Source organism: Juglans regia, chromosome 4 (genome assembly GCF_001411555.2).
Source record: "Juglans regia cultivar Chandler chromosome 4, Walnut 2.0, whole genome shotgun sequence".
NCBI classification, from domain to species: domain Eukaryota; kingdom Viridiplantae; phylum Streptophyta; class Magnoliopsida; order Fagales; family Juglandaceae; genus Juglans; species Juglans regia.
In genome coordinates this window covers 10849301-10921389 of record NC_049904.1, presented here as the reverse complement: position 1 = coordinate 10921389, position 72089 = coordinate 10849301, and the positions used below count along the sequence as shown (strand labels likewise).

At 38.0% G+C, this 72089-nt stretch overlaps 2 protein-coding genes, 1 long non-coding RNA gene and 1 other non-coding gene across 4 annotated transcripts; 1 reads left to right on the top strand and 3 right to left on the bottom strand.

Moving 5' to 3' along the window:
* Nucleotides 1-3492: 3492 nt before the first annotated feature.
* LOC108997887 (protein VAPYRIN-like) lies at nt 3493-5280 on the bottom strand. Its single transcript, XM_018974275.2, has one exon. The coding sequence runs from the start codon at nt 5230-5232 to the stop codon at nt 3613-3615; it is 1620 nt and encodes a 539-aa protein (XP_018829820.1). The 5' UTR covers nt 5233-5280; the 3' UTR covers nt 3493-3612.
* A 36911-nt stretch (nt 5281-42191) lies between these two features.
* Nucleotides 42192-42299, bottom strand: LOC118348368. Its single transcript, XR_004801462.1, has one exon. It is a non-coding gene; the product is annotated as a small nucleolar RNA R71 (small nucleolar RNA).
* A 15615-nt stretch (nt 42300-57914) lies between these two features.
* Nucleotides 57915-58664, top strand: LOC108997929. The gene is made up of 3 exons (XR_001997242.2): nt 57915-57925; nt 58202-58263; nt 58589-58664. It is a non-coding gene; the product is annotated as an uncharacterized LOC108997929 (long non-coding RNA).
* Nucleotides 58665-65157: 6493 nt separating this feature from the next.
* LOC109017856 lies at nt 65158-66515 on the bottom strand. Its single transcript, XM_019000046.2, has 2 exons — nt 65513-66515; nt 65158-65192 (listed from the first exon to the last, which is right to left on the bottom strand). The coding sequence occupies exons 1-2, from the start codon at nt 66513-66515 to the stop codon at nt 65158-65160; spliced, it is 1038 nt and encodes a 345-aa protein (XP_018855591.2).
* Between the last annotated feature and the right edge of the window lie 5574 nt (nt 66516-72089).

Here is a 72089-nt window from a genome sequence, read left to right as displayed (position 1 = left end):
TAATCCCTTTGGCCGAAACCCTAAAGTCTCTTTAGACTTGTGCTTTAGACTTTTGGCATCTCCCATGTGCCTCTTCCCCTTCTTCCACTTTCACATCTTGATTCAATATATCCTAAAGGTAGACTTGCATGAGAGCCATGTGTCATGTGGGTAGGTGAGATGGGTGTGTGCCCCTAAAATGTACTGAGCCCTACATCATCTTCCATCTCTTTGGCTTCTTCTGAAAACCTTCATGCATGCTTGCCAAGTGGCAACTATGTGCTAACCAAAAATGATTCTTCCGTAGGTTTCAAATGATTGGATTTCTAGGAAAAGCACAAAAAAAAAAAAGAAATAAATCTTTCTCCTTCTAGGTAGGCACCTCCATGCCCTAAATCCTAGTTAGGGGTTTCCTTAAACCCCTTTTTGCCCCTTAATAATCGAATACTACTTAGCCCATTTGGGCCTCTATTGGGCTTGGACGCCATTGCTATCAGATCCAAGTGGTTTTCTTGGCCCTAACATGTCCTGGTCTTGTTAAGATATTAGACTGAAATCTAACTAAGTTAAATCAAATAGATAAAATAACATGTGAGGTTTTTGGCAAAAATTCAGGTCGTCACAGTAGCTCTTTATTGTTACTGATGCAATTGACACTACAAGAAAAATGTTTATTCTAGACAAGATATTTGTGACTAAAATGAATTTTTTGAAACAAAAAATATGGTTCAAATTAATTATTTTTCTTGTAGTGAGATTTGCTATCAACCATTCAACAAAAGAGGAAAACTAAAGAAAAATAATATGGAAAAAAGAAAAAAAAATCCAAAACAACTGAAAAACATTAACAAATCCACATTCATCCACACCAGATGGGAAAAAATTTCAATACAATCAAAATACAGCATATCTGAGAAATGAAAAAGGCCACGAATGGCCACGGGTCTCTTAGCAAACCCATAGTCACTCATGGTTGTGGTTCCACTGCCATTTGTGCTTCAAGAATGTCGAGAAGAATAAGTAGTGGAGGAGCCAAGGAGGAGGAGGAGAAGAGAATGCGGGGGAGGAGGAGATCAAGATAAGGATGGTTGCGTTGCCATGCTGGCGTAAAGGAGAAAGAGAGAGCGCGGCGGGGGGGGGAAGAGAGATTAAAAGAGCCAAAGAGGAATAAGAGAGATAGGAAAGAAAGAGAGACAAGGGCTTAAACCTAACTTTGAAATGACATCATTTATGTCATTTTATTTTTTTAAAAAATGAATCTTATGATAGAACGATGTCGTTTTAGGGAGTTTATTTTTTTAATATATATATATATGGACTAGGCCTGAACCCTGCCCCCAACTCCTTTCTACGTGCGGGCATTTGCTCACATGCCCTTGTCTATGAATGGGGCCCATCGTTCTGGCTAGGTGGATGCTGGACGGGATGGCTGGTGGTAGTGCCCTCCAGCCCAACCCTAACTCCTATTGTCATGGGGTTTTAGAAAGGTGTTTCTTGATGGTGGGGAAGTTGAGAGGCCTTTTATTGTTCAAAGGGTTGAGAGAAAAGAGCTATAGGGTAGAGAGCCATGTAGTTAGGAGTAGATTGTTAATATTTGGGAAGCCGTGGTAATTAATGGACCATGATTAATGTAGGAAGGAGAGTGGGTTAGTTCTCATATTTTAGGGAATGTTTGGATAATGAGTTGAGATAAAAGTTAAATAAAATATTGTTAGAATATTATTTTTTAGTATTATTTTTATTTTAAAATTTGAAAAAGTTGAATTATTTATTATATTTTTTTTGTGAGAGTTTAAAAAAATTATAATAATTAGATGAGATGGGATAAGATGAGCGGCTCTCTCAATCCAAACAATCCCTTAATCTCTGTTTTAATGTAAATTTATCCTCATCCGGCCATTCGTTTAGGTAGGCCAGGTATGAACACCGAATCACATTAAATATTATTGTAATTATGTGCTTTTCTTTTTTATACCGATTACAGATCATCTAACAACCATTTAAAGTGGTGCGTAAAATCCGTCGTCAAGAGAGAGGAGAGATTCGGACATTCTCGTTAAGAACTAGTTTCTCTTCTTGGAATACCATTTTTGTCGATTTGTATGGGCTGCGGTACTCGGAGACGAGAAGGCATCTCGCCCATCAATATCAACGCACCTCACACAGTTAGTTATGTGCTGCACTTGGCAGAATGAGAGGGACAAATCTCCTCCCAATGGGTCAGGCATTGAAAATGTGATACCCCATGTGATATGGATAAGGGTAGGTAGTGTATGAGATCCTATATTGTTTGGAAATGAGAAGTTCTTACTCTTTATAAGATTCTAACAGGACTCTAATTATATCATTGACTAATTTTTTTAGAATATAGATCATGTGGTTTGGGCATTTCATTGGGTCGTTACAAATGATATCAGAGTTTATCCCAACTAGAAATGTGGGACTTGAGCCGTGCTACCTATAATGGACAGGCCCCATTTGTAACGCCCTAATGAAAGGTTCAAAATAACATTACCTATACTCCAAAAGGACTACTCAATAATATAATTGGAACCCCATTAGAACCTTATAAAGAGTAAGAACTTCTCATTTTTAAGTAATATGAAATCTCATACATCACTTACCATTATCCATATCATATGGGGTATCACAAAAAATTTTGTCCCCAAGGAGAGAGAGCCCATGCTAGCACCTCCCTTCTTCCGAACTATTTTATACTTGGTGCTAATTCCAACTTGGTGAATAAACACCGGGAATGCATCAGGCTCGAATAAAAAACCTTTTACTTTCCACTAGGTACGTGAGCAAGCTAGGCAAGTTGCTGTTCAATATTCCAAGTGGCCGGATGCCGTGAAGTTTTATCCCAAGCAGGATTTTCTGCATTAATTAATTAGTTTTTTTAGGTTACGTTTGGATGTTGAAGTGAGTTGAGTTGAAATAATAAAATATTATTAGAATATTATTTATTATTATTATTATTTTGAAATTTAAAAAAGTTAAATTGTTTATTATATTTTATATTGAGATTTGAAAAAATTGTAATGATGAATTGAGATGAGTTGAGAGGAATTGTGATTCCAAACGAAGCCTTATTGACTTATAATTAAAAAAATAAGGATGGTTGAGGAAAGTCATATATATAAATTATATGTATATTAATTTACACAGGATAAGTACTATCTCAGTATGACATTTGAAAGAAATAAAACACCAATAATAGGAGAGGAAATAATAGATGACAAGTTATCTCTAAGGTTTATTTTGTTGATACACTTTAAATAGCATAAAGACTTGATGTTCAAATGATCTACGAGAACGGCTGATCATCTTACAAGGTTAATTACCAAAATCCATCGCAGCAATACGTACGGACGTACAGCATGAATAATGACACAAAACCAGTAGTAGTGCAAGACCGAGCGTATACACGAACGTCGAACCTCAATGTAATTTCTCGGGGACTTGTAGCAAGATGATATATTTAGGCTTTAAATACGAGTCTGTATCTTTCACAATTTTAGCCATAACTAAATTAAATAAATGATCCATTCTGTGCTCTAATGTTGGAGATCGAAGGAGAAGAAGAAAATAAAAACAAAAAGCTCATATATGTATGTATGCTCGATCTACTAGCTAGAGCACTGCCAACGGCACTGGCCTATCCAAGCTAGCCCGAGGCGCTTTGGTTCTACTCGACTTCTTTTTCAGCCCGCCCATCTCTCCCTGATCTTGTGGCGCGCGCATTTTGTTTCTGAATGGAACCGGCGGGGATATTGCTGGAACAAGTATCATATTATCGTTGGTGGCACCTCCGTGAACGAGTATCCTTGTAATCCCTATGTAGTGCAGCGACTCTGCTATTTGCAGTGCAGTGACACCCTTGTTGGTTCGAGCTTCCACATCTGCTCCCTTCTTTACTATCAACTCTATCACTTCAGTTTGTCCCGACTCCACTGCACAGTGCAATGCCGTGTAACCATCTTCATCTTTAGCATCAATACTAATGCCTTTCTCCAGTAGAGCTCGAACTGCATCTATTTTTCCTTTGAATGAGGCTCTATGCAGCGCTGTCCAGCCATTCTGGTCTCGCCCGTTAATAACTGCGCCATTTTCAAGAAGTCTTTGGATTGTTCTTACTTCGCCCTTCCGAGCAGCAACACATAGACTGTCCCCAAGTTTGAGCGCATCGAAAAGCCGGTTGTGGCCGTAATCGACAGCAACATCATAAGCGGTTTTTCCAACCCTGTTTCGGATATCTTTGTTGGCTCCCTTTTGTAACAAAAGCTTGACCATCTGTTCGTCACCTATGCCTGCAGCGATATGCAGCGGCGTGTCAGCTTCTTCGGTGTTATGGACGTCGGGCCTCGCCCAGTTTGCCAACAAAAGCCTCGCGCAATCCCTCCTGCGCTCCTCGACTGAAAGGTGTAAAGCCGTGTTCCCGTGCTTTGTGAGTGCGTCCACATTAGCCCCCTTGAGTAAGAGGAGCCTCAACACCTCTGTGTGACCACCTCCGGCCGCAAGGTGTATAGGGCCCCAAGTAGAGGTCTCCAACCGTTCTGTGCTAGCTCTATGAGCCAATAATAGCTCCACTATCAGGGTTTCTCCGGAGGCTGCCGCGGATTCAAGTGGGCTGGACCCTGATCGACTCTGAGCCTCTACGTCCGGCTCAAATTCGAGAAGTAATTGGACAAGATCAGCTCGGCTTTGAGCGATGGCCAAATGAAGTAAAGTTTGTCCATGCGCGTCAATGGAATCCACCGCCCTCAACGCCGGGTCACTCTTCTCAAGAACCTCCCTAATTTCATCCATAGAACCATCGGCCACAAGTTGAGCCAAAACCGGCGGGCCAACGAACATGGTTTTGATTCCACTGTCTATGAAAACTTGCTTCTTCTTTGTTGTGAACCAGTCATTTGGAACAGCATCAAACATGGATGACGGTTCCTTGATGGCTGCCCCTGGAACCACAACGCTATGCAAAAGGAACGAATCATCGCTACGAGGGAAGGAGTGTGGAAGATTGGAACCCGGTGGGAGATGATAAATAATTTCTACAGTGAGAGTTGCGAGAGGAGATATGATTCCCGACTGCGGCCTGATAGTGTAACGGGTTTTGATCAGTGGTTGAAGCCGAAACGCGACCGGCATAGTGTACATAACGTTTCGCAAGGTGAGGACACCGTAACATTTCTGACCATGTTCGATGAGGATAGGAACAAGGTTTGATGGCTCTAAGCTTATAAGCCTGTCCATTGTGAGCACTTGTTCCTGATTACAATCTTTAAGCCTCAAACTTCTCGGCTTTTGATATTGTTGGTGGGTTTTGGAGGAAAAGGAAAACCCATGTAGAGGAACACGAAACGAAGTGAAGGAAAAGGATTGGTTGGAGTATTTTAAGGAACGGGGGATGTGAAGGCCGGCTTAACGACAGATTGCCAAGTGGGGGTGTTAAAAACAATGCTGACTTGTTCTATTCGGCGTCCGAACTGTATTACTCCAAGGACAGTTGTATACGTCAAAGAAACAAAGTTGATTGGGAGATGCTTCTGCCAAGCATGCTGTGAGATATAAGCCTACAAGAAAACGATTTTTTATTTTATTTTGTTACGCCGAAGCTTATAATATCAATTGATTATTTTCCATTATAAACAAAGTGGGATCGAGGCAGAAACAGCTTGATGCTGTCTCTACTGTGAAATTGAGTAGAAGACTCTGTAAGACCTTCTTCAGGAGTCCTGGAGCTAGAATTATAATACGGGTTAATCGATAAAAAATTCCTCCTTGTGCTGGTTGCTAGGGTTTGCCTTTTATGAAAAGCAAAACATGGAGTAGAAAACTGTAAAAGCCTCTCAGCTCTCTGTAACATTTGTTTGACAAGAAACAGTGACACTAAAAAAAATCGATCCACAAGGGAAAGGTATGGGTGTCCAACATGATGGAGGATCGACCTTGTCCTCTTACATAGGACTGGGAGTGTGATGCACCAAGACTGTAACGCCCCAAACCTGGGTGGCTTGGAGAATTACTACCTGTCACTTATAAACATGTCTCCCAACACATCCAAAGAATAATCTCCAAAGACTTCATAAGTGAAATCAATCTCATATCTTCTAAAAAATCTCATTACAAACTCCACACAAACTTTAATGCAATAATAATAAATCAAAGGGGTCCACAATCTCTCGATAATAGTAACATACCAAACTGATAACACCATAGGTCCTACTAAACCCAAACATATAATTAAAACTCAAAGGCATTAAAACTAAGAACATCAAAATTAGTCCTTCTTCCAACCACATCTCCTCAGCTTAACCACGTTCACCAATCTAATCTAGGTCCTCATTTGGACTCTCCACATCATCGGAAAAATATTATCATGATAGGGGTGAGTTATCACAACTCAATAAGCAGAAATCATATGCTAGCATGCAAACATGAGCATTTACAAAGTAGAGCATGCAGAACAAAATATTTTCCAGAGTTATCATGTAGAACAAAACTTGTTTTTCAAAAGTAATGGAGCGATGGTTTTAAGACAGTAAAACCCATAGTACTTTGGCATAACATAAACTGAGTATCATCATCAGATCAAAACAAAGCATCAAACAGAGCAGAGACCATGTTTCACTCCCGTGGTAGGGTTGTGCTAACCCCGGTGGCCAAACCAGGCAGAGACAGAGGTGAAATCTTTCCTTTATTCTTCTCGGAGCCCCTAGTGTGCACACAGGAAAGACCACAATAAAACCACTTTGTTTCCAAAGTGGGTGCACTCAGAGACAAAGAATTTGGTACCAACCCAAACAGAGCAGAGCATAACAGAGCAGAGCAGAGCAAAGCAGAGACAGAGTCAGATACGAAAACCAGTACACCATGCCAAAGGTTTTCAGATGTTATATCAAAACAATACAGAGTTATCAAAACAGAATCAGACAGTTTATACACACTGAACACAAAAGCCAGAATATCTTTTCGAATAAATGCACAACTTTTGATATTCTCAATATCGCTCATTTTTCAGATTTCAGAAATCACATGACAGAATTTAGCTCATGTCTACACAATGCATGTCAGAACATATTTTTCTCTTTTTCACACAGATTTCATGAATAATGCAGAATAGTGACCGATGTTGATCTTTGTTTTCACAAGTTCCCAACACAACACAAATTATGCAAGTTTTCATAAAATCAACCTCAGTCTTATTAACTTGTATAAAATCCAGCATAGGAACCCTGCTTACCTGACTCTTGCCGCGTATTATCTATACCTTGAATACGATCTCTATCCGTCCCGTCACCTATTCATAAAATATTAAAACTGAATATTAAAACCCAATAACACAAAATTGGTCTTAGACAACTTAACATCCCATTTCTAGTCCATAACTCAGCAAGTTAATCCAACTCAAACAACCAAGTAACCATCTGGACAGCCCACACTTCAACCCAAAATATTCTATACTCAACTCAGTGTTGTCCAATACAAGCACCACAACCAATGTCATCTCAAATTATCACTAACTCACACTTATTTCAGCGGCTCGTAATCCCAAACAATTACTCCAATTTACCCCAAAACAACACTAGTAACACCAACACGTGTATTTTCCCTCTTAAACTCCCACAAGACAAGAACAAAATCAAGAGATGAAAATAGCAAGAACCTACCCAAGGGAACTGAGAAACAACGAGTAGCAATAGAGGACACAAACACCAAGGGAACTGAGAAACAACGAGAAGTAACAGAGGACGCAAACACGGCAAGCACCAAGACCACGAATGCACAGATGAGGCTTACGGCTTTTATGGCAAAACAGAACACTACAAAGATATAGTACACGAAACAATGAATGACCAAACCGAAAAGAAGAACCTATGTAAATAAAACACACGTATGAGTCGAAAATAGTAGGAAAACTAACAGGAAGAACCGAAATAGAGCTCACGGGTTGACCTGCAAATGGAAAAAAAAACAGATGAGGAACACCAACATATGCTAAGAACACCCGCACGTTTTCACAGCATAAGGAATTCGAAGGGTTAAAGGGATGATAATAGAACCCTTACCAATTGGAAAAGAAGGGCTGAGAAATGATGCTCACTAATTCGTAGAGGGAGTACCGAAAAGCAAAAGGAGAGGAAGAGGAAGTGCAGTAATCGGCAACCCACTGAAACAGATGCAGCGCCTGAGAGGAAGTTTAAGCCATGTGATTCAAACTCACGAAATCAACCCAAAGCAAACAAGGAGAGACGGTCGGCGAAATTGGTTTACCTGTGGAGAGTCCGTCTGCGCGAGAGAAACCCAGGAGAACCAGAAGAAAAAGAAAAGAAATAGAAACCGTAAGGGGAAGAGGGGGAAAGGAAATCGGGGGAGGAAAAAAAGAGAAGAATTGAGGAGGGAATTACAAACCTCAAAAACGGCGTCGCTCGCACCATCAAGATACGGGCTGGGCCCTCAAACATGGTTTGGCCACTTAGAAAAAAAAAAGGCTGGGCCTTACAAAGACCCCGCATGGGATTGGATAGAGACACATGTAACTCAAGGCTACACACCCCTCAGCTTTCATGACAGTTAACATGCAATGCACCTAACATGTTACTAACAATATGCACTAAACGCAGTGGAAAAATGTTCAATTCTAAGTAAAGATAGAGCAATTAAAGTATGGTACCAAATAAAGTAACTACTGAAAATCCCGAAGTACTTGTTCAAAACTCCTGATACATAATGAGGGTTTTAAACCACAACCCATAGTACTTAGTTCACCACAAATCTCAAAGTACTGTTTATATGGAACCTCCAAAAACATCCTATTGGGCTTGTCTTTTTCTATAATCTTCCGCAAGTTCTCGAAAAGCTTTAGTACTTCACTAATGAAATTTATCGGTTGCCTCTAGTCTTTTCTCTACTTCTGGCTCTGTAGAGCGCTCGAGGCTCTTAGGGGCCTCCTTAATTGGTGGGGGATTCTCTCACTTGCATTTCCCCTTAGCTATCGCCTAAATCTGTCACAACTTCTACCATTTTGTGGGGGATGGTAGTGAAAACTACTACAGTGAGATTTTGAGAAAGTCAACAAGTAGACCAATAACATACAAGAAGATAACATAAGCATGCAGAGGCAAATCATGAGTATGAATGCATGGATATGAACTTGACCAAAAACTTCTTTCATTCTTGTATTCGTTTCGAGATCATTGACCATGGATTCATGTAATAGAGTAGCAAAAATAGTCATGTCAAAGTACCGTTTTCAAGTTATATTAATCACTTATAGCCATTTAATCCAATAACAATGTGGGTGGACACCTCACGACTCCCCTACGCACCATGGGCTCCCTACTAGTTATTGCATTGCATAGCCGATCCTCTTGACCGGGTGTGAGTACGTCAGTGTAACGCCCAGGTCCCGAATGGGTCAGAGAGTTACTTCTTGTCACTTAAAATCATATCTTACCATATAGATACAAGCTCCAAATTCTCAATTACACATATATCTCATTGTTTTAAACCAACTATTCCAAAATAATTAACAAAAAACAACACAAAGTGTTAATATAAATCTCAACCTCTCAACATATCACATCATAAGAACACGACAAATTTACTTTAATAATATTCTCCAATAACCATGGCATCATTTTGTGCTTAATCCACTATACTTAAATAATCACACCCATGCTCCCTATTCTTGATCCTTAGTTGAAACATTCAGATCATCTGAAAAAGCTATTGTGGAGATAAATAGTGAGTTATCAACAATTTAGTAAGCAAAGAACATATACTAGTATGAAAACATAAACATTTACAGAGTTCAGAATATAGAACAAAACATTTACTTTCAGAATGCGAAATCAAAACATGTTATCAAAATATAAGAGCGAAACTTTCAAAAATATTCTTGTTCAAAAGTATCATTTGGTATACATAACTGAGCATCATTATACCCATGACAGATGCCATGTTTAATCCTCATGGCAGGGCCATATACAACCATTATACCCATGACAGGGCCGTATACCACTATTATATCCGTGGCAGGGTCCCACTATTATACCCGTGGTAGGGCCTTAATGGAACAGATAAAAAACAAAATCAAAACCAGAGCATAATCAAATATAAAATTAAAAAGTCATGCCAAAGGTTTTCAGATGCCACATCATATCAAAATAGAGTACTGAATAGACTCAAATCATTTCACATATTCAAAAACATATTCAAACTATCTTCACTTAATCAACCCAAAAACCTTTCAGATCTAATATTCGCTTTTTTTGTATAGTTCAGAAACAAAATGCTAAAATAAACTCATTTCTACACCAATCATACAGAAAATACTTTCTTCTTATACAAAGTTTCATGACTAATGCAGAACACATGACTGAGGTTGTTTTCACATTTTTTTTCAAAACATATCATACACATTTTTCATAAAATCAACATTAGTCGTTTCTTTGATGTAATGTCTAGCATACGAACCCCGCTTACCTGGACTCTTTAACTTCTCGAAATTTTCTCACAATGGTGCCAAGAGAGTATCAATCATCACCTATAAAATAGTCATCACGCGTAAATTTTCAATTGAATACATACTTCATAATTAACACCTGGGATATTAAAAATCTATATTTCTCTAATGTCTAACATTCTTGAAAAATATCATTACTTTCCAACTTCATCGATATCCACTTAACCTTTCCGACTAATACATTAAACTCTAAATTATTTCTATAAAATAAAATGTATGGCTACATGTTTATTCAATAAAAACTAAGCTCATGTAAAACACATCTCCACTTAATATTCAGTTAACACAATTCCCACTCAATCACAAGTCTATCTAACATTAACCCGACTTAAATACATGTCCAATTTTAAAAGTCAATTCCAGCCCTAATCAGTTGTAAATAATGCTACACCTATGGCTTACCTATTGAGGGCAATAATGTAAAAACATTTAAAAGGGTTCTCAAGGGGCTTTGCACATAATCACATGATCAAAGTGCTTGATGTCATTTCTTTTTTGTAAATAAACTATAAGGCATATTGTGCGTTATGTAAAATGCAAAAGCCACCTTTTAGTTTGTAAAGGATAAATATTCACTATAGAGACCCAGGGGCTGTGCGATGGAGACTCATCGAGAGGGAGGGAAGATGCAACGGGGCAATGAGCTAGGTGGAGGTCGAAGGTGGTCAGCGTAGCACTAAGAGAGAGAGAGAAAGTGATGAGAGAGAGAGTGTGTGTGACGCCCCCACATTCTGTGTGGGATCGGACGAACATTTGAAATGTTGAGATATGCAACACAATGTTACCCGCCCCTATTCATGACATATAAGATGCAATGTTCCTAACATGCATCTAGCATTATGCAATATTTACAGTGGATAATTTTTTTTTCTTTAGAAATACTATTCACCAAACTGAAAATATCAAAAATACCTAAAACATACTTCATACATAATGACATACTAAACAATTGAGATTACAACGTTAGTCCAAAATGGTTGTGATAAAAAAAAGTACTGGAGATTCAACTCCATAGTACAAGTAGTAATTTAAATTAACTATTATATTATCATTGACGTCGCACCATCGCTTAGTCAACTGCTTCCAGTTGGTCGATTTTCTGCTCTCCTTTAGATCCTATAACAAGATGTACCATTCAAGGAGAATGGTAGTTGAGACTACCACAGTGAGATTTGATTACAAATCTCAGCAAGTTAATAGAAAATCTCCACACAGGTTAATGATGCATGCATGGCAATAAAAGTATGAATGCATAATCAAAGTCATAAGTAAGCATAACATAACTTGACATACAACATATCATAACTGACATAACTTAAACTGAAGCATGAACTGAACTTGACTTGCTTGACAAGGACTTGATCTGGGACTTGACTTAACATGAACTTAGAATCTTGTTCTTTAACTTATTAAACTTAATTTTATGGGTGCTACATGGGTCCCCTAGAGCTATGTGTCCTTGCCGATTACTGCATCACAATATAGGTATTTATACCAGCTGTGAGTGCGTTGTATGTACCACTCGCTATGGACCCCATACTTTGTGTGCCACACTAACTATGGGCCCCACAAGAACTAAAATGTGGCTTCGTCAGTGTTAGTGTTTGGCATGCTCTGGTGACCAACTAGTTAGGCCCCGCTCGCTACCTGTTGACAATATTTTGTTAACCCAGGGAATTTCACATCTATTTACTCACTCCAGCATGAACAAATGAGTTTCACTGGGATATTACCTCATCCTAGCACTTAGGGTTATGATTGACATGAATAATTTAATATTACTGTTCACGAAATACAAAAATTATATTCAAGATGAAACGTGACTGGAATACGAAAGGACAGAAGCCCTGACATAACACAACATGACTTGAACATAACTCAAAAGACATGATTTACTTGAGATAGAAACATTTCGTAACATGACATAACATGTAACAGACAAGCGCGATCACGAGAAACTCAAAGTAGTGATTTTTATAAAGTTAGAACTTATTCACTAGCAATTAAAAATATGAAAAAATATTATCCTCTACATGTAGAAAAATGACCATTTTACCCCTAACTTAAGGACAATTCTAACTCTAAAAATACCAAAATTTACATGAGCTATGTAAATTTTATCCTAGACTCAAATATAAATTCAGAAAAAAGTAAAACTAAACACAACCATGAAAACTCTATAGGGGCCGAAACTTAGTCTATTTCCCTTCGTTTTTGTTGCAATTCTTTCAAATTTCAAAACTCATGATTAAACCAAAAATTTTCTTCTAATATACTCATAACATATTCTTAAGAATAATCATGTTTTGAATCATGAACAAAAATCATCAAAATCACTTAAAACAATACTTGAAATTTCTGGTTTCTTTCTAAGTTCAAAAACAGATTTTTGTTTCTAAACTAGTTCTCATCTACCTTTTCATTCATGACTTATAAAGGATGTGATATTCAAACCAAAACCTCACATGGTTTAAAAAGGTGTCCTAAAACAAACTAAGGTTTAAACTCAAGATCAAATGGTTAAAAATCAACCAAAACATGAATTTATTCAAGGACATCAATTCTTTGACCTATCTGAATATCTCCTTGCATAAAAATTCATATATTTGAATATAACATCAAATATCTTCAAACTAATATTCTAAAATGTATATAAGAGGCAAAGGATCCTCCAATAAAATTATTGAAGTCATTGGAATAGGTTTAAATGACAAAAGATCCAGACTTTCTTAAAACAAAAACTGTTTTTCCTCTTCCCGTTTCTAAGTTTCTAGATCTAAGAAAATTGTTCATCAAAACCTTTAATCATGCAACAAATTCTCAACCGATAATCATTTACACATGTTAACAGTACTCCATAGAAGTTTCAGACCAAGATCTATCCATTAGCTTGGTCAAAAACTCTAATATATAACACACTCTCCAATTTAGTTTATAACACACTCTCCAACATTTTACAAATCCAAAAATCTTCAAATGGAACAAATAAGTTATCTATATAAACTACAAAATCATACTCCTCAACATCCAAAATTCCAACACACTCCACCGCAATCCAACAAATAAAACATCAACCCAAAAAAATAAATGTCACAAATCTTCTACTGAAAATGCTAGTGGTCTGAGCAAAGAGGAATTAATGCCTAAGTGTATGCACGTCCAACCAAAGCAGCGTGTGTGTGTGCAATAGACAAATCGAAGGAAAGAAATAAGAGGGTCTATGGAATGTGTAACAGCAAGTATAAGAACAAAATTAAGAGTAATATCAACGAGTGGGCGGATTAGTTGCCGAAAGTAAAAATAAAAAATACTCCAGAGAAGAGCTCCAACGAAGGTAGTATTTGAGACTCACGAAAATGCTGCACAAAGCCGAAACCCAAAGGAAGAAAAAATCACAAAATCAACTAAGAGACATAGAGAAAACAACGGAAGGGAGGAGAAGTGACTCACTGCCGTGTAACCAAGTCAGCGGCGTGAGGCTTGTAGACCCACGGAGACAGCAGCGCCAACCAAGTTTAGACCAGAATTCTATGTAGAGAAATAAAAATCTGGGTGTCTCAAATGTGATGCGGGAAGGAATTTCTGTGAGGGAAACCGCACAAAACCATACGATGTGGGGACGAGGCACGCGAGATGGAGGAGTTTTCGGAAAAGCAGGGTAGCTAGGAAGGAAGAAAAGAAAGAGAAAAGAAGGGAGAAGAAACCGACGGAAAGAAAATAAAATTCAAATGAGAAGAAGTTACTTACCAAAATGACTCCGTCCGAGTCCCTCAACAAGAGAACGTGGGCTGACTTCATGCATCAGGTTGCCTTCCAAAAGGCTGGGCCTAGAGCCCGGGTATTACATTCTTCCCCCCTTATTAAAATTCCGTCCTTGGAATTTGTCACAAGCTGTTAGGATCTTCGTCGAACAACTGTGGGTACTTGACTTGCATTTCCTCTTCTAATTCCCAAGAGGCTTCACTGATAGCATGATTATTCCATACCACTTTAACCAATGGAATAGTTCGATTCCGTAACACTTGTTCTTTTCTCTCTACAATCCGCATCGGCTCTTATGTATAAGTCAGATTTCCCTGAAATTGGAGAGGCTCATAATCAATAACGTGGGTGGGGTTGGCTACATACTTCCTCAGCATAGATACATGAAATACATTGTGTACACCTAAGAGTGCGGGTGGTAGGGCTACTCTGTAAGCCACTGGTCCAATCTGATCAAGAATCTCAAATGGTCTGACATATCTAGGGCTCAACTTGCCCTTCTTTCCAAACCTCATAACCCCTCTCATGGGTGCAATCCTCAAGAATACCTTATCCCCAACCTCAAACTCTAATTGGCGACGACGGTTATCTGCATAGCTCTTCTGTCGACTCTGAGCTGCTCTCATTCTAGCTCGAATGGTCTCAATCTTCTCTGTTGTCTTCTGGACCCAAAATTTGTCTTTCTCCCATCTCGTCCCAATATAAAGGAGATCTACACTTCCTACCGTAAAGTGCTTCATAAGGTGCCATCTCAATGCTAGCTTGGTAACTGTTATTATAAGCAAACTCGACCAAAGGCACGTGTCGAATCCAAGTTCCCTTAAAATCCAGCATACATGCTCTTAACATGTCTTCCAAAATTTGAATGGTCCTTTCCGATTGACCATCTATCTGTGGGTGAAATGCCGTGCTGAAATTTAACTTGGTGCCCATGGCCTCTTGTAAGCTTCGCCAAAAATTCGAAGTAAAACGAGGATCTCTATCCGACACAATGGACACAGGTACCCCATGCAACCTCACGATTTCCTGTATATATAGCTCGGCTAGTTTCTCCAACTTATAAGAAACTTTGATAGGTACAAAGTGAGCTGTCTTCGTCAAACGGTCTACTATCACCCAAATTGCATCTTGTCCTGTCGGTGTCCGTGGTAAGCCTGTAACAAAATCCATAGAAATATGCTCCCATTTCCATTCTGGAATCTGAAGTGGTTGCAATAACCCTTCTGGTCTTTGGTGTTCTACTTTCACCTGTTGGCAAGTTAGGCACTGCGCCACAAATTGAGCAATCTCTCTCTTCATGCCCTCCCACCAAAAAGACTCTTTCAAATCTCGATACATTTTTGTACTACCTGGGTGAACTGTGTAAGGAGAGCGGTGCGCTTCTTCAAGGATAAGTCTTTTTATTACAACATTGTCCGGCACACAACATCTATTTCCAAACCTTAACACTCCATCTTTAGAAACATTAAACTCAGGTTTATCCCCTTTTTCTACTTCTTCGATTAATCTCGCCAACTTAGAATCTTATTTTTGGGCGAGCTTAATTCTGTCTATCAAAGCTGGTTGAACTATTAAATTGGCTATGAATGCCTTCTGGTCACCCACAACCACTTCAATAGTAGCTCTTTCCAAGTCCATTAATAAGTGGGGCTGAGTGGTAAGAGTTGCAATTACTGGTCCCACTGGCTTCCTGCTAAGTGCATCAGCTACAGCATTAGCTTTGCCTGGATGGTAGTTAATGTTGCAGTCATAATCCTTGACTAGTTCGAGCCATCTCCTCTATCTCATATTCAGTTCTTTCTGAGTGAAAAAGTACTTCAAACTCTTGTGATCCGTGTAGATTTCGCACCTTTCACCATATAAATAATGTCACCAGATTTTAAGTGCAAAGACAATGGTGGCCAACTCCAAATCATGTTTGGGGTAATTTTGCTCATATGTCTTCAATTGCCGAGAAGCGTATGCTATTACTTTCCCATGCTGCATCAATACACACCCCAAACCGAAACGTGAAGCATCACTATAAACCACAAATCCTCCTCTTTCACTGGGGACTATCAGAACTGGAGCTGTCACCAATCTCTTCTTAAGTTCCTGGAAGCTTTCCTCACATTTTTCAGTCCATACATACTTGTTATTCTTCCCAGTAAGGGCAGTAAGGGGAACCGCTATTTTTGAGAAATTGTCTATAAATTGACGGTAATAACCAGCCAAACCCAAGAAACTCCTAACTTCATGCACACTGGTTGGCTGAGTCCAGCTAACTATTGCTTCAATTTTCCCGGGGTCTACTAAAATACCATCCCTTGAAACTACATGTCCCAAAAATGCAATAGACTCAAGCCAAAATTCACACTTCTTCAACTTAGCAAATAATTTCTTATCTCTGAGTGTCCCTAGTACTTGTCTAAGATGGTCTTCGTGTTCAGCCTTGCTCTTGGAGTAGATTAATATATCGTCAATAAACACCACTACAAATTTATCCAAGAACTCATGAAATACTCAATTCATCAAGTCCATAAATACTGCTGGGGCGTTGGTTAAACCAAAAGGGATGACTAAAAATTCATAATGGCTGTATGTGGTCCTGAAAGCTATCTTAGGCACATCCTCTACCTTGATCTTTAATTGATGATAACCCGATCTGAGATCAATTTTAGAGAACACCTGCGCACCTTGCAACTGATCAAATAAATCATCGATGTAGGGCAACGGATATTTATTCTTTATGGTCACTCGATTCAGTTCTCTGTAGTCTATACACATCCTCATTGTCCCATTCTTCTTCTTCACAAAAAAAACTGGAGCTCCCCAAGGTGACACACTAGGTCTAATGAAACCTTTGTCTAATAAGTCTTGCAACTGTTCTTTGAGCTCGGCTAACTCTGATGGCGCGATTCGATAAGGGGCTTTGGAAAGAGGCGCCGTGCCTGGGGTTAATTCAATAGCAAACTCTACCTCCCGCTCAGGCGGTAATCCAGACAAGTCTTCAGGAAAAACTTCCGGATATTCCCTCACAATAGGAATCTCTTCTAGCTTCAATTCTTCCTTTGGTTCATCCACCACAAAAGCCAAATACCTTTGACACCCATCACGTAATAACTTGTCAACCTGAAAAGTAGAAATAACTGATGGAGGGGTATGTACCCTGGAACCCATAAACCGAAGTTCCTCTTCTTCCAGGAACTTGAACACCACTTCCCTTTTAAAACAATCAATACTAGCATAACTGGAAGCTAACCAATCCATTCCCAAAATCACATCAAACCCAATCATAGGAAAGACTATCAGATTAGCTGGCATTTCCTTTCTGCTAATAGTTATTGGACACTTGAGTATAATCTTGTTACACATCACTATATCACCAGTTGGGGTAGAGACCCTCAAATTGTAGTCCATCTCATTAGCAACAATGGGGCACAACTTAACATAATCCATTGAAATAAAGGAGTGGGTAGCCCCCGAGTCAAATAAAACAATAGCCTTATTGAGGAATAAGGGAACAATTCCTGTGATGACATCATCCTTGTCCTCAGCTTCTCCCGGTGTCAAAGCAAACACCCGTGCTGGTACAGTCCTCCGCTGATTGTTGCCTTGGTTATTCGGCCTAAAGTTTTGAGCTGGGTTGGGCTTTCTGTTAGTCACCGCAAGCAATGGACATTCTCTAATGAAATGCCCATCCTTACCGCATTTGAAACATGATCCCACTTCCTTTCTGCACTCTTCATGGTGTATACGGTCACAGAACTTATAGGGGTTAGAGGTATGATTTCCCTATATCTGTCTCTGACTTGAACTGCTCCCCTTATTTCTCTTTTTCCATTGCCCTTGGTCCGAACTAGGGAATCCTTGTGGAGCAGCTCTCTTCCTCTATTCTTGCAATTCAGCACCCCTCTTGAGATTCTGCTCAACTAGCATCGCCTTGTGTAATAATTCTGAAAAATTCTGAATCTGTAGGACCATCACCTGTTCATAAATCCTGTAGTTCAAACCTTCCTCAAACTTCCTAGTCTTTTTCTCCTCATCAGGTATCAAGTATGCGGCGAAACGTGATAATTTCGCAAGCCTTGCAGCATACTGGCGCACAGTCATGGTCCCTTGCACCAAGTTAGTGAACTCTCGAGCTCTTGCTTCCCTATCAGCCTTAGGAAAAAATCGATCAAAGAAATTTTGCTTGAATTGAGCCCAAACAATTAACCCAGTCCCCTCAGTTTCCCTGATAACTTTTTCAGAATTCCACCATCTCTTCGCTTCTCCAGTTAGTTTGAAAGCTGCGAACCTGACTTTTTGCTGATCGGTGCACTCCAAAACACCAAATATTTCTTCAATGTCTTGTATCCAATCTTCCACAGCGTTCGCATCGCCTCTTCCATCAAAGATGGGAGGATGCGTTCGATTAAATTGTTCAAACGTGCAACCCCCGCCGTTGTCATTTTCGTTCAAATCTTCAAGGGTTCGAACTCGACGACGAGCAGCCATCCTGAAAGTTTAAACTTGGTGAAACGTTCTAAAAAAAAAATAAAAAAAATGAAAATACCGGGTAAATAGAATAAATTAAAAAGATAAAATAAAATATCCATATAAACACATATACATATATATATCATATAACTATGTAAATCCGACATCACTTAATACACACGTATATCACTAGAATCTATAACCTCAAAGTTCCAAATTCAATTCCTAACATTAGCCAAATCTAAAACCTCAAATCCCATCAAAATCAATTATAAGGTTCTTGGAACTCAAACTTAAATATCTACATGACTATCCTTATAATCCTCCAGTTCCTATATTGAAATTTTCACATCTTATGAACCCACAGATATCTAAACCTCCAAGGTCTACAGTATGCAGAATTCAAACTTGGCTCTGATACCAACTGTAACACCCCGTCCCCGAAGGTTCGGAGAGTTAACTCATATAACCTGATAATCAACTCTAACAAGGCTAGAATACTTCCAAATTCAAGAATATATATTTCCCAAACTTCAAATCAAACGTAAATACTTCAATTAAAATAAACCATATAAACTCATTTATCCAACTTTCAATCCAACAACCCAAATAAAATCAACTCTTCTTCATGTCTCAAATAACAAACTAGAAATAATGTAACATTAACATAAGTCTCCATAAACCGTCTAAATCCACTGAAGCAAACTTAAGAAAATATAAATAACTTCCAACATCAACACTAATACCACGAGATACCCAACAACCATTCACTGCTAATCTTCTGCATAAACTCTAATACTGATCCTCAGCTGAACCATCAATGTCATCTGAAATATTATGAAGATTAAAGGGGTGAGTTATCAACAACTCAGCAAGCATAGAGCATATGCATGTAAACATGAGCATTTATAACATTTGATAAGCAGAACAAAACATTTACTTTCAGAATGCAGAAACAAAACTTTGTACAAAAACATTAGAGCGAAATTTCCAGAAAAATAAACTTATTCCCAAAAAGAAAATCCGTTGGCATTTCTAAACTAAAATATTATAATCATATCATCGTTTAGTATCACATTGGGACAATACCCTGTTTAACCCCCGTGGTAGGGTTATAAACCACCATTATACCCGTAGATGGGCCATATTCCATGTTTCACCCCTGTGGTAGGGTTATAAACCACCATTATGCCCGTGGCTGGGCCGAATACCATGTTTCACCCCCGTGGTAGGGTTATAAACCACCATTATACCCGTGGCTGGGCTGTATACCATGTTTCACCCCCGTGGTAGGGTTATAAACCACCATTATACCCGTGGCTGGGCCTTAACAGAAACAGAACAGATATCATCGGAATCCGATTACAATCATATACAGAATCAGAACTTCATGCCAAGGTTTTCAGATGACTCATCATATAAAAACAAAATACTTAATTGCTTTAGATCGCTTCACATGTTCGACTAAACAGAATCAAAATATTTTCATTGACTCATAACAAAACTTTTAGTTTTCCATATTTGCTCTTTTGCATAGTTCAAAAATAAAGTGCACAAAACTAGCTCATGTCTACACCAGTCATGACGGAAAACACTTTCTCTTATATTGAATTTATGCATATGCGGAATAAACATCTGAGGTTGTTTTCAGATCATTTCTTTTCAAAAAAACAAACACATTTATTCTCAAAGTCAACCTCATTTTATTTCTTTTATGCAAAACTAGTATATGAACCACACTTACCTGACTTCTTTGTATTATCAACACCTTAAGTTGGAACTCTAGTAGTAACACCACCTAAACAAAACATATATCCAACATTTAATAACCAGTCTAGTGAACTACTATTTATTGAGTAAAAAATCAAAACAGTCCCTTCACAACTCAATAACTATCATAACAATTAAACCCGAACAACTCTCTTCAAACCATACGCATTTAAAACCCAAAACAGCCACCTTTTATTAACGCCGAACCAACCATAAACACTTCCAAAACCAACAACAACAACTCCAATGATTAAATCATAATCCAAATCAAACTTCACCTCCCACCTTCCAATGAAAAACTTCAGTGCAAGCATCAATACTCTAGTCATTCAACAATTCAAAACTTGCATAAAAGTTCAATAGAACTAGCTCAAAACACCCATCATTTTACACCAAATAGTCTCAAATAATAATCCAAAACAGTCTCACAATTCATCCAAAATCATACTCCTCAACATCCAGAATTCCAACACACTCCACCGCAATCCAACAAATAAAACATCAACCCAAAAAAATAAATGTCACAAATCTTCTACTAAAAATGCTAGTGGTATGTGCAAAGAGGAATTAATGCCTAAGTGTATGCACGGCCAACCAAAGTAGCATGTGTGTGTGCAATAGACAAACCGAAGGAAAGAAATAAGAGGGTCTATGGAATGTGTAACAGCGAGTATAAGAACAAAATTAAGAGTAATATCAAAGAGTGGGCGGATTAGTTACCGAAAGTAAAAATAAAAAATACTCCAGAGAAGAGCTCCAACAAAGGCAGTATTCGAGACTCACGAAAACGCTGCACAAAGCCGAAACCCAAAGGAAGAAAAAATCACAAAATCAACTAAGAGGCACAAAGAAAACAACGGAAGGGAGGAGAAGTGACTCACTGCCGTGTAACCAAGTCAGCGGCGCTTACTTGTAGACCCATTGAGACAGTAGCGCCAACCAAGTTTAGACCAGAATTCTATGTAGAGAAATAAAAATCTAGTTGTTTCAAATGTGATGTGGGAAGGAATTTCAGTGAGGGAAACCGCACAAAACCATACGACGTGGGGACGAGGCACGCGAGATGGAGGAGTTTTCGAAAAAGCAGGGCAGTTGGGAAGGAAGAAAAGAAAGAGAAAAGAGGGGAGAAGAAACCGACGGAAAGAAAAGAAAATTCAAATGAGAAGAAGTTACTTACCAAAACGACGCCGTCCGAGTCCCTCAACAAGAGAACGTGGGCTGGCTTCATGCATCCGGTTGCCTTCCAAAAGGCTGGGCTTAGAGCCCGGGTATTACACCACATGCCCACTCAAGTTTATTTTCTGACATTTTGCCATTTGTCATTCTTGCGTTAGTAGAGGAAAGGTTCTAGAAGGGAGTGGGAAGAGACAATGCATGAAAATTACCCTTGTACCCCTAGGGTTTCGGCCACCACATTGCCACATATCATGTTTTGAGTTTTGAGAAGCATTAGGAAGTGGGAGAGCCACCTAGGGAACATGGAAGAAGACGCTTCTTACTTAGAGAAGAGTAAGAGATGCACGGGAAAGGGAAAGGAGCATGGGGAACACGCACCCACATCCTACACGCCACTTGCCACTTAACAAGCATGCACAAGTTTACAAGGATCAAGCCTAGGGTTAGGAATTATCAAATGGCAATTTTGCCCTAGAGATTCATTGAATCTAAACCATATGGAGGAGCATGTCCAAGGAGCCTCTTAGGATTTTGAATTTCGACAAAATACCATGCCACTTGTCTCACATGGATCAGTAAAGGCGCCACTTGTCCCACATGCATCAGCAAAGGTGCCACTTGTCCTATATGCATCAACAAAGGCGCCACTTGTCCCACATGAAGACCTTCCATATGCCACTTGTACAACATACAATAGCCAAAAATCTACGGTCATCCACTTGGCAATAAAGCTGAAGCAAGAAGAAAGAGAGTTTGGGCTATTTTTAGCATAAAAGCACCCATTTATCTTCTGATTTGGGGGTTTACAAGAAATTCTCACACTATTCTCTTCTTTTCCTCTCTATTCATGTACACACCCAAAGATGTAGCTACACCACATTCAAATCAAGAGCCTAACACATTACAATGATGAAAACTGAGAGTTGTTGGTTAGAACCGTGCAAACCGAGCCTCCTCTTCAAGATCTTCAACTTAGTGAGTAATCTTTCTCTGTATATTTTCTTAATAGATGTTAGAAGGTTGTGTTAGTGTTCTAGTGGAAGCTTTTTCTAAAAATAAAGAAGTCGATATATGGTGTCTTTGGTGACCATGGATTTCGAATGACAACAAGGCATTTGGTGTTGTTAGATGAGGTTAAGCTTGACAAAAGTTGGAATTTTATCATTTCCATGATGTTTATAGTTCTTGTATAAGCTTGAAACAATGTTGTTGGTTGGATGAAGTTCTTGTACAAAATTTGAGGTATTAGGGTTTATAATACATGTCATGGTTAGTATCTTGATGATTGAATATGGATTTAAGGTTGACCTCCTAATGATATGATTTTTATGGATAATGTGATACTTGGGGACTTAGAATAGGCTTAGAAATGATTTGCTTGGTTTTATGAGGAAATCAAGGTGCAAGAATTTCATAAGTTCAAAATTGTCAAAATGCATGTCTCGGGTTTTCTCTCTATAGGTGTGTCAATTTATGTAGAAGTTGATATCCTAGGATGTGATCTTGATCATAACCATGTTTAGAAGAACTTGACACTTTAATCTTATAAGGGCCGCAAGTACAAAGGGAGCAATATACCTTAAATAAAGTCTCGAGTTTTAAGGTTTGATGACCAAACATGTGTTGGATGGTGTTTTCTCTTAGATTTGGTCATATGTCGCGTGAATTAAAAGCATGAAGACACTTTGGAATTCTGTCCTGGAGCTAGATCAAGTGCAGTGAATGATTTTAGGTTTCTCCTAATCACGTGTTTTCTATGGTAAGATGACTGAGGAAACATATTTTGAGGTTGGAAACGGGTCTAGGATGGATGTTAAACGAAGTTGTTAAGCTTGGAGAAATTTGGTATTTGATGGTGATGTTCAAGGTTTAGAACTTATCGATCAATGTTTTAGAGTCAAGGAGTTAAGATGAAGCTCTTGCAAGATTTTATAAGTTTATATTTCAGTTGAGGATCCCTCTAATGTTAGTACGATTTTATTTCAGGCCATGAAAATTATACTCTTTGTAAGCAAGAAAAAGTTTGTAAGTAGACCCTCAATCTACCTCGGTTAATATTTGTATATGGCTGTCTAAACTTTGCATCTTGGTTTCTATTGTATATATTTGTTATTCCATGATTAAATGTATATGGAGTTTCGGTTTTTGCTTAAGGTTATGTTGGTGTTTCATGTATCATGATGATTTAGTTATAGCATGGTTATATATTTCAGATCATTGTGTTATTATCATGATTTTATGCTTTGATTCGTTTTGCTTTGTTTCTTATTCAATATGCTTCAAGTTTGGAACATGTTAGAGTGAAATTTCTCCATGATTATATGCTTATATGTTTCGGCCAACACATGTTCTTTTAGGTTCATGCATTTGTTTTGATATCTGATGTGTTCTATGTTATCATGCTATGATTTGAACATGTAACACTTGATTATCTCATGCATGGCATCACATGTGTCTCATGTCAAGTGTAAGAAGGTGTATATCTTTAGTCTCATGTCACATGCATTTGAAAAAAAGGTTTTGCAAAGAAAAGTGTCAATAAATGCTTTATCACGACCCCAAATGCTAGGATGGGAGAATGTCATTATAGAACTTCTTTGTCCATTCTAGAGTGCTTAAGAATAGAGTGGTAACCCCTGAGTCGACAAAGAAATGTTAGCATGCCTCTAATGGATCTTTTTGGAAAAGATGCCGGAGCGAGGAAGCACCTAACACTAGTGGATGCCATGACTAGGGCAAGTAACTCGACGAAGTACTATCGTGTTATTATGATATGAACATGTTTAAGATGTATTTACCACGGTGTACAGACTGTTGGTGGTGTGGTAACTAGCAGGAACACACGGTGCATAGGGGAGCCGTGATGTATCCAATGTGTTATAAGAACAAGGCAATGCACCTACATGATATGGATCACATGACTTGAATCATGATGATATGATATAATATGATACAATATGTTCCAGATCACTTGAATAACAAGATATGAAATGATGACAAAAGTATGTTTTTTCGAAAAGTCAAAGAATTATGTTACATGTCTTTTGAAAAAGGTCAAGTGTATAAGTCAAGTCTCTGGTCATGTCATGTGTCAAGTACATATTCAGACATGCATTCCATGGTTTGCCATTTGTATCCTTATGTTAACTATTGTATGTTGTGTGTTTACTTGCTGAGATTTCTCGAAATCTCACTGTGGTAGTCTTTACTACTATTTCCCTCCCGGAATGGTAGAAGTTGTGACAAGACTAGGAGTAACGAGTCAGGATGATGATCAAGGCTAAGGTTGTGCTCAACTCAGAGATAGTTGAGATTAGAAGGATGCCTTAATGATTTCTTTGTTAAGGCCTTTTTAGACAAAACTTGTTATGTTAATGTGTAACAAGGAGTTTGATACTCCATTACTATGAAGTGTAATTTAAAGCTATGAATTAAGAAGTTGGGATATTAGTTTATTCTGGTACAACATTTAAAGAACTTATTCCGCTACGATTTATTGCATACTGCTAGTATACATAGGTGCATTGCGTCTTATCTATCTTGTACGAGGGTTATGTAGCCTTGTGTTGCATGTCACCATCCAATCTCAAGAGGGGGCTGGGGGCGACACAATGCTTTTGGATTCTCAGGTGGATTCCAACCATATAAGGTTTTACTAGGGTGTAAATCCTCTTTGGTTTGACACAATTTGATTGGTCGGATGGAATAAGGTGTTTGCTTATTAAGTGGCATGATCTCACACCTTGATTCCTTTAAATCCATCAAACTTTCCTCATGGTGCCATGTATATAATACTTTTCACTATGCGTGGCTAAGATCTTATCAAGTGTCCAAATAAAACTTCTCTAACCTAATTTAGACATTCCACATTGTGATTTTGAAAACACTGCACTTTGTGCGCTTATCAAGGTTACTATTTACTCCAAAAAAGTGCATAATAAACTTAGTACTAAAAAATCCTAAATATTCATATTAACCTACATTGAAAACCGTTTACCGAAATTCAACCTCGAAGTGACCCTAAAAATAATTTCATAGTTTCAAACAGGCGTTTCGTCCAAAAATATGAAAATTGACTTATTACGCCATAAAATCCTAAATGATCAACTAAGTCTAATGACACATACCATAATGCATTCTAACACTTCTAACTACCTCAAATAATTAAAATGCTCTTCTGGCATTATAGTGAGTGATAACACTGACTATGTTGATAGACTAAAATCTATGTGATTCGTCGATTCATGAAAACTTATGGAGTTTTCACGAGATTTGTAAAGCCAATAGAAACACCACCAGTGAATTTTTAGCGGGCTATTACAACCTCTCCTCAATAAAAAAATAAAATAAAATAAAAAAAATAAAAAAAGACGCAAGTAACAAACATCAAGTTAAGGAAGAGATGTTGCTTGCCAACCTACTATACATCACTGGACGCCTCGTCATTGGTCGGATCTGGTGGTGGTACATTGATCTCCATCGGCATGTCTTGCGGTGGTAAGTAGTAGAACGCATCGTCCTCTGAATCGTACACCATATTGTTGTAGTAACCTAGGTTAGGAAGCTGCATGACTTCTTCGTCGTCGCTCTAGGATTCTTGACCTTCAACTAGTAAATGTTCTCGGTGAGTGGATGACATGGATGAGCCTGATGTCGCGGGCTCGGCGTTGGCGGTTGTAGCAGGCTCTTCTACTGCTCTACTGGACTCTGCCTAGTCCTGTGCCATCATAGCTCTGAAGTTATCATTGTCCAACCATGTAGTCGGGTGAAGTGGCGAGTAACGCTCCTCATGAGGTAATGCTCTCCTCTCGTAACCCACTCCATTACTATCAATATCTAAAATGTGCGTACGGCGGTGCTCTAAGCATTCAATTTCTTGCCAATACGCAACTAGTTCCTTATTCAATTGAGCAAGTCGTATCCTACGACATTCCTCCCGCATTTCACGCACTCGTTGTGCGGAAAGGGTAGATTTTTTAGCAATCTTGCATTGTCATGCTAGGGAACTACAAAAAAATACAATCAAGATGGAGAAATAATCTACGACATGCACATTGAAGAATGGTCTACAACATTCTAAAATGGACACATATACTTTATTGATATCCAAACAATGAGGTACAAAATATGGTCTAGTCAGTCCCGTACAAGTGAACTACAAAATATCTGTTAAGCCCTATAACACCCTGCTCATTCCTTCTTACGCACGCTCCTTCTTTCTGACGTAAGCAAATTCCGAGGAAGGAAATTATGTAACAGTCTGCCATTCTCTCTAATGACTGCAAGCCTCATCATGCGTGCTGAACCTCGATGGCGTGTTTCAAAAGATATTATGTAATTTCTAAAGTACGCCCAGTGTTTTAAATGCATTGAAAATATATATATGAGATATTTCCATTGTTACTGAACTAAGCTTGATTTTAAATACGACAATTATAATATTTTTGAAGAGCTCCAAAAATATTATAATTGTCGAAAATCATTTTAGTATTTTTATTAAAATGATTTCAGTTAAAATATTATGGGATTTGAATTATGTTGAAAACTCTAATTAATTAAATGGTTTTATTCATTTAAAGATATTAAATAAGACTTCATCATTTTATTAATGATGAATGAATATTATTTTATAAACTAAAGTTTAGTTTAAATAATATTCTACCTTAATTTCTCTTAGCACTTTTAATTAAGTTAATGTTTATGCATTTTCAAATCAATGTTTTAATCCTTCACCGTTACATCGTTTTGAGATTCCAAGATAAAGGGATCAGAGTTAAAACCCAGACCCTCTCTCTTTCTCCCTCACTTTTCCCTCCCCTCTCTCTCTCTCCTCCCTCTCCCCTAGCGTACCCTGCACGCTGCCCCTCTCCTCGCCGTTTCTTCCTTAGCCCAGCCCAACCCGGCACCTCCGTGCTCTGCCCGATCTCACCTCCACCACCAACGGTCTCCTCTCACACCGGTGAGCCCATGGCCACTGAAGCCAGCTTCCACCTCGTAGTCATCCTGCCTCACCGTGCGCAGCACCTAAAGCCGCCGAACGCGGCCACCCAGGGCACCGCACCTCCACCACCTCACACCGATGACCACCCCACATGGACCCAGCCACCACGAAACCCCCCTCTCCCTCTCCGTCGCACACATGCACCCAACCCATAAATGGGTTTTGTACTATTTCAAGGACACCGATGGCTATTGTGTCGCTGTACGCGGCTACCTAGGCCACCGAGCACCACTACGAGCTCCCCCTTCCCTTCCCCTTCCTCCTCACCTTAACCCGAGGCCCATAGCCTCCCTCACATGCACGGGCACTCTCCTCACACACATGGGTTTCTCCCCATCCACTGCCGTACGTCGCCACCCACAGTGACCAGCCACCGTCTCGAGCTTTTTCTGGCCACCATCGGCCTACCCACCACCCATGGCCCCGATCTACCCCTCACGTATGCCCACTCTGTCTCACTCTCTGATGGGTGTCCCTACACCTCACGGCTAGATCCGCCACTATAGATCACTGTGGCGCCACCCTAATGCCACCAAAAGCTCCACCGCACCTCCCTTAGCCCCTCCATGGCCAGCCACGACCAACCAAGCTCTCCCTCTAATTTCCCATGTTGAGAACCACGGGCTTAGCTCCTGCACGAGCAACCGTGTCTCCGACATGTGCCACCTCGGCACCACCACGAGACCACACATAGCTATCTAAATGCCCAAACAGCCGTTGTATGTGGGTTAGCCGCCACGTACAACCTTTCCGACATCATCGACTGTGGCGGTCAGCGAGCAATGTATGGGTTATCTCATCGATGGTATAACCCTCTATCCCTTGTTATTTATGTTAGATTTTTAATTAATTGATTAGGTTGTGGACAATGCTGTTTGTATTGTGGAGTTTGCTGTATCATGATGTACTGTGTAGTGAAGTGTTGGGGGTAGTTGGGAAGTGTGTTGTGAAGTGTTGTGGACTATGTCGTGTAGTGTTGTGGACTGTGCTGTATGGGTGATGTGGCATTGTTTGGATTGGGAAGAGTACACATGGAATCTACTCTGTGTGGCGTAGCATAATATGAAGGGAGTACACGTGGAGTGTACTCCATGTGATGGAGCGATGCACCATATGGTGTGTATGCCATAGTGGTGATGTGGCATAGCATAATGTGGAGGGAGTACACGTGGAGTGTACTACATGTGATGGAGCGATGCACCATATGGCGTGTATGCCATAGTGGTGATGTGGCATAGCGTGTGTGAAAGGAGTACACATAGAGTGTACTCCATGTAATGGAGTGATGCACCATATGGCGTGTATGTCGTAGTGGTGATATGGCATAGTGTGTGTGAAGGGAGTATACGTGGAGTGTACTTGTAATACCCAAGTCCTACTACGTAGGTCCTTACCTCATTTTATTAATTTTTTAAGTTAAATATTTTGAGATAAAGATTTTTATTACTTTCAATTATTTTATTTTAAGATGAGTATGCTTTATTTTAAAAATATGATTTATTAAAATAAATAATGGGCATTATTTTTTAGACTTTGAAATATTTTCCCTTAAGCCCTTCAATTTTATTTATTTAAGAAATGGCCCTATTAATCTTTACCATTGGATTGGCAGGTGAAAAGTAACCTTGAGGTGGATAGATCTCCACCATCCATCTTCCAACCTTATGTGATAAGCTTTGATTAAATCCATTGACTTTTCTCCCTTGAACCCGTAACTCCCCAAACAAGCTAGTGAAATCCCCGTTTCCTTCCCTTACACGTTGGCTTCCAAGAGAAGGAACAAATTATTTTTCTCTCTTTAGCACCCATCGGCTTCTAGAGCAATGAAAAGAAGAAAACAAAATAAAAAACTAATCCTAAGCATTTCTATCCTCCTACCCGTCGACCCTCACCCAAGAAAGAAAAAGAACAAGTTTCCATCTTCTTCTCCAAGCTAAAGCCAATCCTCTCTTTTGTTCTTCAAGAAACCAAACTCCTCTCATCTCCTTCAAGCCAAGCATCCACTTTTCCTTCTTCTCAAGAGGAAAATAGCAAGGTAAGAGTACCCTTAATCCTTCTCCTTTGTGTATTTCGAATTTAGCCATAGATGATCAAGTGGGTTTTCTTTTGATGATTTTGATGTTTCGGTTTTGGGGTTTAAAATAGTGATATCGTGTTGCTCTTCATCCACTCGACTATACCTCTATTAGGTCTTCCACTTGTGTTTTGAAAGGAGCTAAGAGCTCTGGGTAAAATCCTAATTTGAATCATTTGATTTTAATGTGAATTGGAAGCCGATTAAATTGTTTTAGCTTGTGTTTTGATGTAGTTAATTTCCTATATTACAAATAAATATGTATGTCCTGTTTTTGGCCCAAACCGAATGGTATTATAGTTGTTTTGCTATGTATTTTCCTATATTTTGAAAATACTATGTTGTTATTAATCTTGGTTTAATCATAAATGATGATTAAAGTGATTTTAAATTATATATGTTGGTATCATGTGCCTTGTATTGAGGTTTGGTTGGTAGCCTATTTTTAGGATGCTAGAGGTTTAGTTTAAAGGTTTTGCTTGTTTCTATAATTTTACATCTTGCTTTTAAAAGGTATTAAGTGAGTAAATCATAAGCTGAAGTGTTTAAAGGTTTTAAAGTTTCTTAATGGGTAACTTTGCCATACTTTATGCTACTTTAATTTTAATGGGAGATTTTATCTAAACTAATTAAATATTTCTTATGTGAATAGGTTATAGCTTAGTTAGTTTAGATATAAGAGATTAATTGTACCTGATGTATTATGATATGTAAAGCTATCCAAGTACCCCTAAGCCTATGTCATGCCATGTCTTGATGTAAAAATAGCCCATTTATGATATCCCTCATTCGGTTAAATTCTACCTAATCCAAGAGTCCAAAATATTGATAAGCTAACCTTTTTATAATGAGGGACTACAAGTTGATTTAAATGGCATGTTTCTTAAGCTTGTTTAGCCTACTTGAGATGCCTAAATCTATTTTAAAGCCCATTGTCGAGAATTCCAGATTTTATCTCCTAATGTCCATAACCCAAAGTGAGCTTGAACCAAAGAAACCTTGCTTGAAGCCTATAAACTCTTAACTACTTTTCATGGAAGCTTTTTAAATAGCCTTCCATGGACAACTAGCATGTGTAAATATTTAAGTTATTTCTAATGTAAGTTGAGATGAGGAGTAGTCATTTGGATTAATGTTAAGCATAGAAGGGACATTAGATTATAATATCGTAGATTTCTCTTTTAAAGGGAGGGCTAAAGAATATTGTATGAGTATTAACACACTTATGCTATTTATTGGAATAGGAATATTGATGATGGAAGTATCAAGGAGTATAAAGATATGTAGTTATGACCATACTTCTTACACCAAGTTCTCTTTATGAAAGAATGTCTCTCTCTCTCTCTCTATTCAAATGTTCTTCGAAAGAAAGAGTAAATGTATATAGTATGTACAAGCTCTTTCTTGGTAGCCCCTGTTAAGCACCCAATCAATTATAATTGTGTGTATGTATAAGGTAATGCATGCACGTAGGTTCTAATTCATGAAATTTCCATGCATGCTCTCAATAAACTTATTGATTATTCCTATATGTAGTATAGCATGAAAATATATCTTAGTCATAAAATTTCATGTGCATTGAAGTAAGAAAGATGATGAAAATGTTTTAATTGCGAAGGAAAAGAAATGAATGTCTCATGTCTCGTGCCTCATGCCTTATGCTTTAAGTGACGCGAAAAAAGTGTTTTAAAGTGCCCCTATGAACTCATGCTTTAAGTGACGCGAAGAAAGTGTTTTAAAATGTCCCAATGAACTGATGCTTTAAATGACATGAAGGAAACGTTTTAAGATGTCCCTACAAACTGATGTTAAATCATCCTTATGAACTGACGCTTTATTGATGCCATGAAAAATGATGTTAAGCTCATGCTTTTAAAATGACGTTTTTTCATGAATGCACTGTTAAATGAAAAGATGATGTTTATGTTCATGCTTTTAAATGACGTTTTTCATGAATGAACTGTTAAAGGAAAAGGACTGACATGAATGAAAGAAAGAAATGACTGAATGAATGAACGTTTTATTGTATGAAAATACGTAACGGCCACATGAATAAATAAAAAGGGTACCAAATGAATGGACAGATTGCAATGCTGGGTAAGTAGTACTGGTAGTGCGCCCAATACTGCCCCCCATGAAAGGGATTCCCAACCTGTGGCCACGAGCGGAATCAAGGTCCAAAAGAGAACTGTTAACCCCAACACACAGGGCGTAACAGTGTGTACCGGCCAAATAAAGTGAAACATGAAAAGCATGATTATTTCTTAAACTGTTATACATGAAACCATAGTATTTCTTAAACTGTCTATGCATAAAAGCATAGTTCTTGCTTATTTCTTAAATGTTTATGTATGAAAGTATGGCTTACTCCTTAAACTGTTATGCATGAAAGTATTGTCAAGAATTAGCAATAATGTTTATGTATGCATGTTTTCAAAAGAAAAGAATAGATGCCTAGTATGTTCACTGCATGGAGTACTACTTACTGAGTATTCGACTCATTTTTGTTTTAAATGTTTTAAACGTCTAAGTTATGACGAAAAGGCTAGGAAGCAAGGCATTACTGCAGAGGGAGAGGCAAATGCTTAGGACCTTCCCTAACTAGAACAGTTATGTTACGGATGATGGGTTATGTTTATGTATAGACGTTTTATGTTGGGATGGACTCTGAGAGTCTCTTATGGATGAATGTTCGAATAGAATGTCCATCAGGTGTTCCCTTTATCAAATGAAAAATTTAGAGTGCATGTGTGTCATGTCCATACCGACTGCATGTTATTTGAAAAAGAAAATGATGAAAAGGAAAGAAAGAAATAATAGGCAAGTCTGTCACGATCCCGCCCTTCCCAGGGCGGGGTTGTGACAGAACTCCACGAGGTGAAGCGACACACTGTGTGATTTGTCGCAGAGATAAGGATGGTTGTGTGGTTAATGGGCATAGAGCATGATGAATAGTGTCAGGAACTGTGGAACGGTGTCCTGAAGTAGTTAAGGTGTGGCCTGTAGTCTAAGGTGACAAGTGTCACCGTAATTGACTTATAGCTGAGAGTATGCATGAAGTGGCAGAACAAGTGTAAGAGTGCACATCGAAAGCATGAATCGGGAATGTCACGAAGTGACATGGTTACCAGCAGTCGTGCTTATGATGGGTGAGGAGCTAGTGTAAGATTGGTGCAGTGGAAACATGACAAGATGTCACGTTGTGGCATGAGTACATGAGGGACCGTACTCATGATGATTTAGGATTTGGAGTGGAAATGACGTAGCGGGATGTCAGGTGACGTGACACGGTCATGGTGTAGCTTGGGAGTAGTCTCGAGCTATATGACGTGACGTAAGGTGTGCTTGTGAACGGAGTCTTATCGTGTTAAGTGTTGGGATGAATTGTCAAAAGTGACGGGTAGCATCAAGAGTCATGCTAGCCGGGTTAAGAGAAGGTTGGTATCGAAGCATGGCGCTTGTCCCTATGAGCATGTGATCAACGTGTTATATGTTGGTCTTAGGTTCTTAATCTTAGTTTTAGTTTTGAGTTTTAGAGAGTCTAAGTTTAGGTTTCAATAGTTCAGAATGTATTCTCGAAGTGTTCTTTCAAGGAGGCAGATCTGGGGGAGCAGAGGCAAGAGTCACATGCTTCATCAACTAACTCCAACGAAGAATGCCAGTTTTATTCTTTTTCTTTTTAATTTCATTATAAATTATTTTATTTTCTAGAGATTTGATGCAGCCTAGGATTGAACACGCAATTTATATTCCAAGTTATTTTATTTTCAATATTTTCATGATTGAGTATTTATTCCTTGTTCTTAATGCTTACAATTTTCTAGCTAACTATTATTTGATCTTTTGGATTGCAATTAGACCGAGAGGTGATTTGTGATTAAAGTTCTAGGATTAAACACCATTAGTTGAGAGAAAGCATAGATGCTTTACCGCGACTAGTGTGATTTTCCAGAAAAATCTAAAAAACTTAATGAGTCTCCAATTAGTTAAATTTACATAGAGATATGGAGTTATTAGTTGGAGATATTTTTGATATTGTTCAAGAGAAAATATTGAATAGTTAAGGGATTATTATCAGTAACTTGGGATAATTGGGATTCTATAACAAGGAAGAAAACATAGTGTGGGATTTGCTAGGTGAAATCAATGCTCTAGATCTATTCTTGTTATTTTTAAAATCTTAATTTTAATGTTCTTTTCTTCAGTTTAATTTAGATAAACCGTTCTTCAAATTTTGGTTTTCCAAATAGTAATTAATTTAGTCAATTTCAATACTCAATAGCATAATTATTCTATGTGGGTTCTATATTCGTTTTCTTTAAAACAATTTACTACTTGTTATGATTATGTGCACTTGCAGATATATTTTTTCGCAAACAATTTCTCCTTCAACTTTTCAACTAGAGGAAGAGCACACAGAGGTAAGAATTATTTCACTTTTCTTGCTACACCATACATGGCCAAAGAGAGAGAACACACACACAATGTTTCGGTTTAGGGTTTCTTTCACATGAACACACACTTTCACTTTAGAAACTAGTGTTTTTCTTCAAGGGAAGAAGAAACCCGAAATGTTCTTAAGCACATGAACATGAGGTCTAGGGTAGATGAAGGCCACAACCACCACTTGGAAGAAAGGCTAGGGTTTTGTCCTTTGAGGGTTTTGGACTCTAGGGTTTTTTTTCCATGAGAAAGCATTTTCAGAAACCTTAGATCCTCACATTCACCCTTATTTTGAGATTAGGATTTCTCTAGTCGTCTTCTAATATGTCTTAATATGTTTTTTAGATTTTGCTATTTTATACGTTGGATTTTTGTAAGTAAACTTTCAACTTACTCTTGATAACACTTGTATATATTTCGTGAACTCTTGTTTGTTTATCATTGCTTGAATCTTGTTATTTGTATGCTCGGTTTTGATAAAAGGATGAGATGTATTGTTTTCATGATGATTTGTTGAAGTATATTTCAAATATGCCATGTATATGTGCTATGCATGCTTGTTTTGATATATGAATGTGTAGAAGTATGAGTATATGTGTTGTGATAATGAAAATCCATGTTTGGAGGACTTGTTTGAATAGGCCAAGGCTATATTAAGGATATAAAAATCTGTTTTGTGTTTTGGATAATATGATTTGACTATACTTACGTGTATTCGTCATATGATTGCATGCTCTAATATTTTCAAGCCATAGTGCGAGATGCATGTTGCTAATTGGAATATATGTTTTGGTTTTTACATGTTACATGAGTATGATAAAGTGTATCATCATGTGTCCATGTCTCATGCATTTGGGTCTATGTTTTCAAAATGAAAGGTCAAAGTATGTTTTATCACGACCCCAAATGCTAGGACAGGGAAATACCCTAGTAGAACTCCATGTCCACTTGAGAGTGTTTAAAGTCAAGTGGAGACCCCTGGGTCGATGAAGTACAATCGACGGGTCTCGAATGGTTCCTTATGGAAAGGATACAGAAGCGAGGTTGCACCTAAAGCTAGTGGGTGCCATACAATGAAGGCGAAATAAGCGAACTACTGTAAAAAATATGTTTATGTTATGACGTAGTCACCTCAATCAAGTGGATCGTTGGTTGATGTGGTAACTAACGGGGAACACACGGTACTTAGGGAAGCCGTGAGGTATCCAACCATGTGAATTATGAAATGAACAAAACATTTGAGCTCCATGTTATGATACAATATGGTATGTCATGATATGTTATGTTATGTCATGATATGTTATGATATTATATGAAATGACACGAAATAATGTGATATGATCACAATATGATATGTTATGAAATGATAAGAAATGGCATGATATGTTATGACAAGAACAAGGACCTGAGCTCAAATGATATGAACATATGTTAAGAGTTTAAAAAATGAAAAGATGTCTTATGAAAAAGTCTATGTTGCATATGTCAAAGTTTTACTTCAAAGTACATGTCCGTGCATTCATTTGTGGTTTTCTTTTATGATGAAGTTGAAATAATGTAGTAAATAAGCATGGAATTTAGGAAAGTTGGTCTGAAAATACACTACACATGCTTATTTATTCATTATAATTGAGAGAATGATATCACATGGTCAAAAGAAAAAGATACAGAGTCAATTGGGCCACTATGCACTAAAGGGGCCTCAGTTACTAACACACGCACACTTACACTTAGAAAAAATTAAAACAACTTCAGCTTACACACGACCCTTCCCCTCAAGCTAAGCCACGTTTGTTTTCTCTCAACCCTAACCTTCTACAGACATGAGGAACTGCATGTAACAAGAGGGAGCAACAAACTGGCAGCAATAAGAGAGAGGAAAATCAGTTGATGGCACAGGAGAGGATCGGGAAGGGGAGGTTAAAGGTAGGCCAGGGTGTGCAGTGAAAAAAAAATCACATTACAGGGAGAGTATTGGGAGTAATAGAGAGCTATTGGAAAGAAACCCTTTCCTTCTTTTCCCTTGAGGGTTCATTCTTGCATTTTATTTTTTGAATGTTATCTTGGCTAATTGTTAGTTCAGTTTCTTATACCATCAGTGAGTAATTTCAAAACCTAAGTGAGGGAATCCTTCAATCGGTGGGGTTTCATTGGGGGTTTTTCGATTTCCTTTTCAATTAACTTGTAACAGCCCGCTAGAAATTCATTGGTGCAATTTCTATTGACTTTAGGAATCTCGTGAAAACCCCATAAGATTTTACGAATCGACCAATCGCATATATTTTAGTCTGTCAATATAGTCAATCTCATCACTCACTATGGTGCTAGAAATATAATTTTTATTTAATTGAGATAGTTAGAAGTGTCAGATTGCATTATGGTCTACGCCATTAGACTCAGTGGATTATTTAGGATTTTATGGCGCAATAGCCTATTTTCATAATTCCGGACGAAACGTCTGTTGGAAATTATGAAATTATTTTTAGGGGTAGTTCGAGGTTGAATTTCGGTAAACGATTTTCACTGTCAGTTAATATGAATATTTAAGAATTTTTAGTGTTAAGTTTATGAGTCACTTTTTTGGAGTGAATAGTAACCTTGATAAGCGCACCAATTGCAGTGTTTCAAAATCACAGTGTGGAATGTCCAAATTAGATTAGAGAAATTTTATTTGGACACTTGGCAAGATCTTAGCCACACTTAGTGAATAATATTAGACATTTGGCACCATGAGGAGCGTTTGATGGATTTGAAAGAATCAAGCTGTGAAATCATGCTACTTAAGCAAAACTTTGTTCATCTGCTTAACCAAATTATACCAGACCAAAGAGGTTTTCAATCCTAGTAAAATCCTAAATGGTGGGAATTCAATTGAAAGCCCAAAAGCTTGGTTGAAACCGAAACCGTAAACGGTTTCCCAAACCCTAAAGTTGGCCCCTAAACCCTTTCTAATCCGATTCTAGCATTATGTTTAATCACTTGATTAAATCACTTCCACATGCTATTAATCCTTCAAATTTGTGTTAGAATATCATTATCCAACCTTGCTAACCTTGAAAATTTGATTGGGCCAAGTGATATTGGATTTGGGCTTGATAGCAACCCAAACCCTCTTTAAACCCCAAAATTTAGGCCCATTCGGTTTAGGCCCACAAATTTGGTCACCATAGGATTGCTTCATGGCTAAGTTTTGTACCCCCACTTGGCTGGTCAGATCTTTACAAGAAGGGCCTAGAAGGTTATTGGAATACAAAGCTAAAGGGCCACCTCACTCATTCATTCTTACACTCCACCTTGAGAAAAGATCTTGGACTGATTTTTATGAGAAGAAAAGGCCAACACTCAACCTTGCCTTCAGTCCTATCACTTTCCATAGCTTGTGTAAGAGGCACTCCAGTCCACTTCCCACGAAAAGCAACTCTCCTTTACACTTTTCCTTCATAGAACACAAAAGACACTCTCGGACAGTTTTTCGTACCTCTTTTGAACGCCTGTTTCGAAGCTTTTGTAAGTGTTTTCTCGTAAATTTTCCTTCATGAAAGTTCTTTCTTTTGGAGTCTAGTTTACGTGGATACCTTATTGGTTCCATTTGGATATCATTTGATTGGTAAAAAGTCGTTTATACCCCAGAAAGGTCATTCTGGGCGATAAACTGGAGAGTGTGTTACATTTTGGAGTTTTTGACCAAGCTAATGAATAGATCTTGGTCCGAAATTTTTATGGAGTACTGTTAACATGTGTATATGATTATTGGTTGAGGATTTGTTGGATGATTAAAAGTTTTGGTGAAATATTTTCTTAGGTCTAGAAACTTAGAAACTGGAGGAGGAAAAACAGTTTCTGTTTTGAGAAAGTTTAAATCTTTTATGGTTTAATCTTATTCCAATGGCTTTGATATTTTTATTGGAAGATCCTAAGCATCTTATATACATGTTAGAATATTATTTTGAAGAAATTTAATGTTAGTTTCGAAGATATGAAATTTTATGCAAGGAGGTATTCAGTTTATGTTCTTGGCTAAATTTATGTTTTGGTTGATGTTTAACCATGTGATCTTGATTTTGATACTTGGATCTATTTTAGAACATCTTTTTAAACCATGAGATGTTTGGGTTTGAAGATCACATCTTTATAAGTCATGGATCAAGAGGTTGACCAAAACAAGTTAGAAACAAAATTCTGTTTTGAACTTAGAAGAAAAACCAAAAAGTTCAAGTATGGTTTTAGTGATTTTGATGAATTTTGTTCATGATTCAAAACATGATTATTCTTAGGAATATGTTATGAGTATAGTAGAAGAAAAATTTTGGTTTAATCATGAGTTTTGAGATTTGAAAGAATTACAACAAAAATCAAAGAAAATAGCTTTGTAAGTTTCGGCCATATAGAGTTTTGATGGTTGTGTTTAGTTTTAAATTTTTCTGAATTGATATTTGAATTTAGGACAAAATTTACATAAGGTATGTAAATTTTGGTGATCTTTGGAGTTAGGATGCAAAATCCTTAGGTTAGGGGTAAAATGGTCATTTTTCCACATGTCAAGGGTAAAATGGTAATTTTACTCTAAGTTAATATTTCTCCATATTCTTAATTGTTAGTGATTAAGTTTTAATTTTTAGAAATCACTACTTTCAGTTTCTCATGATCGCACTTGAATTTTGTCTCGAACTGCGAAGATCGAGGTAAATTAGCTTTTAACTTACTATCAGTTTAATGTGTATGAGTGATAAGTAAGGGAACTAAAGTGTATGTATGCATGTTATCATATGTGCCATGCCAAGGCATTGCATATTTATCTGTTACATAGAATTTATTCTGTCATGAATTATTCATCTGTTACACAAGATATTCTGTCACGTATTACTATACATTGCAAGTATGTCATTTTAAGTTAAGTATGCCATTTTTACATGTATTTCATGTCATGTAATATTCACTGTCACATGTTACGCCATGTTAAGAAATGTTGTTTGTTATATGGTATGCCATGTTACGAAATGTTTCATGTTACATGTATCCATGTTATGAAATGTTCTCTGTTACATTTATGCCTTGAAGTATGTCATGTCTATCGTCTTACGTTCATGTAACGTTATGCTACGTTAGGACTTCTGTCTTTCATGTCACGTCACGTTACGAAATATCATGTATGCCAGTTAAGTTATTCATGTCAATCACGACCCTAAGCACTAGGATGAGGTAATATCCTAGTGGAACTCCTTTGTTCACGCTGGAGTGTCTAAATAGGTGTGAAATTCCCTGGGTTGACGAAGAACAGTCAACAGGTTGTGAATGGAGCCTAATTAGCTGGTCACCGGAGCGCGCCAGGCACTAACGCCGATGGTGCCACACATTATGTTACGTGTGTCCACAGCAAGTGTGGCACAAACAAATAAGTCATGGGGTCACAACAATTATGGAGCATGAAATATGGGGCCACAACAACTGTGGAGCATATACTATGTGAGACACAACAATTGTGACACGTAGAATACGTGGGGCCACAACAACTGTGGAGTACGTATTAACGCACTCACAGTTGGTATAGACACATGTGATGTGATGCGGTAATCGGCAGGGACACACGGCTCAAGGGGACATGTGTAGCACCCATATGGTCACTTTAATGATTAAGTCTATTGAATAAGATTCCAAGTTCAAGTCATGTTTCACGTTATGTTATGTTCAAGTTTACGTTCACGCAATCATGGTAATCCCATGAGGCAAGAATATGTTTCAAGTTCATGTTATGTTATGTTCACGTTCACGTTATGTTCCAAGTTCACATTTATGTTATGTCATGCTCAGGTTCAAGTTATGTTCAAGTTCATGTTCAAATTATACATGTTCACGTTCATGTTATGTTTTAAGTTCATGTTATGTTTCAAGTTCACGTTCATGCTATGTTTCAAGTCCATGTTATGTTTCAAGTCACGTTCATGCTGAGCTTCAGTTTCAGTTTAAGTTATGCCAGTTATGTTTTATTGTATGTCAAGTTATGCTATGATTACTTATGATTTGATTATGCATTCACGCTTTTACTACCATGCATGCATCATTAACCTGTGTGGAAGTTTCCTGTTAACTTGCTGAGATTTGTAATCAAATCTCACTGTGGTAGTCCCAACTACCATTCCCCCCGAATGGTAGATCTTATTATAGGATCTGAAGGAGAATTGAGAATCGACCAACTAGAAACGATCGACTAAGCGATGGTGTGACGTAGATGGTAGTACAATAGTTATCTCAGGTTACTACTTGTATTTGTGGAGTTCAATCTCCAGCACTCTTTTGATCACAACCATATGGACTATTGTTGTGATCTCAGTTGTTTAGTACGTCATTATGTATGAAATATGTTTTAAGTATTTGGGATATTTCGGTTTGGTGCATAGTATTGCTGAAGAAAAAATTATCCGCTACGAATATTGCATAATGCTAGATGTATGTTAGGAATATTGCATCTTATATGTCATAAACGGGGGCAGGTAACCTTGTATTGCATGTCTCGACGCTTCAAATGTTCGTCCGATCCCAAGCGGAATTTGGGGGCGTCACATAACTCGTTATCTCTGTAAGTTTTATATCAACTGTGATTCAATGCCGCAATTAGGGTTTTCTACCCCTTCTTGGTCCATCATTGATTAAAGGCATGATGGATGCTTGAGACGTGTAGAACCCTAATCCTAAGTAGCACACTAAATGTTTGGTTTGATAGGAAGTTTATTGAGGTTATTCAGAAATTACCTTGTGAATGCATGCATCATATACATCATCCAAATGCTCTATTCTCGACTAAAAAAGTATTTGAAGGAACTTGTGAAATCTTTAAATTCCCTTGAACCCCATATGTGAAAAGGAGCTCTGAAGCTTAGGTGTTCGACCAAAAGTCCCTTAGAAGTTAATATTTGATTTCTACATTTGATTTCTTTAAAAACCGATTCTCAGTTTCCTTCAGTTAATTAGCTTACATCTATTTGCATCAAATACAATTTTTACAGCTTCATTTCTCTTTGAAAAAAAAAATCAAAATTCATTGGATCACTTAACTTGAGACCCTTGTGCAATCTGGTTCAAAACTATTGCCAAGGACCTGTCACTTGGCTGTTTTCTTGTCACTTTGGATGTTTCTTTAGTAAATACTTCAACCTTTCATTCCAGCTTCATAACATTACAATTTTGGGTCATAAAATGTCTTAATCCCTGTGAAATTGACCTTGGGACTCCCATTGTACAATAAATGGACACCTTCTGCACTTGAGGGCACTTTAACAAGAGAGACAAGTTTTTAGCGTCGTTGCTGAAGATTAAAGGAAATTTACAGAACTGTCATAAACATTGTTGTGATAATGGGTGACTGAGTGTGAACCTCTTCATTCTCTCTTCCTTCTTTTGTTAATTTTGGATAATACTGTCTGTAAGTTTGGTTGTCATTTGCTCACTTTTTGATATTACTATACATCAACCTTGGTGTTAGTCTGGTGGTTTTGTTGGGTATTTGCATGTCTGTTTGTAGTAGAGACCACTCATCTCGATTGGTCAGAACAAAATCTGTGACATATTCTGATTGTGAATCACTTTCATTTGAGTCATCTTCTGAAAATTCTAGTACCATGGCTGAGGAAGAACAAGATGAGAGGAGAATGGGTAATCATAACAGGACACTCTAGGATTATTTGCAACCTATTAGGACTAGCTCACCCTCATGCATTATACAACCTCTAAATGCAAACAACTTCAATTTTAAACCTGGCATGATTCCTTTAATACCTCATTTCCATGGAATGGAGTCTGAGAACCCATATTTGCATATTAAGGAATCTGAGAACCCATGAACAGAACCTATACAGAGGAGATAATTAGACTCAAATTGTTCCCATTTTCTCTAAAAGATAAGGCTAAAACCTGCTTGAATTCATTAAGGCCTAGGTGAATAGGGACATGGCAGGAAATGCAAACTAAGTTCCTTAAAAAATTCTTCCCTATAATAGAACTAATGCATTAAAAAGACAGATTATGAATTTTGCTCAAAAAGACACTAAGACTTTTTATCAGTGTTGGGAAAGATTCAAAGATTTACTTAATGCATGCCCTCACCATGGGTATGAAAACTGGAGAATAATCAGTTTTTTCTATGAGGGTTTGCAACCCAAGATAAGGCCGTTTGTGGAAATAATGTGGTTTTTTAATAAAGAACCCGAGGAAGCTTTTGAGTACTTTGGCTACTTATCTGAAAATGCTTAATCACGAGACATTTCAGATATGTATGATAGGACTAAGCCTATTAAAACCATCACTAGAGGAGGTAAGTATAATTTGAAAGAAGTAGATGATTTGCATGCTAGGTTGTCTATGATTTCTAGAAAGTTAGAGACCATAGATGTTAATAAACTAATGAAGTTCAAGTTGTTCAAAAAATTCTAGACAAATGGAATATCTGTGAAGAGATAGGCATACCACTAGTGATTGCCCTACAATCCCAGCTTTTAAAGAAGTTCTTTTAGATCAAGTTAATGTTGTTAACATGGTTGCAAAACCTTTCGTAGGTCCCTTCTCAAACACCTACAATCCCAATTGGAGGAGCCACCCTAACTTCAATTGCAGGAATGAGTAGACATCTCAGTCCTCATCTCATCCATCTGTGCCTCATCAGTATGCAATAAGTGTGCATCCAGATGTGCAAGGGTCATCCCAATACCCTGCACCTGTAGCTGTGAACCAAAGGAGAAACCTGGAAGAGACTGTCCACCAGATGGCAACCAACCTACAACAGTTCATGCAAGGGAAAGCAACAATAAACAACCAAAATTCTCAAGCAATCAATGACCTCGGAGGATCTTCGACAAGAATCACTTCAACTTTGAGCATTCAAGAGAAAGGGAAATTCCCCGCACAACCACAACCTAATCCTCAAGGTCAAATCCATCAAGTGTTGGAAATGGGGGAGGACTCTCACTAGGCTAGCAGTTTCTCATAAAGAAAAGAATCAGGCTGAGATTCTAGAAGTGTTCAAGCAACTAAGGATCAATACACCCTTACTAGATGCTATTCAACAGATTACAACACTCCTCCCAAATATAAGGACCCTGGATCCCCTACTATTGCCTACATAATTGGGAATTCTAAAATTGGCCATGCTTTACTAGACTTAGGTTCTAGTGTGAATATGTTGCCTTACACTATATATGAGAAATTGGGACTGGGAGAACTGAAATCAAGCTCACTTTGCAACTAGCTAATAGGTCAATAAAAATACCAAATGGGGTGGAAGAGGATGTTCTAGATCAGGTGGATAAGTTATACTATCCAGTAGATTTTATTGTCCTTAATATGCAGCTATCTGTTAACTCTGTTTTCCAAGCTCTTGTAATTTTGGGAAGACCATTTTTTGCTACTTCTAATGCATTAATAAACTGTAGAAGTGGAGTTTTGAAACTGAGTTTTGGTAATATGACTCTAGAGGTGAACATATTTAATCTGTGCAGAGAACCCTAGGAAGTAGAGGAACCTCAAGAAGTCAACCTGTTGGAGAGCATCATTTCAGAATGTTTCCCTCTGATTGCTGAAAATTTTGGAGATGATTTTGAAATGCTAAACTCTACTAACAGACCAATGGCTTTTTTTCATGAAGGAGAGCCAGCAGAATGGATACCCAAAGTGGAACAGCTCAACACAACACTAGCAGCAGAAAGGGAAGTAAAGGAGCTTATCCCAGCATTGGATCTCAAGCCCCTACCAGCAGAACTCAAGTATGCCTTTTTGGGACCTAATAGTACCCTCCCAGTGGTCATATCTTCTCGTCTAACTAATAGACAAGAAGAAGAACTATTGAAGGTCCTAACAAAACATAAAAAGGCCGTAGTCTGGACCTTGGCTAACATTAAGGCTATCAACCCTTTAATTTGCACTCATAAGATTTATTTGGAGGAGGATTCTAAGCCTTCTAGGGAAATACAAAGAAGTCTTAATCCTTCAATGAAGGAAGTATTGACGAATGAAGTCCTCAAGTTACTGGATGTGGGTATAATTTACCCCATCTCTGACAATAAGTGGGTTAGTCCCTTCCAAGTGGTCCCAAAGAAATTTGGATTGACTATGCTAAAGAATGAAAAAGATGAATTAGTACCCCCAAGACTAACCATAGGATGAAGAATGTGCACTGACTATAGGAAGCTTAATGCTTCCACTAGAAAGGATCATTTCCCCTTACCATTCCTTGACCAAGTCTTGGAAAACGTTGCTGGCCATGCCTTCTATTATTTTTTAGATGGGTTCTCAAGCTATTATCAAATTGAAATAGCTCCTGAGAATCAAGTAAAAATTACTTTTACCTGCCCATTTGGGACTTTTGCATTTAGAAGAATGCCCTTTGGGCGTTGTAATGCTCCAGCAACTTTTCAGAGATGCATGCTAAGCATATTCAGTGATTTAATTGAAAACAGCTTAGAGGTATTCATGGATGACTTCTCTATTTTTGGGGGCACCTTTAAGAATTGTCTTACTAACTTGCAAGTTGTTTTGGCTAGGTGTGAAGAGAAGCAATTGCTGCTAAATTGGGAAAAATGCCACTTTATGTCTCAACAGGGTATTGTATTGGGGCACATAGTATCCCCAAGGGGTATTGAGGTGGACAAGTCTAAAATAGACCTAATTTCTAGGCTTCCCACTCCTAAAACTGTGAAGGACATTAGGTCATTTTTAGGACATGTTGGGTTCTATAGGAGATTTATACAAGGGTTTAGCTCCATTTCTAAACCCTTGTGTAAATTGCTTATGCGTGACATATGTAACAGCCCGTTAGAAATTCAATAGTGGAATTTCTGTTGACTTTAGGAATCTCGTGAAAACCCTATAAGTTTTTACGAATCGACCAATCGTATAGGTTTTAGTCTGTCAACATAGTCAGTGTTATCACTCACTATGGGGCTAGAAATATGAGTTTTATTAATTTGAGGTGGTTAGAAGTGTCAAAATGCATTATGGTCTATGCCTTTAGACTCAGTGGATTATTTAGGATTTTATGGCTCAATAAGTTTATTTTCATATTTTCAAATGAAACGACTGTTTGAAACTATGAAATTATTTTTAGGGGCACTTCGAGGTTGAATTTCGGTAAACGATTTTCATTGTAGGTTAATATGAATATTTAGAAATTTTTACTGCTAAGTTTATGATTCACTTTTTCGGAGTGAATAGTAACCTCAGTAAGCGCACCAATTGCAGTGTTTCAAAATCACAGTGTGGAATGTCCAAATTAGATTAGAGAAATTTTATTTGGACACTTGGCAAGGTCTTAGCCACACTTAGTAAATAATATTAGACACTTGGCACCATGAGGAGCGTTTGATGGATTTGAAGGAATCAAGGTGTGAAATCATGCCACTTAAGCAAAACTTTGTTTCATCTGCTCAACCAAATTGTGCCAGATCAAAGAGGGTTTCAATCGTAGTGAAACCCTAAATGGTGGGAATCCAATTGAAAGCCCAAAAGCATTGTTGAAATCGGAACCCTAAACGGTTTCCCCAAAACCGTAAAGTTGGCCTCTAAACATTTTCTAATCCGATTTCTAGCGTTGTGTTTAATCACTTGATTAAATCACTTCCACATGCTATTAATCCTTCAAATTTGTGTTAGAATATCATTATCCAACCTTGTTAACCTTGAAAAATTGGTTGGGCCAAGTGATATTGGATTTTGGCTTGATAGCAACCCAAACCCTCTTTAAACCCCAAACTTTAGGCCCATTAAGGCCCACAAATTTGGTCACCATAGGATTGCTTCATGGCTAAGTTTTGTACCCCCACCTGGCTGGCCAGATCTTTACAAGAAGGGCCTAGACGGTTCTTGAAGTACAAACCTAAATGGCCACCTCACTCTTTCACTCTTACACTCTACCTTGAGAAAAGATCTTGGACTGATTTTTATGAGAAGAAAAGGCCAACACTCAACCTTTCCTTTCAGTCCTATCACTTTCCATAGCTTGTGTAAGAGGCTCTCCAGTCCATTTCCCACGAAAAGCAACTCTCTTTTACACTTTTCCTTCATAGAACACAAAAGACACTCTCGGACAGTTTTTCGTACCCCTTTTGAATGCCTGTTTCGAAGCTTTTGTAAGTGTTTTCTCGCAAAGTTTCCTTCATGAAAGTTGTTTCTTTTGGAGTCTAGTTTACGTGTATATCTTATTCATTCCAATTGGAGATCATTTTATTGGTCAAAAGTTGTTTAGACCCCAGAAAGGTCATTCTGGGCGATAAACTAGAGAGTGTGTTATATTTTGGAGTTTTTGACCAAGCTAATGAATAGATCTTGGTCCAAAATTTTTATGGAGTACTTTTAACATGTGTATATGATTATTTTTTGAGGATTTGTTGCATGATTAAGAGTTTTGGTGAAATATTTTCTTAGGTCTAGAAACTTAGAAACCGGAAGAGGAAAAACAGTTTTTGTTTTGAGAAAGTTTAAATCTTTTATGGTTTAATCTTATTCCAAATGCTTTGATATTTTTATTGGATGATCCTAAACCTCTTATATACATGTTAGAGTGTTATTTTGAATATATTTGATGTTAGTCTTGAAGACATGAAATTTTATGCAATGAGATATTCGGTTAGGCTAAAGTGATGATGTTCTTGGCTAAATTTATGTTTTGGTTGATGTTTAACCATGTGATCTTGATTTTGATGCTTGGATATGTTTTAGAACATCTTTTTAAACCATTTGATGTTTTGGTTTGAAGATCACATCTTTATAAGTCATTGATCAAGAAGTTGATCAAAACAAGTTAGAAACAAAAATCTGTTTTGAACTTAGAAGAGAAACCAAAATGTTCAAGTATGATTTTAGTGATTTTGATGACTTTTGTTAATGATTCAAAGCATTATTATTCTTAGGAATATGTTATGAGTATAGTAGAATAAAAATTTTGGTTTAATCATGAGTTTTGAGATTTGAAAGAATTACAACAAAAATCAAAGGAAATAGCCTTTGTAAGTTTCGGCCCTATAGACTTTTAATGGTTGTATTTAGTTTTAAATTTTTCTGAATTAATATTTGAGTTTAGGACAAAATTTACATAAGGCATGTAAATTTTGGTGATTTTTGGAGTTAGGATGCAAAATCCTTAAGTTAGAGGTAAAATGGTCATTTTCCCACATGCAGAGAGTAAAATGATAATTTTATTCTAAGTTGATATTTTTTCATATTCCTAATTGTTAGTTATTAAGTTCTAATTTTTAGAAATCACTACTTTCAGTTTCTCGTGATCGCACTTGAGTTTTGTCTCGAAGTGCGAAGATCGAGGTAAGTTAGCTTTTAACTTACTATCAGTTTAATGTGTAGAGTGATAAGTAAGGGAACTAAATTTTATGTATGCATGTTTATCTGTTACACATAATTTATTCTGTCATGAATTATTCATCTGTTAAACAAGATATTCTGTCACGTATTGGTATACGTTGATATACATTGCAAGAATGTCATGTTAAGTATGCCATATGTTATATGTATTTCATGTCACATAATATTCACTGTCACATGTTACGCCATGTTAAGAAATGCTGTCTGTTATATGGTATGCTATGTTACGAAATGTTGCATGTTACATGTATGTTATGAAATGTTTTCTATTACATTTATGTTTCAAAGTATGTCGTGTCTGTCGTCTTACTTTCATGTCACGTTACGCGACGTCAGGAGTTCTGTCTTTTATGTCACGTTTATGTCATGTTCATGTTACGTCACGTTACGAAATGTCATGTCTGCCAGTTAAGTTATTCATGTCAATCACGACCCTAAGCGCTAGGATGGGGTAATATCCTAGTGGAACTCCTTTGTTCACGCTGGAGTGTCTAAATAGGTGTGAAATTCCCTAGGTTGACGAAGAACAGTCAACAAGTTGTGAATGGGGCCTAATTAGCTGGTCACCGGAGCGCGCCAGGCACTAACGCCGATGGTGCCAGACATTATGTTACGTGTATACACAGCAAGTGTGGCACAAACAAATAAGTCATGGGGCCACAACAACTGTGGAGCATGAAGTATGGGGCCACAACAACTGTGGAGCAAATACTATATGAGACACAGTAATTGTGACACGTAGAATACGTGGGGCCACAACAACTGTGGAGTACGTATTAACGCACTCACAGTTGGTATAGACACATGTGATGTGATGCGGTAATCGGCAGGGACGCATGGCTCAAGGGGACCTGTGTAGCACCCGTATGGTCACTTTAATGATTATGTCTATTGAATAAGATTCCAAGTTCATGTGTTTTACGTTCAAGTCATGTTTTATGTTATGTTATGTTCAAGTTTACGTTCAAGCAATCATGGTAATCCCATGAGACAAGAATATGTTTGAAGTTCGTGTTATGTTATGTTCACGTTTACGTTATGTTCCAAGTTCACATTTATGTTATGCCATGCTCAGGTTCATGTTATGTTTCAAGTTCATGTTCAAATTATGCATGTTCACGTTCATGTTATGTTTCAAGTCCATGTTATGTTTCAAGTTCACGTTCATGCTATATTTCAAGTCTATGTTATGTTTCAAGTCACGTTAATGCTAAGCTTCAGTTTCAATTTAAGTTATGTCAATTATGTTTTGTTGTATATCAAGTTATGCTATGATTACTTATTATTTGATTATGCATTCACGCTTTTACTACCATGCATGCATCATTAACCTGTGTGGAAGTTTCCTGTTAACTTGCTAAGATTTGTAATCAAATCTCACTGTGGTAGTTCCAACTACTATTCCCCCTGAATGGTAGATCTTATTACAGGATCTGAAGGAGAATCGGGAATTGACCAACTGGAAACGGTCGACTAAGCGACGATGCGACGTAGGTGTTAGTACAGTAGTTACCTCAGATTACTACTTGTATTTGTAGAGTTCAATCTCCAGCACTCTTTTGATCACAACCATTTTGGACTAGTGTTGTGATATCAGTTTTTAGTATGTCATTATGTATGAAGTATGTTTTAAGTATTTGGGATATTTCAGTTTGGTGCATAGTATTGCTAAAGAAAAAAAAATTATCCGCTACGAATATTGCATAATGCTAGATGCATGTTAGGAATATTGCATCTTATATGTCATGACGGGAGCAGGTAACATTGTGTTGCATGTCTCGACGCTTCAAATTTCCGTCCGATCCGAAGCGGAATTTGGGGGCGTCACAAAATAGTTTTTGAGTGGATCACTAAACATCAAAAAGCATTTGACCAACTCAAACACCTACTCACTACAACCTTTTTCATGCAACCTCCTAGTTGGTCCCTTCCCTTTAAGATCATGTGTGATGCTGGTGATTTTGCCATAGGAGCTGTCCTAGGTCAGCGTAGAAACAAGCTTCCTTATGCAATTTATTATGCTAGCAAAACCTTAACTGGAGCCCAAAAGAATTACTTCACAACAGAAAAAGAATTGTTGGCCATTGTTTTTGCTTTGGAAAAATTTAGAGCTTATATCATTGGTTCACCTATGATTATTTTTACTGACCATGCAGCTTTACAATACCTGCTAACAAAAAAATAAGCCAAACCAAGACTGGTCAGATGGGTGTTGCTTTTGCAGGAGTTTAATATTACCATTCAAGACAAGAAGGGGGTGGAGAATGTGGTGGCTGACCACCTATCCAGATTAGTTGTCACTGAATCAGATTTTTCTTTGCTTATCTTTGAATCTTTTCCTGATGAACAAATACTTTCAATTGAAAACATACCTTCGTATGCTGACATTGTTAACTTTTTGGTCACAGGAAAAATACCACCACAATGGACTCCTCAGGATTTGAAAAGGTTTAAGGCAAAGGTTAAATATTTTTTTTATGATGACCCTTACTTGTTTAAGTATTGTTCTGATCAAATAATCCGTAAGTGTGTCCCAAATATTGATATAACCTCTGTACTTTCTGCTTGTTAGACTGAGGCTTGTGGTGGACACTTTTCTACAAAGAAAACAGTGGTCAAAATTGTACAATCTGGTATGTATTGGCCCTATATGTTCAAAGATACTTTTGAATTTTGTAAAAATTGTGAACCATGTTAGAAACTAGGTGGGATAACTAGGAGGAATATGATGCCCTTGCAACCAGTCTTAGTCTTGAAAATTTTTGACTGTTGGGGCCTTGACTTCATGGGGCCATTTCCCCCATCCTTTGGGTATATGTTTATATCCTCGTGGCAGTAGACTATGTCTCTAAATGGGTGGAAGCCATCCCATGCAAAAGAAATGATCACCAAATGGTGCTCAAGTTTATAAAAGATAATATAGTGTCTAGGTTTGGCATGCCCCGAGCCATAATCAGTGACAATGGGACACATTTTTGCAACAAACCATTGAGGTTGGTTGATGCCTTGTGGGCATATAGGACTGCTTATAAGACTATAATTGGTATGTCTTCATATAGGCTGGTCTATGGCAAAGCCTGTCATCTCCCTATGGAACTTGAGCACAAAGCATACTGGACAATGAAAAAGTTTAATCTTTACATTGAAAAAACTGGTTCTTTAAGAAGGTTACAATTGTCTGAGTTAGAAGAACTCAGAAGGGATGCTTATGAGAATTCTAAGCTGACTAAAGAACATATGAAAGCCTTACATGATGGGAGCATACTTAGAAAAAATTTTGAACCAAATAAGCAAGTGTTGCTCTACAATTACGGGCTTCATTTGTTCCCCACTACCGCTACATACCACCGGGTGGTAATGGTAGGACCCCATGTTTTGTGGCCCATGGTCAAACCACTAGCCATGTGGAGACAAGGCTAGACAACCCCAAAACAGCCTCATGGGCATGCCATGGGCCCTGCCTTGACATGCCCAGGATTCCCAAGGAGGCTGGGGACCAAGCCAACCCGTTCAGCATGGCCAGGGCGCGCAGCACACGCAGCCCAGGGCGCCCAGCATGCATGCCCAGTGCGCATGTCCAGCACGCACTCCCAGCTCGCGCGCGGCCCAACACGCCCAGTGCCCCAGTGCCCAGGCACCCTGCTTGGGCCATGCCAGCCATGCCAGCACCCAGACCAGCCCAGGGCCATGTCAGCCACATGCCAACAGCCATGCTAGCCATGCTCATGGCCCATGCCATGGGCCAGCCTAGCCCACCCATGGGCTCATGCATGCCATGGGTCAACTTGGCCCATGCCAACTATGTTATTTTTTATTATTTATTTTTATTTAATTATTTATTTTCCAAGGAACCTATTGGAGATTTCCAAGTTGTAATCCTTATAAATAAGACCATTAGGCTTTGCATTTACATCTTTTGGCAAATTCTCTAGTGGCTAGACTATTTTGTTCTTGAGATAACCATTTGGTGCTAAGGCACTTGGGCTCTTTGGGGTGCAATACGTGAATCCCCTAAGAGAGGATCACACCTTGCAATTCGTTAATAGGTGTGGTTCAATCTATCTTGTTCTTACAACTTGGTGCAATCCATGAATCCAAGTTGTATTTTTCAATATATGAGGTTTATTCAATTCTTGTGCAATTCGTGAATCAAGTATTGAATTATCTTGTTTGTTCTTTGGTTCATTCAAGTACTTAAGTATTATTGCTTTTGCTCTTGAGTGTTCTTCATAGTGTTCTTGGTGTTCTTCATATTTTTGGCTCTTCCAATCCATCCAATCCATAAAAGTCGACCAACACTTGTGTTAGTCAACTTTCCATAAATTGTTTGTTTCATCTTTGTTGCCCTAGCCAAACCCTACTTCCATTTGAATTTGAATTCAAATTTCAGCACTCCTTGCCTAATTTGAATTGTCCTAGCCAAACACTCCACTTGCCTAATTAAGGTTCCTACAATCTAGGAACCCTAATTGACCAAAGTCTTACTTCCCTAGCCACCCAACACTCTTGCCCTAAGTCCAAAACCCTAATCCTAAACCCTAGCCGTCCATCATCATCTTCTCAACACTAAACCCTAAACTCAAGTGGCGTCAACCCTAGTGTTCCCATCTTACCATCTTTGTCACTTACCATAAATTGCTCCATCATCCACATAAGCCCTACCCATCCACCTCAAGGCTCCATAAGGTGATTCTTTCCTTTTAAGAGTCTTGACATCCTCTTACCATATTCAAATTCAAATCCCAAATCCAAGTCCCTTAATTTAAGGAATTACAAATCCTTTTCAATTCCTTAAATCACTCTTCCTAAAATCTCTCTAAGTCAACTATTGACTTATCATCTTAATTCAAATTCAAACTTCCCTCTTCCCTCAAAGATTCATTCCATCTTACAAACTTTCCATATCCATTTCTAAACCAACTAAACCCTAGCCAACAACCTCTAACTCGCCAACCCTAATTCCAGCACACCAATTCGGCAACCCTAGTTGTTCCTTAGCCACCAAACCCTAGCCTCACTCTTCCATATCATTCCCAAACCCTAGCATCATCCTAAACTCCAACCCTAAGCCAACTCTTGCAAATCTCGAAATCCACCTTAGCCACCCCACAAAACCTTAGCTACACTACACCATACCTACCCTAATCACCATCCAAGTGGCCCAAACATCAAGGGCAACCCTTAAGCCATTTTCATTGCATCAAACACCCATAATCATCTCTTAGAACGCTCATATTCCATCATCTTCGTACTTCACTCAAGAACAAGTCTAGCCACCCACATTGATTTGCCTTAGCCTAAATACTTAGCCAACCCAAGTGCATCATCGTTCCATCAGTCAAACACCATCCTTTTGTGGAAAGCCAAGCAAGTTGGCAAGATCACTCGTTCGTCATCTTCACCAAGGCAAGCTCGTGGACCTTAGTGTTAGGGACAAGACCGGGGTCCCTAACAAGTAACACCGCCGTGGCCTCACGATTGCCATGTTAGTTGATAATTAAAAAAAATTGGGAAAACCCATAAACATTACTTATACGGGAGGGAGGGAATTGATTTCATTTTCATTTGAAGAAACTAGAGCCCCAAACCAGGTCAGAGCTGAAGTCTTCGATCCCTCCCACAGTCTTCTCTTGCGGTCTTCGCTTCTGGATTTGAAGTCTATTCTTTCATCTGCATTTTTGGGTAAGACGTCTTCATCTGTTTGTTGTTGGGTTTTAGTTTTCTCTGGGTTGAAAGGTCTTCATCCGCCGTTCTCTCTGGGTTGCTCTTGTCCTTTTTATTTATATGTGAAAAATATGTGCTTAATGGTGGGTATTGAGTTGTTGGGTCTTCTTTGGTTCCGTAATGCAAACAGCAGCAGTAGTAGTAGTAATCGCAGTAGCAGTAGAAGTCAAGCATGTAATAGATGTAGTTTAATATCCAATTTGTCATAGATGTGTACTTTGAAAGGTCGTCTATGACAAGTAATAATAGAAGAGACATATTCTCCATCCAAAGGAAGGTGAGGAGGGTGTGAATGGAAAGGAATCTGACTTTGGGGGAGAGAAGTGAATGCAGTTTGACTGAAGTACATCATACTTACTACTTAGGTATGGTTTGAAACTTGTTTTACAAGTTTTTAGAGCAGATGAAACCTTTGGGGTCCAAGAAACAGGGACCGCTATTCAGATTTGGAGCCTAGCATCTGTAGTCTGCATGAGAATTTATGGCTTTGGGAATCCACTTCAGGAAAAGAACATGAGTGTATATGTATAGCTGGCACGTCTTGGTTAAACAGTACATTACACATGAAACTGTGTGAAAAAGTAGAACTAAGAGCAGCTCTTAACATGAGTGTATACGTATAGCCCGCACTTTTCTATGGATTTTGAGTGAAAAAATAGAACTAAGAGTAGCTCTTAACAGCTCAAACAGTCGTGTAACAAGTAGTGTCTTATGTTAATGGGATGGAGTTTCAGAAGCTACTTTAACTGTAAAGAGGCATTAATTGTTTTCCTACTATATATATCGTTTTGCTCTTTGTTATATTAATGTCCATGGGAAGGTAATATAAAAGCACCAGCCAATAAAAAAAAAAGGAGTTTTCGCTTCATTTCCCATATGGATTTTGATGGCTGGAGCATGCATGGTTTTTCCACTGGATTCGAAATATTATGCAGCCTGTAACTTACATCTTGTTTAAAGGAGGTAGTTCTTATTTGATAATTAATATATTATTGCTGATAGGTCAAAAAACCATTTGATAATCAATATATTATGCTATGAATTGTCCTTTCACTTGGCATTTTAATTGCTTGAATGGAATTTTAGTTGCTTTTGCATGATAGTTTATTTTTTTCCAGCTATAAAATCCCAGTTCCTGAATGTCAATTGGCTGTGTTGATAGTTTATACTAATTTTCAGAATGGGACACGGGAAAGAACAGCCAATTACGCAAACATTATCTAGCTCAAATCCCCCATCCGAGGTATGTATGTTATATGATTTAATATATCAATAACATTGGTATTGTTGAGTAGATATTTATTTCTAAAATACATCAATAACTTTATCTAATAACATGTTAGGCCATACCATCAACTAGTCCAAACATCCCAAATTACATGCCTGGTTACTTTGGACCAGTGCCTACGTGGTCACCGACTTTCCTACCATATCCGGTTGGCAACCAATATCCAATGAACATACAGGTGGTGATAACTGATCAGGATTTTTTCTTAATAAGTTGGCTTCTTTGCACCTATAAAAAAAATAAGTTGGCTTCTTTGTAGGAGTTTAATTGCAGACTTTTTGTGTTTATTGCAGAATGCTGGTTACCCATTTCAACATATCATGAAACCTCCGACTCCTATCAGCAATACAAGCTCTGCCACAAGCAGAATAGTTGGTTCAGAGGATAATAGACCTGATGGTAAGGAAACTGAAGCGCCATGTGGATCTCCAAGAGCTGAAGAATGTACTGAGGATAGATCAAGTCCTACAGAACCTGATGATGGCAGTGCTGATAAATCTCAGAATGTCCAAGTGGATGATGATGATGCAATTGAGGAGCCAAATTCAGGAATGGAGTTTAATTCCTTTGAAGATTTATTAAGTTATTATAAGGAATATGGTAAGAAATGTGGATTTGGGGTGATGACAAAAAGGACAGAGAGGGGAGAAGATGAGTCTATTGGATATGTCACCCTTACTTGTGCCCGCGGTGGGAAGGCCTGGAATAGGACGTTGAATGTTGCCAACCCACGTCCAACAGGGAAAACTGAATGTAAGGCAAAGATTAATGCCTTAAGGCAACATGGTGTGCTTCGGTTGATGACAGTACATAATATCCATAACCATGGCCTCAGTCCAAAGAAATCTTGCTTAATCTGATGTAATAGAGAAGTTAGTGATGCCGTAAAAAGGGTTCTCGATACAAATGATTTGGCTGGCATCCGAACGAATAAGAGTTACGGATCTCTTGTTGTTGGCGTAGGGGGATTCGAGAACCTCCCATTTTTGGAGAAAGATTGTCGTAATTATATTGACAATGCAAGACATTTACAACTTGGCATAGGTGTTGTTGGAGCACTTCGAGATTACTTTTTACGGATGCAGTACAAAAATTCTAGGTTCTTTTATATGATAGATATAGATGATGATGGGAGGTTAAAGAACGTCTTTTGGGCAGACCCCCGTAGTAGAGCAGTGTACCAAGATTTTGATGATGTGGTCACATTCGACACCACATACCTAACGAATCGATATGGGATGCCCTTTGCATCATTTGTTGGTGTAAACCACCATGGACAGTCAATTTTGTTGGGAGCAAGCCTGATTTCCAGTGAGGATACCGAGACCTTTGTGTGGTTATTTGAGAAATGGTTGCAATGCATGGATGGTATCGCTCTGAAGGTTATTATCACTGATCAGGATAGAGTAATGAAAAATGCAATCGCAATTGTTTTCCCAAAAACCCAGTATAGATTTTGTCTTTGGCATATACTAAAGAAAGTCCCCGAGTAGCTTGGCTCATATGGTCTGTACAAAACTGGGATGAAAAATGCATTGATGAAATGTGTATATAACACCCAACTTGTTGATGAGTTTGAGAAATGTTAGGATCAGTTTATTAACACTTACAACTTGCATGAGAATGCGTGGTTGCAAAGCCTATACGTTGAGTGTGAACATTGGGTACCGGCATTTCTGAATGAGTGTTTTTGGGCTGGAATGAGTACAACACAGCGAAGCGAGAGCATGAATGCATTTTTTTATGGTTATGTTCATTCTAGGACAAACTTGAAGGAGTTTGTAGACCAATTTGATAACGCGTTGAAAAAAAAGATTGAGAATGAAAATCTTGCAGACTTCCAATCATTTAATATCACAATCCCCTGCATATCTAGATCTCCGATTGAAAAGAGGTTTCAAGAGCTGTACATGAATGATAAATTTAAGGAAGTTCAGTAGCAAGTCAACAGCATCATTGACTTGAATCTAAAGTTACATAAAAGTGATGGTGCAGTAAAAACATATATGGTAGAGGATGAATTTTGTTTGGAAGATTTCACTAAGCTGGTTACCCATGTTTTGGACTTTAGTGAGGAACATGTAGTTGCAAAGTGCTCTTGTGGATTATTTGAGATGAGGGGGATATTGTGTAGGCATATTTTGGCCGTATTCAAGTGTAACGATATTCAATTTTTGCTAGAAATGTACATTTTAGATTGATTGAGGATGGATATTAAAAGGCGATACACATTAATCCACAGCAACTACGATGGAGGCGTACAACGGGCAGATTCTAAGAGATATTCAAGTCTTTTAAATATCTGTTATCAGATGATTACTCACGCAGCGAGTTCGAGAGAGCATACTGAGGATTCGAGAACTAAGTTATATGCAATGATTGATTTGTATCGTGCCAATCAAGAACCCCTATCGATGACTCAAATTGGTTCCAATGTTGATAGTACGGCAAAGGACACTACGGTCAGTGGTTCTAGGGAAGTACATAGTCCGCGTGTTGTGCGAGGCAAAGGCAGACCTCCATCTCTACAGAGAGCATCCAGGATGGAGATAGACATGCAGAAAGCTAAAGTAAAGACGAAGAAAGCACCAGCAAAGGGGAAGCGTAAACAAGTGATGATATTTTAATATCCACTTTTTATTTATATTTTGTTGACGAAGAAAATAATTTAATGTAATTTTGTTTGTTAAATACTTATTAGCGGGATGGAGGAGATACCCAAGTCATGGATAGAGGAGATACACCGATTGTGGAAGTATGCATGAATTTATTTGACCCTTCTGAGATGATATATTAATAAGTTTATATTTATTACTTTTCCATTATTTGGCTATATATTTAGTATGATTTTCAGCAGGCTGTTCTAGAAAGAGAAAGCGGGGCTATAGACTTTACTAGAACCCAACCCCAAGAAATAGTGATGCAGAGTCAAGAAAGCGTCAGTGGTTCATAACTTTTTTTTCGAGTTTAATACTAATATATATTTACCTGAATAATATATTTTGTTGTTTATTCTTTACAGATGCAATTTGGATTAGATGGATCATAACCGTTGTAATGATGGGTTCCCAATTAAATTTTTTTGTGTATTGAATGTATTGCACGGGTTCTAATCTTTATTGAATGTATTTGAAGGAGGGCTTTGTTGTGACGTTGGATTGGATAAACTTTGTGTATTTGATGGACTTCGTTGTAATGATTGGGTTGGATAAATTTGTTGTGGATTGGATATATTTTATGTATTTGAGGGACTTCGTTGTAATGATTGAGTTGGATTAATTTGTTGTGGATTGGATATATTTTGTGTATTTGAGGGACTTTGTTGTGTATTCATTTATATCCTTTATATGCGCTATTCTCATGGTATCTCTACTTTACTTTTGGTGTAGCACTTCTCACTTTTTTTATGGCAGACTATCATGTAGTGCATATAAAGGATTTGCATGTCATGTTTTCTTAGAAAACTTAGCTTAGTAATGCACTGTCTTATTAGAAGATACATAACAGTTCTGATGGATGAAATTGTTGATGGTTTAGCTAGAAAAAAAGATAGTATCACTTTAGCACTTATGAAAACTTTCATCAGCATTATAACTTGGTTTTAATCTCTTTTTTCTCCCATCTTTAATGGATAAGCAGAGGGTGTAATAGCAGGAGCTAAGGCATCAGTTATTGCTAGTATTGCAACTGCCATTCCAACTGTAAGACTCCTTTCTCATTATTGTCACAGTTTTTTTCAAAGATACAACCATTCTCTAGCAATATGTTTCGTTATAAAAGATACATAAACTACTTGTAAACTGTTTCTCTAGCAAAGATACATACAACCATTCTCTAGCAACCATAAACTGTTTCTCTAGCAAAGATAAACTGCTTGTAAAATATACATAAATTGTTTCAAAGATACATACAACCATTCTCTATCAATCTGTTTTAAAGATACATAAACTGCTTGTAAACTCCCAAGTATTTCATTTTGGGTTGAAATCCTCTCATTTACTCACTCACACAATGCTTTTTATGCAGGTGGCTAGTGCGAGGATGCTGCCTTGGGCAAGGGCCAATCTCAATCACACTGCTCAAGCCCTCATAATCTCCACAGGTTACCATTTGATGGACATGTTTTAAGTCCAATACAAACTTAAAACATGTACAAGTCCAACACAAACTTAAAACAAATGTGCAAGTCCAATACAAACTTAAAACAAATGTACAAGTCCAATACCTAAACATAGAACTAACAACAATCCCAAATTACTTATATAACACTAGGTAAAATACATGTACAAATGCAAAACAGCAATAAATCCAAAGTAGCGTGCCTACTCGCCTTATTTTAGCTTCTTGTGCGTTAAGCACCAGCTCATTTTCCATAACCTCGTCGCTTTTATTGGATAGTATCATCTGCACCCTCTCGAGGCGATCCACTTTCTTACGCACCTCAATCTCCCTCTTTTCAAGAAGCTCGAGTATCTTCTCGACCTCTCTCTTTCTTTAACAGTTCATTCATTCTTTCTTCAACTTGTAGCTCAATCACTTCATTACCATCGAACCACTTGAAAAACTTACAGTATGGTAAGCCCTACTCATTTCATGCATATATTAGAAATGAATGAATTGTACATCATATTAGATTAATATATATATAAAATGTTTTAGGAAACAAATAATGTAGTTACCTGAGTATTATACTTTAAACACCCTAAGAAGGGTCGTCTAGGAGTTTTTGCAATAGTTGACCATTTAAATGTGGTTTCGAGCTCGCAAAAGCCCAATGGTTTTCCCAAAGTACGTTTGGGAAAAGATGAAGAAGATATTGATAAAGATGATGATGACATTCTAAGATGAACCCCCATAAAACAATTGAATAACAGTTGAATAATGATGGAATAAAATTGAATAGCATCAAGTTTTAATTAACTATTTTAATTGCCCCTGCCCTAACATGAAAATATCATGCAACGTGCAAGGTGCAAAATCAGATGCCTTGAATAGTTGGGGTACATCATACAAGTGGGGTACATCATCAGACATGTGCAACCATGTACACAATCAGCTCTCAGCAGTATTTCAATAAGGAATAGAATTCATGTGTAACCATGTATATCATCAAGAAGATTAGCTAAAGTAAAACATCTAATAGTGGTTGAATTTTTGCATTCAATATCTTGTTATGATCATCACCAAATTGCAATGTATATGCACGTTATATACATATCTATACATACATACAAATGTAAGGTGCAAAGATAAATAAAAAAGCAAAAAATTCAAATTGCAAAATATATGTATATGCATTATGCATATACTAATCATTTACACCAAATGAATATATAATAATTATAATGTCCTAGCCAAGATAATAATCATGCAATGAATTTGTTTGGGAACTAATCACTTTTAGGTGATTGCCAATTGATCATGTTTAGAGCCGTTATATGAATGAGTCTTACTTTCCATCGATCATATCATCATCAATGTGAAAATCTAGGATTGATCAACACCTAATTGCTTTACGATTTTAGCAAATTTTACGCTATCAGTTATATGTGGATAATAAAAGCTCCACAATTTGGATTCTATTTATTTCGAACATGCGAAATGATTTGAAGCTATTCAGTATTTTGTTTTGATATGATGTGTCATCTGAAAACCTTGGCATGATGTTCTAATTTTGTATTTGAATGTGATCTGGTATACGGCCCAGCCACGAGTATAATGGTGGTTTATAACCCTACCACGGGGTGAAACATGGTATACGGCCCAACCATGGGTATAATGGTGGTTTATAACCCTACCACGGGGGTGAAATATGGTATTTGTCCCGATGTGATGCTATGAGATGATATGAATATAATGTTTCAGTTTGGATATGCCAAAAGATTTTCTTCTTGGGAACAAGTTTGTTTTTCTGAAAATTTCGCTCTGATGTTTTGTAACAAGTTTTGTTTATACATTCTGAAAGAAAATATGTTGTTTCTGCATTCTGAAAGTAAATGTCTTGTTCTGCATACCGAACTTTATAAATGCTCATGTTTACATGCTAGTATATGTTTTCTGCTTACTGAGTTGTTGATAACTCACCCCTTATCTCCACAATATTTTTTAGATATTTTGATGGTTCAGTTGAGGATCAAGATTACGAGGCATTGGGTGAGATGATTTAAGTATAATGGTTTAAGCATAGGAAGATTTTTATGAGTATTGTTGATTTTTATTAAGAAATTTTATTGTGTTTTGATGACTTGGCATTTTGAAAAATTGGTTATATTGAGGAAATTAGATTGAATCGAATTTTCTATATGATATTGGGAATTTGGAGTCTATTTTTATATTGTTGAAATGTGAGTTTAAGTGTTAGGAAGTAACTCTCCGACCCGTGCGGGACCGGGGCGTTACAACGGGTTAGGGTTCATGCGTGGGGGAAGAAGAGAGGGATGGGATGCGGGGGAAGGGTAGATTAGGGTTAGGGTTAGTGCGAAACAAAGGGATGCAAGGGAAGGGGTTAGGGTTCGTGCGTGGGGGAAGAAGAGAGGGATGGCATGTGAGGGAAGGATAGGGTTGATTAGGGTTCCTACGTGTGCGGGGGAAGGGATTAGGAGGGGAAGAAGAGAGGGATGGAATGCAGGGGAAGGGATTAGGGAGGGAAGAAGAGAATCGAACCAATACATACATACGGCGTCGTTTAGTATTAATGCCACGTAGGCACCGAGGCAGCAACGGGGATAAGTCGCGGTTGCATTTAGCATTTTCGTTTGTTCCCTGGGAAACTCAGAACTCGATGGAGCATTACTTTATAAGTTATGGATGGACGTATAAGTTGTACCTCGATATTACCGAGTCTTCAAAATATTTTGGCATCATATCGTTGGACTCTTGGCATGCATTGATTACACAATTAGCATTTTTACCTTGATATTTGATTTATCATGCTTGTAATTAGATACTGGAAAAGAGAACCTTTTTCTTAAATACTTGATAAGACATGATATGAATCTAAATAACTAATCGATAAATGGAACAAATGACCATGCGGTTGGGTGTGGAGAATCGAGCGAACTGTTACGCCAGATCAAGAGTATAAGGGAAACATCGACAAACACTATGGATAAGAATCATACAACAAACTCTAAGGCAGGATCAAAAGCACAGAGCAGAAAACTTCAAAAAAAAATCCTAGGACTGGAACGGTACGATCCAACAAACTCTTATGCCAAATCAAAATTATAAAGAAAACTGTGAGAATTAGAAACTGTAATGTAAAACCAGAGAAGAAAATAGGAAGAAGGAGAAAAGCATCGAGAGAGTTTGTTGCAAAGACTACTTTATTGTATTTGTATATTCTGCTATTGCAATATGCAGCTCCTTAAGTACACAAAGGAAAAACAACTTTAACCAACTAGGGAATAATCGAATATACAGCAAATCTGTACTGCTGCATAACTAACTCTTCAATTACATAAATGTACATTACAACTCAGCTACAAGAAGGACTTTCTAGTAAATTAATAGTAACATTATTACAAACAGGTGGTGCACTCGAAGGTGGCAGTGTCTGCAGATTAGCTTCTGTGATGTTGTCATGAGCACCTTCTGATCCTTGATGATATTGTGATCTGAGAGTAGTGATGCCATGTTGTGCATGCATCTCTAATACCCCCCCGCAAGATGGAGAATATATATTCATTATTCCCATCTTGGACAAGTGAGAATAAAGGACATGAGAGGGTAGAGACTTGGTGAATATGTCAGCAAGCTGTGAATGGGTGGAAACATGGGCAGTTTTGATGCTCCCTTCTAGAATCTTATCCCTTATTAGGTGACAATCCACTTCTATGTGTTTTGTCCTTTCGTGGAAAACGGGGTTAGCTGCTATATGAAGAGCAGCTTGGTTGTCACAATACATGTCAGCAGCATGAGGGTGAGGAATGGAAAGATCAGAGAAAAGTTGCCTGAGCCAAGTGAATTCAGTGGAAAGAGATGCCATTGCACGATACTCTGCCTCAGCAGAGGATCTTGATACAATTGTTTGTTTCTTTGAGCGCCAAGAGATGAGGGATTTACCCAAGAAGATGCAATAGCCAGTTACAGACTTTCGGGTGTCAGGGCATGAAGCCCAATCTGAGTCACAGTAGCCTTGAAGGTGAATGGAAGAAGTAGATGACAGTAGAATACCCTGACCTGGGGCATTTTTAAGATACCTTAAGACTTTATGAGCTGCAGCAAGGTGAATGGTGGTAGGTTTGTCCATGAATTGGCTGAGAACTTGTGTAGGATAAGAGATATCTGGTCTGGTGAGGGTGAGGTAGAGTAGGCGACCAATAAGTTGTCGATAGGAGGTGGGATCAGCTAAGAAAGTTCCAGTGTTTTTGCTAAGCTTGTGATTTTGGTCCATGGGAAGTTTCAAAGGCTTAGAAGCCAAGTGACCCGAGTCAGCAAGAATATCCAATGTGTATTTTCTTTGGCAAAGATGAATGCCTTTGGGAGATCTAGCAACTTCAATGCCAAGAAAATACCTCAATGGACCAAGGTCCTTTATTTTGAAGTGGTGGTTCAGAAAACCTTTGAGGACAGAAATGGATTTAAAGGAGTTGCTAGCAACTACTATGTCATCTACATAGACAAGTAAAACTGTGAATGTGGCACCATTGATGCAAGTAAAAAGGCTATAATCAGCCTTAGATTGTGTGAAACCAAATTGAATTAAAGAGGTTGAGAATTTATCATACCACTGGCGTGAGGCTTGCTTAAGTCCATAGAGACTTTTAAGCAACCTGCATACTTGGCCTGGTTTCCCTTTGTGATAGCCAGGTGGCTTTTTCATGTAAATCTCCTCTTTAAGTTCTCCATTTAGGAATGCATTGTTGACATCAAATTGGTGAAGATGCCATCCTTTAATTGCAGCTAAGGCAAGAATTGTTCTGACAGTGACAATTTTGACCACTGGTGAAAAGGTTTCATGGTAGTCCAACCCTTCTTGTTGAGTGAACCCTTTGGCCACCAATCTGGCCTTCTTTCTCTCGACAGTGCCATTTGAATGGTACTTAGTTTTGTAGACATACTTGCATGCAATAGGGACTTTACCAGGAGGTAAATCAATAAGAACCCAAGTGTGATTAAGCTCTAATGCATCAAGCTCAGTTTCCATTGCCTTACACCAATCTGGATCTTTGGCAGCTTGTGTGTATGTTTGTGGATCATTGGTGGATGATATGGCAGTAGAAAACAAGGCAAAAGTGGGTGATAAATGTGCATAAGAAATAGAGGATGATAAAGGAAAAGGTATACCTGGTGAGGAAGATGCCATGTCCACAGATGGAGTGGATGAGAATGAAGTGACTTGCTGGCAATGAAAATCCTGAAGATATTGAGGAGCTCGCCTAGATCTGGTTGTCCTTCTAAAAGAAGGGTCATGAGCATGATCTGTATTGAATGGAATGGAAGAGGAGGGGGTAGAGACTAGTGGTTCAGAAGTCATAGGTGATGGAGAGGAAATGTGTGGAGATAGAGGCTGAGTATTAATGGATGTAGGTGAAGAATGAGAGGAGGAAGTATTTGGCAGAATGAGGGAAGAAGGAAGAGATGAAGAATGAGATGACATATGAAAAGGGAAAATGTGCTCATAGAATGTAACATCTCGGGAAATGAAGATTGATTTGGTATTGAGATCAAGTAATTTGTAACCTTTTACCCCAAAGGGGTAACCAAGGAAAGCACACTGCCTACCTCGAGGGTCAAATTTTTTTCTGTTTTGAGAAATGGTAGAGGCAAAACATAGGCATCCTAATATTCTCATATGAGAGTATGTAGGAGATGAATTAAACAAGAGTTCAAAAGGAGTTTTATTGGAGAGCAATGGAGTTGGAACTCGATTGATTATATAAGCTGCAGTAAGGATGCAATCTGTCCAATATTGATTGGGAAGATTAGATTGAAGTTTGAGGGCTCGAGCTATGTTTAAGAGGTGCTGATGTTTCCTCTCAACAATCCCATTTTGTTGGGGGGTTTCTACACAGGTTCTATGATGAATAATGCCTTGCTTATTGAAAAAATCCCTCATTTGAAACTCAATACCATTATCACTTCTAAGTATTTGAACTTTAGTGTGAAACTGAGTTGCTACTAAGTTACAAAATGCTTCAATGCATGATCTGGTATGAGATTTTGCTTTGAGAAGGTAGATCCAAGTACTTCTAGAAAAGTCATCAACAATGGTTAAAAAATATTTGGAACCATCATAAGCTTCAACTGAGTTGGGTCCCCATATATCACAGTGAATAAGTTCAAATATATGTTTGCTTTTATGAGTGCTAATTGGAAATGGAAGCTTATGATGTTTGGCAAGTGGACAAACATGACAAGGGTTGGTAGCAGAAATAGTAAAAACATGATTCTTGATAGAAGGATCTTTGATTACATTCAACTTTGAAATGGGTGTATGCCCCATTCTACAATGCCAAATATCTGAAATGAGGTCAACACTTGCGGAAATAGTTGAAACAGAAATGGTTTTGTGTAAAGAAGCAGAAAAATGATCAATGAGAGCTGTAGATGAAACTGGTGCAGCAAGTAAATGGTAGAGTCCATCTTTCATCTCACCCATGCCAATCGTGGTCCATGACAAAAGGTCCTGAATGAAGCAAAGTTGTGAAAGAAAAATAAAACAGCAGGAAAGAGATGTGGTTAGTTGTTTGGCTGAAATTAAATTGAAATGAAAAGATGGCACACATAACACATTATGTAAAATCAAGGTGTTAGTGATTTGGACAGTGCCAATGTGAGTAACGGGTGCAGTATGTCCATTGGGAAGTTTAACAACAAAGGAAACTTTCGAGGTAATGGATGAAAAGGAGGAGGTGCTACAGATCATGTGATCTGTAGCACCAGTGTCAATAATCCAAGGTGAGTGTGTGACTGTGTGATGTAGAGAAGTGAGACAAAAGGAGGTACCATTCATGGTAGGAGAGTGGGTACAATCTGTTTGGACATGATTGATTGAATGATTGGCAATGGAAACTTCCTTGGGCTGTAATAGAGATAAAAGCTGCTGGTACTGATCCTTGGTAAAATTGAATTTGTTATCTGATGAATCCTCTGCCTCTAGTGAAGTCATGTTAGCTGATGAGAATCCAAGTGGCTTGGCCTTACCATGTAACTTGTGCCCTGGTGGGTAGCCATGCAATTTATAGCATTTGTCTGCTATGTGACCAGTCATGTGACAATGAGCACAAACTGGAGCTTGTGCATTCCCTGCCTTGAAGCAATTGTCGAGAGAATGACCCTGAATTTTACAGTGAGTACAAAATAGCCTGTCACGTTTGGGTTGCTGAGTTGGTTTGGAAAAGGGTTTATATGAGGAATAAGGCTGTCTGACAGCAAGGGCCATGGATTCTGGTGAAGGGATGCTAGAAAGCATGGTATGTTGCATCTCTTGTTGTTGGATCATGGAGAAAATTTTGTTTATTGGAGGCAATGGATCCAGTAGCATAATTTGGTCACGACTGATACTGTAAGAGTCATTTAAGCCCATGAGGAATTGTATGACACAATCCCTCTGGTACCTATCAAGTAACACAGAAAGTTTGCCACATTTGCAATCGGGCATTGGATCATATATAAGGAGTTCATCCCATAGAGTTTTAATTTTGCCAAAATAAACACTAACTGGGTCATTTTCTTGTTGCAAACCTGTTAGAGACTTCTTGAGCTGAAAGATTCGATGCCCATTTTGTTGAGTGAATCGATCTTTGAGCTCATCCCATATTTGCTTAGCATCATCTACTAAGGCAATGCTGGATTTGAGAGTTGGATTGATTGAGTTGTGAAGCCATGACACAACTAAATCATTACATCTTTCCCAGGCTTCATGGAGGGGATCAGTAACTTTCTTTGGTTTGGACAGAGTGCCATTAATAAAACCTAGTTTATTTTTGGCACAGAGAGCTCTGCACATAGCTCTTGACCATGTGGTATAGTTATCTGTGGTAAGGAGGTCAGGGACCAAGGAAAAAGAAGGGTTATCCCCATTATCAAGTCGATAGGGGTTAGTGATATTAGTAAAATCCAGAAAAATGGAATTCTTTGAAGTAGTCATCAAGAGGAAAAGAAAAAGAAAACTCACTCTGTGGCTCTTGATACCATGTGAGAATTAGAAACTGTAATGTAAAACCAGAGAAGAAAATAGGAAGAAGGAGAAAAGCATCGAGAGAGTTTGTTGCAAAGACTACTTTATTGTATTTGTATATTCTGCTATTGCAATATGCAGCTCCTTAAGTACACAAAGGAAAAACAACTTTAACCAACTAGGGAATAATCGAATATACAGCAAATCTGTACTGCTGCATAACTAACTCTTCAATTACATAAATGTACATTACAACTCAGCTACAAGAAGGACTTTCTAGTAAATTAATAGTAACATTATTACAAACAGGTGGTGCACTCGAAGGTGGCAGTGTCTGCAGATTAGCTTCTGTGATGTTGTCATGAGCACCTTCTGATCCTTGATGATATTGTGATCTGAGAGTAGTGATGCCATGTTGTGCATGCATCTCTAATAAAAACATTTCGCAAACCATACTGCTAGGTAATGATCATCAAGCTACAAATTGTAGGAGTCTATGCACTCAACCAAAGAAACAGGAAATAAAACCATGAAAAGCATAAAATCACGTGCACTTTACAGCCTTATAATTTACAGTAGTAGCGTAAATATACATTTTAATTGTATGAGTTATTGTATTTGTTTAGTTCCTCACGTACTCCCCTCGACTTTGCATCAAAATCTCCAAATATATGAGTATCACTCAATAAATATTGAGGTTACTTTATGAGTTTCGTACTCGCATGGTAGTCCCTCTTGTGATGCTGTTCATAGTCGCAATTGATAGTGCAGAATATACAATATACGGTGAGGAGTTTGAAGACCCCTACAGTTATCTAGACTACCTACCTTGACGTTGAGCCAACCTCATTTTTATTTTCTTTTGTTGTCACTTACTGTTATGAGAATTTTTGGTGGTGTGATTTTTTAAGGGCATCCCCATTTTGTATTTTTTTTTTTTTTTTTACAAACATATAGACATTTCATTGATAACCTTCTCTATAACAGAGACATTATACACTGAGGAATTTACTCTATGTTCACAATACAGTCATCCACATTTAAGGCATTCTTCCCTAGTGCATGAGCAACTATATTCCCTTCTCTTTCGATGTGGTCAATAGAACTCACTTCATAGCATTGCATCTTGGCTCTAATATCAGAAATTAACATACCAAAGTAAGTATCATTCTGTGATTGATTCTGCACTGCCATCACAACCTTTTTGGAATCTCCCTCCAGGATAGTTTTCCTCAAGCCTAATTCAATACCAAAAATGGTTGCTTTAAGGGCTGCATACGCTTCTGCTATAAGAGGATCCAGAAATAAGTCTGGTCTCTTTCTGATGGTAGCCAAAATATTTGCTTCTTCATCTCTAACCACCACCCCTATTCCAATTTTACAGTGAGTTCTATCTACCCCAACATCCCAATTAATCTTGTAGAACCCTGGTGGAGGCCTTTCCCAAACTGTAACAACTGAGTTAGAAGGAATTTGGTTGATGGTTACCTTGGTTTCAAGCAGATTGAGTTCCTGCAGTAGTTGCTCAACAAGGAACATCACTGAGTTTGGAGATATTACATTTCCTTTAAAAACAAATTCATTTCTTCTCCACCATATTTTCCATAAAACCACTGCCAATTCAATCATCTCATCCTTATTCAGTTTTTTGAGCATTTCTTCCAAACTTTCCTTCATGCTGCTTTGATTCCTATGACTTTTTTAGATTTTGATTGAGCACTGTCCTAGAACATCATTTGCTGTAGCACACTCCCATGGTATATGTTTAGTTGTTTTTGGTACCTATAGACACATAGGACACATTAGATCATCCAGAATTTTCTTCTTGCTAAGGTTAGCCTTGGTAGGTAAAATGTTAATGCAAACTCTCCAAAGAAAATTCTTGGTAGTTGAAGGTATTGCTAGGTTCCAGATTCTGGTCCATGCTTCTTTATTAGGATTATTTTGTGAAGATTAACCTTTCTGACTATTCTGAAAATCATCTTGTAAGTGATAGGCGCTTCTAACTGAGAAGATACCATTTGTTGTTCCTCTCCACACCATCTGATCTGGGCTATTGCAATGGTTTATAGGGATTTGGCTTATGAGATCAGCCTCTTCCTTGGAGAATATGTCTTTAACCAAATTAAGCTTCCATTCCTTTGTGTCTTCATTTATAAGATCCATCACTTTTGCTTCTGACCCTAAGATTCTCATTTCAAATTGAGGTTTGAAAGAAACAGGTCTTGGCAACCATTTGTCTGACCAAACAGAAACTGATTTCCCATTGCCTATCCTCCAAATGATCCCATTTTGAAGCAGTGGTCTAGCATGTAGCATGCTCCTCCAAGTATAGGAAGGCCTGTTTCCCAGTTTGGCATTAAAAAAATCAGAGTTTGGGAAATATTTACCTCTGAGTACTCTGGATGCAAGAGAGTTTGGAAACTGTAAGACCCTCCACCCTTGCTTTGCTAACATGGCCAAGCTAAAATTTTCAAATTCTCTGAATCCCAGCCACCCTTTGCCCTTTGCTTTTCCCATTTGATTCCAATTTATCCAGTGCAATTTTCTGTCCAACCCCTTATGTCCCCACCAATACCCTCTCATCAACTTATTGAGTTCCATCAGTAATCCTTTAGGGAGTTTGAAAACCATCCCCAACCATGCAGTAAGTTGGTATGGCCTGAATAACTGATTTGAGGAGTATTTCCTTCCCTGCTTGTGGGAGAAATTTCATTTTCCAATTACTAATTTTTTTCCTTCACTCTATCCAGGATTCCATTGAATGTTTTAGCCTTGGATCTATCTACCATTGCTAGCAGTCCTAAATAATTCACAAAGGATTCATAAGTTTTAACCCCTGCAATGCTAGTAATGATATCTCTGGTGGCTAGTCTTGTATTTTTACTGAAAAATATTGATGTCTTTTCTTTGTTCAACCTCTGACCTGAAGCATTTTCATAGAGCCCCAACAAGTGTAACAACCTACTCCATTCAAGAGACGACGAAGCCTTGCAAAACACCAAATTATCATCTGCAAAAAATAGATGATTTATGAAGATCTGTCCTTTAGCCAATGGTATTCCAGTAATCATACTGAGGCTTCTGCATTATCAAGTAATCTACTAAGGGCCTCTGCACATAATATAAAAAGGTAGGGTGATAGTGGATCACCCTGCCTAATTCCTCTTGTAGCTGTAGAAGCTGGTTGAGGACTACCATTAATTTATAAGGAATAGGAAACAGTAATGACACATGTAAGGATAAGATCAATCCATTTTCCTGCAAAACCCATATTCACCAACACAGCCTCAATAAAGCTCCATTCTAATCTATCATAGGCTTTACTCATATCCATCTTCAAGGCCATATACCCCACGGAACCTCCTATCTTACAATGCATTGAATACAATGTTTCAAAAGCAACTAAAACATTGTTTGAAATTAATCTTCCCTTTACAAAGGCACTTTGGGTAGGAGAAATTATGCTTGGTAATATGGACTTTAATCTATTTGCTAAGACCTTGGCTAGGACTTTATAAATGACATTGCATAAGCTTATGGGTCTAAACTCAAAAGTTTTGTTTGGATTTTTGGTTTTGGGAATGAGGACTATGAATGTTTCATTTATATTACTAGGCCAAGCATTTGTATTTAGAGCTAAAAGAACTGCATCACAGATATCTTGACCAACTATATGCCAATGTTGTTGAAAAAAACCTGCAGAGAAGCCATCTGGGCCTGGAGAACTGAGAGGGTTCATATTGAAGATGGCATCTTGCACTTCAAAGTTGGTAAATTCCTTGAGCAGCATCTTATTCATTTCCTCTGAGACTGATATTTGCATGGGAAAAAGGCATTCTGACTGACCAGAAGGAGTTGAAGAAGTGAACAAACTTTTATAATAATCCTGGAAGATCTGATTAATGTTATGTGTAGAGGTATGTGTCTGCCCCTCCCCATCACAAATGCTTCTGATACAATTTGTTTGTCTCCTTTGGGATGCACATGTATGAAAGAATTTAGTATTTTTGTCCTCCTCTTTTAGCCGTTTCTGCTTTGCTCTTTGTTTCCACTTCAAATCTTCTTACTCAAGTCTCATATGCACTACTTTCTGAAGTTCTTGAATTTCCATGTTATGATTGCCCATATTCCTTTCTTGTAGTTCTCTGATCTGAGTCAATTTCCCTTCAATATCCCATCTATTTGCTTTTTCTATTTCTTTGCTCCAATTGACCAGTTTGAATTTGTAGTACTTGTTAAGCCTGTCTGACACAGCCTCGATTGTATTATGATTTATTGAAGTACCAGTCCAAACTTCTGAGACTAAGTCCTTACAACCTACATTGTGACCCCAACTAGCCTCATATCTAAAGATGCTTCTAGCTCTTCTTTCAAATGTGCTTCTATTATTTAATCTTATGAGAATAGGATTATGGTTAGAGCTGCAAACTGCTAAACTAGACACCCTCATATCAGTGAACATACTGAAACTTTGATGGTTCCCAAGGGGCTCTATCTAGTCTTTCCTTAATAAAATGGCTACCCTCTCTAGTATTAACCCAAGTATATATTAATACCTTGATAGCCTAGGTCAAATAAATCAGACTCTTCCATTGCTTGTCTAAAGGATTCCATTTGAGCATAGGGCCTAGAAGACCCTCCTTTCTTCTCATGTTGCTGTAGGATCTCATTAAAGTCTCCTATACATATCCAAGCCCTATTGTCCAAAGGCTTTAACATCCTTAGTAACTGCCAGCTCCCCTCTCTTTGAGCAGTAGCAGGATTGCCATAGAATCCTGTTAATTGCCAACTTTTCCCAACATCATGATCAAAAATATTTACAGAAATATGGTGATTGGTGTAAGACACCAGTTGTACTAGATTGGAAGACTTCCACATCATTGCCATACCACCACTATAACCTCTACTATCCACCACAAAGCTTCTATCAAAGCCCATATTATTTTTTATTCTTTCAATTATTTCCCTCTTACTCTTGGTTTCTATCAAGAAAACTACATTTGGGCACTTTGTCTTCACCAAAAAGTGAAGCTCTCTAACTGTTCGGGTTCCCAAGCCCTCTACAGTTCCAGCTAAGTCACTTCATTGATGCTGGTGGGGCTGCTCAACAGCCTCCACCATCCAATCTTGATTTAAACTCGATTTAGGGTTGAGCTCTTCTCTTTATTTTTTTGATTGGTTATGATTATCACTGCATTCACCTATTAGTGTATCTCTTTTCCTACCCCTTGTCTCCATTTCCAGAGATGGTATCCCTTCCACTTGGCCTTCTCTTGCTCTTCTTTTCCATCCCATTTCTTAATTGAAATAACAGCTGTATTTATGGATTCCATATTGGGTTGGTCAGAGTTAGTAGCTGATTTGGTACTTGAGTACTGATTGTCTTGATCCTCCAGAGAA

Bases quoted from the DNA above. Each gene is read 5' to 3' on its own strand.
- LOC108997887 (XM_018974275.2), bottom strand. From the start codon at position 5,232: ATGGACAGGCTTATAAGCTTAGAGCCATCAAACCTTGTTCCTATCCTC.
- LOC109017856 (XM_019000046.2), bottom strand. From the start codon at position 66,515: ATGTGCAGAGCTCTCTGTGCCAAAAATAAACTAGGTTTTATTAATGGC. The intron at 65,193-65,512 runs GTACCTCCTTTT...TGCTTCATTCAG, and splicing joins CCACTCTCCTACCATGAATG to GACCTTTTGTCATGGACCAC.